Source organism: Colias croceus, chromosome 11, assembly GCF_905220415.1.
Source record: "Colias croceus chromosome 11, ilColCroc2.1".
Taxonomy (NCBI): domain Eukaryota; kingdom Metazoa; phylum Arthropoda; class Insecta; order Lepidoptera; family Pieridae; genus Colias; species Colias croceus.
The window spans coordinates 10,907,343-10,963,244 of record NC_059547.1 but is presented as its reverse complement, the minus strand read 5'-3'; the positions used below and the strand labels follow the sequence as shown (position 1 = coordinate 10,963,244).

Sequence of the window (55,902 nt, the reverse complement as noted above, 5' to 3'; positions counted from 1 at the left end):
ACGTAGATTAATTATATTTTAACGTCTCTATCCACAATTTCACAATAATTTGTCTATACGTTTCTGTAAAACTTCCAAACTGCTTCACTGATTTTGACGAGACGTTTACCGGCTGATTTAATACAGCTTGATCTACGTGTAACCCGGCAAAAAGCCTCATTCAAACCGGACGAATTTGCGAGTGTTGTACACAATTAATTGCAAGTGTACATACTGTGTAACAAAGAGTATGCACAATCGCTCCTGCAATATGTAGGTACAGATTAAAAATCCTCGCAGAATTCCTATCGATCCCACCCATGGAAATATGTATACTTCGATCCCACCCCAGACGGCAGACAATCAGGCTTTGGCTCCGATCCAAAACCCAGCCTCAATGAATGCGTTTCAGCCCACAGACTATAGAGGCGGCTTTAAAATATATTTTATCTGTAATAAAGGCGAATTATTTTCTGCGCAACGGAAATTGAATGAAATTTTGAAAGTTGAATATATGAACTTTCAATTTGCGACTCAAGCTAATTTCTGCATCTTGTGGCTTTTAATGTTATTTTATTTTTAATACTTTATCTTAGGTTTATTTGGCAGTATGGATAAAAGTCATTTAAGTAGGTACTTACAGTCTACTTATATTATTTTTGTAACATGGTAAGTATGTAAATTTTATTATTTACCTACTATAACATTCTTAATCTACAATTTAATACCTAGGTAATTGTAATATAAACACAATTAAGTTTCTTATCAATTCTGAATGAATAGGTACTAGGTAGGTACACTATATATAATAATAATATCAATAATTATCTTCATATTAGGTACCTAGGTAGGTACATTAATAACAATTATTTATACCTACCCAATAATATTAAAAATTAAAAGTATGTTTAGCATCTTGTAGCCGTACAATCAGTTCAAATGTGAAATTTTAATTCATAACTTAATTATGTTCCTAAAGCTAGGTATCGAAAAACACCTAGTTACCTAAATACCTAGTAGGTAATAAACAAGCGGTCAGTTTTGTAAAATAATAAAAGATCCCATATCGCCTTAGCATATCGCATTTACAATGCAATGTTATGAACTCCTCTCTAAGTGTAATGACCTCAAGTAACCGTTAATAACTTAATTAACGAGCCATGAATAACATTTTTCACATAAATCACGTAAATGTAAAAATGAATGAAGATGTTCCCTTCTACTTTCACGGGCAAAATGTCGGAAATTTCGCGTCACGGTGTCATTTCATTGGTAAGTTTAAAATTGGATCGCGCTCCGATTGGCCGAAATCTCAACGGGTCAAACGTTGCTATGTTCAGTCGAGTCATCTCGGTGCACAGCCCTCGCCATGTTCAATTCAGTCAGTCCGCCGCGAGCTGTTGTGGGGGTACGTTGTTGCTCAGAACGCATTTGCGCAACGCCCGTTTTATTTAAATAGAACTGTAACAAATTTTATGAACAATACATCTATACATCTAATAATTTTAACATAAACTGTGTAATAAATATACGTTAGTGTAAGACTTATTTTAATAGAAGTGAAGTGTTATTTCGCGATCGACGCGATCATTTCTTTGGTGAAGTCGCTGAAGTGTAAAGAGGTAAGTTTTTATGAATTTTAGCGAGAATGCGTGGTTACAGGGAGCCCGTGCCGGGTGGATGGCCGGCGAGACAGTCGGTAGTGCTCCGCGAAGGGGAGTCGGAATCGATTGTCGGCGCTCGTGCCTACATACCTATAGCGGCTACACCCTCGCTCTCCTACCCGTCTATTTCTAAAGGGGACATCAATTAGTCAGATAATCACGTATATTTTATTTGTTTAAAATATGATAATGATTTGTGATGTAAGAACACGTAGAAGAGTGTGTAGGGTACAGTCGTGAAGACACGTTCTATTACTAGACACGTACGGATTTGCATTCCTGTCGTGATGCACTTAGTGTGGGTGAATGTACCCACAATGTTTCAAGGACATGCTAAATGCACTATAGAATAACCTTAATTTTTTACTTTTCTTATAAGATTTCTTTCAGATTCTTAGGACTCCATTTGCATATTTTAGGTAGATTGTAAAAGTATAACGGCTATAAACCCACTTTAGATGTATTTTCTCATTATTACTTTATAAAGAACAATGGAGGTACATTATAAAAACATTTGTACCAACATTTTATTTCATTAAAATACCTAGGTAGGTACCTACTATAGATTTTATACGAAAAAGTATTTGTTCAAATGAAAATAAAATACAAAATTGCACTGAATTAGGTAGGTAGGTCTAGTTACCTGCTTCGAAATTCAAATTCAGCTTTTGAAAATAATAAAGATGAATTTCCTAAATTTGTATAGGTACCTAGGTATTAGGTACAAGCCTAGCAACCTTTTTTTATAAAATTTTTAATAAGTAACTACCTAGGTATATTAATTTATAAATTATTATAGTCGAGCACTCTAATTTTAAATACCTACCTATCTAATGTTACCTAGGTAGGTATTTGAAGTTAATAGGTATACTTTACGGATAACTGCTATTACTAAAAAATACATAGGGTAATTGCGCCAGTTCGCGTCCACTTAGTGCAGTTGGAAAGTTTGAAGGAGAAAATAAAAATGTTCCAGTACAAATTTCAACGCAAAATTTATGTAACGTGTTCATTACATAGTCTATTTTAAGATTTACTTTCAATTGTGTTGAAAAAATCATGTGGTTTTTATTTATCTAGACAAATAGCAGAATTAGGCGTTTTACCCAGTTCGCGTCCAAAAATTCCAGTTTGCGTCCACCCGTGGACCAGTTCGCGACCACCAGTTTAGAAAAGGAATTAAGAGTGTATTGGGTGATATTTTATTAGATAAATGCAAATAAAAATGAGATTTTAATAAATTATTTATTTGCGAATATAGTTATTTAATAAAAACTGGCCAAATGCGAGTGGAACTCGTACACCGAGGGTTCCGTATTAACAGGTTTTTTTTTTTCATATGTTTTAACTGTAAATGATTCTTTTTTCAATGTTTCCCTTATTTGTGCTATAAGAAGTTGCTTGTATCGAACTTCAAGTGTCTGTGTTCACGTAAAGTACCCTGTAGGTTTTGATTCCCTTGCGAATGTCGAAATTTGCGAAAATTTGCAGCATAAACGGCTGTATCTTTTGATTGCTTTGGCTTATAAGTTGGATTTTTTGACTGCTTCAAGGGACCGTAGACTTGAGTACTCAATATAAATTTCAGCTTTATACCTCCACGCGTTACTGAGAAAAAGGGTCTTGACAGAAAGACAGACCGGCAGACGGACATACATATACGGACGGATATCAAAGTGATCCTACAAGGATTTTTCTTTGAGGTTCGGAACTAAAATCAACATAATTATTAATATAATTCACTGTAAGGAAACTGGAAAAACTTTTTTATATTTATCTTCTCATCATTAATAGAACTAAAAAAAAATAACAAAAAACAAAGACTCTCATTCTCAAAGATACTAGTCTCATTCTTAGAATACCCATTTTAAAATGAAAAAATAGTTATAGTAGTAATAATTTTAATGAAAATTCAAATTATCAACATGTACTCTTCATCAAAAATTTACTATCTATTTTTAATTACATATTTTAACAAACAATTCATTGCTACGTAATGAAAAACAATGTGGACGCAATATGTTCTATTGTTATGCCCTATAGGTCTAGTTTGCGCCCACCGTGGACGCAAAATGGAAGTTGTACAAATTCGGTGTAGTAATTCGCGTCCACCTTATTTTAGCTATTAATTGTAAAATAAATAAGCTGATTTATAATCCATACTATTCCATGTTTTGTTAGCAAAGTAAAGAAACAGTTACATATTCAAAAATTCACATTTAACAATAAGATACTTACCGTCAAACGCGACGCTGCGCACTATTTTTCCCGCGCGTTTTAGCTCTCTCGTTTTATAGCCAAAATTAAATATTTTTTTTAAATAGGATAGGCGGTGCACAGGCATATTTTGAATATGTGTGCATATCTCTTATACATTGAGGTATTATCGGTAATTTTTCTTATTACAATTTTACTTAAAGTATACTTATTTTCGTGAATTTTCTAAAAGATATCCGCAAAATGGACGCGAATAGGCACATGGACGCGAACAGGCACAATGACCCTAATTTTGTTCACGCTTCCACGCCGTATAATTTACATTTAATTAAATTTTACATTTTTGTAAGCTAGGTAGGTAGGTAGGTATTCAGCTGACAGCTACAAAATAGAATTTATTCAAAAATACCTAAATACTTTTCCATTTATCTTAACTCGAGGATCTCTTATCTCTGTTTTGAATAGCGCATAAAATAACCCGCCTACCGTCCACAATGGTTAATTATTGTACTTTAAAATGAGCGGGTAATTTCCCGGGCATTTGTGTCCGGAAAACCGGATAATCCGATGCAAGGAACGACGTCATTTTGCTAATGCACTGTGGCTACATTCAGCCTGCTCGGATATTGCTTATTGTTATTAACTGTATCTCTTTTGAGATTGTTTTGTGGATACAATATGCCTTACTCGGCTATATTATAGATTTGAAAGGAATTTATTAATTTTAATGAAACCAGTCCATCTGATTGAAAATATCAATTAGATGTGTTCAGCAGATATGCGTGTTCTTTGACATGTTTTTTTTTTTTCTAATCAGACCACAAAAATGCTATCAAAATAAGTTTAAAGTCAACATCGCACTATGTCGATTTTTTAATGACCAGCAAATAAATACAGCAGAGGTGGGAGGCAATGAACCTTTTAACTATTATTCTCATAAATGTTCGCTTTTCGTGGAAAAGCAATTTTCTTCACTTTTTTAGGTTGAAGATGATATTTCATCTCACGGATCTGAAATAAGGAAGTAAGTGTCTAATAACCGTGAAGCAAGTAATGGCTTATGGCTCATAACATCTAATGATGTCCGTAACATCTTAACGGTTTAGCGATCTGCTTAACTGTTCTCTAATTGATGTTCAAATATATTTATGACAGCTCAAAATAGTGTGATTTATTTGGTATATTTACTTTAAACGGATTAAAATGATTTATTTGACTTACGTATCCACCAGAGGGAGCGTGGTAGGTAAGTGGTAACGCACAGAATGAATAAATCGCGTTTGAAATTTGGTAAATTTTATTTGTAAACAATATTTGTGGAAACACACACGACATACAATAAATTATATAGGCTAAGTGAGGGGCGAAACTTTTATCTTGTATAAAATTGTAATAGAGGTTACACATAGCTGTAGTTGTAAGCTGTTCTCTCAAAATTCATAACAGTATGTTCAAGCACGACCATCTGGTTCATCAAATTAAAATGAATAAGAGAATTATAGTTTATACACAACGATTAATTGGAAATATCTTAACGAGAAGATGCGGCAAGAAAGTGGATAATTGCTCCACAATTAATTATGAATAAAATTAAAATTGAAGCATTTGAAACTGTAAATATGTAAATATATGATACAAATTAAAGTGAAAGCTCGATAATTCATAGCTCACTTGACGCGCAACGGTTTTGAATACATTTTATATTGAGATTATAATATGATATTGTAGTGAAAGGCACACAAAATAACTGACTAATTGCGCGCTTGATATCGGCTAATTAAAATAATTACTCGTCGCATGACATCGGCATTTAGCATTTTTGTTACCGCACAGCATAATGTTTGTTTTTGCACTTATAGTGTTATGCTCGACGCATTACAGAATGCAGAGGGAACTGATTTCCAGTTAATTAAGGGTTGAAATTTTACTAAAAATAGACTAAAAGTTTGAACATTTTCTGTTTTTTTTTTATTAATGAAACATTGTTATTAAATCTTATTGGTGAAGCTCATTATGGGAAAGCTTTTATGGAAAATTGCGAGTTAAGATGGCTTCCTGTAACTACCATCTCAGTTCAACCATAGATATACACACCTACTCTAACGCGACGTTCAACTACAAGGGTACAATCGGATACAATATAAACATGAGACAAAACAAAAAACAGCCAAAACGGAGATTAACGAGATGAAGTTATCACCAAATGTCGAGATCCGAAAGCTCTCGAAGTTAATATGCGTATCGATAGTGTTGATAACTTATCAGATGGCACATTCGGCTAATTGCCGTGATACGCGCTTATCAAATGGAATCGAATGGATTGTGTGTGAATGTATGGTTTGGTTGGTGGTAAAAGATTTTATGAATAGAGAAATAGTTTTATCAAACAACGTGACAGCTATTCAACATAATTAAATGTCACTTTTGTTTTTACTTTAGTCGATAAAAAGCTATTTGTGTTTTGTTTTGATTGATTGAATTTTTTAAGTTAGAAAATCACATGCATATTATTAACAGACTTCAAAAAAAAAAAGGAGGAGGTTATCAATTTAATTTATTAGTCGAATGACTGTGAAGTCAAAATCTTTTAAAAAGAAATATGTACTTTAAATAAATAAATAGAATTTTTCTTTAGCGTAAACCATTACTACATTGCTTCTCAAAAGTTGTCAAGTCAGCATATGAAAGTGTATAGAAATTTAGAAAGTGGCTATTGATATGTGATAGTGATATATAAGCAATGATTTGTCAAAAATTGCTGAATAGCAGCAACATGATTTGAAATTCATATTTTTGTTTCGTGGAGAACGAAGTTTTTGAAGCATTTTAACTATGTTTGAACAAAAATTATTAATGAGAAATAAATTTATTCCAAAAAACAAGTATATTTTGTGTCACGTTATTCTTTTGATAGGGTCACGACTCAGGTGAAACAGACAAAAAACAAACAAGACTGTTTGATTAAAATGCGAAACGATTGTTTGATTTCACTTGGTCGTGATTTGTGATCTTATTTTTTTCGCGATAAATTATGTTTACTACTATGTTTTAGAAGTCCTTTGCGTATTCTTTACACACTTACCTTACAATAACACGATATTGTTTTGTATTGAAACTTTCAGTTGTAGTGTTTCCTTAGAATCGATAACGGAAGCGATTGCCACGCCACTATCTCAAGTAGAACACAATCGTTCGGTAGCTACAGAAGTTCAACAAAGAAAATGCTTTTAGGTCTAGGACATACTTGACGGTATCAAAGACGTAAGAAAGCGAACTTTGAGAATCTCAGAATGAAATGGAAATATGACCATTTGTGATGCTAATGGTATTTCAAATTGTGAAGGATGAATATTTTTTTAATGTGGGCTTCGAACCGATACCCTGATTGAACTGTTTAGAAGAATTTATAAAGTAGTTACTAATATGATTATTAAATTTTTCTTTAGTTTTTAGTAAGTAGGTAATTAAATAAAAATAAAAAAAAGTTATAATAGTTTTTTTTTTATCGTAGATTGTTAACTTTGTCTTTCGAGCAGTAATTAATTTATGAGCGTAAGCTTGTGTCCTAGGTTCGATCCCAGGTAAAATAACAATATTGAAAATACCTAAGTAACACAATTCGAGTCTAATCAACAGCAACCCTCTTTAACAAAACGACCCTTCAAGGGTTGCGACCCCATGTTGAGAATCGATTGGAGGGTGCTACAAATAGCAAAACCAAACGTATGTAAAACGTAAATACAATAGCAACTAATTCACAATGACATTGAAAATGTTGCAGGTGAATAATATTGTAACTTTGTTGTTGACACAGGTGTATGGTGTTCAGACGTGACGTCATTTATTTTGACTGAAAAAATCTTACTTCGAGACACTAACGACCGGTTTCAAGTATTTGATGAAGAACGTCTCAAACCATACATATACCTATATTTATATGTGACATAAGCTTTCTCAAAATTTAATTAAATCAATTCTCAATTCAGAAATCGGCTATAAGTGATTAAAATTTATTATTTTGCTTATAACTTCTAAGTTCTACTACCTATAGTCGAGCCAATTTAATAGGCAACATTTGACGTCTATCAATTTTATCTTCGAAGAGAGGTAACCTGCTTAAAAACATCGATTAAAGTGAATTAATCGATACGGATTTGAAACATTTGTCAATCGAATTTATTAATTTATGATGATTTTTATTCACAAGTAATCAATGCATTCGATTCTAGATGTCAGATTTCGATTTTTAGAGTAACGTCTCTGCTATTTAAAAAGAAAAAAGGTATATTGACACAAAATTGTAGCGACGTCAGTTCTTCAATTCAGAAATTGTTTATTATGTTTAGTATGGTTTGTCAGTAGGATGAAATCTTAAAATTACTTGTATCGGTCATTATTATTATAAATATGTAATCATAATTGAAAAAAGTTAAGCAAATGTACAGTTCTAACAAAACGAAATATCATGTTATTCTATGTCGTCGTTACTAGGTTACGTTGTTGAATTTTGTTGAACTGTCAAATGTTGCCTATTAAAATGGCTCTACTATAGTGCCTAGGTACTCGATTTATGATGTTTAAATTTTTATTACAAATTATTTTTATTAAAAGTGCTGAGTGGCAACCCTTATGCTGTTGCCAAAACAAGAGTAGCTGAAGTAGCTCTTGATATATATCTGCAAGTGAAAGTGCCCTTAAAAGACATACGTGGAACAGACTATGTAGTACATAGTCTGTTCCGTCTGTGCTTTGAGGACACATATTTTTAAATAATTGTTGGGGTGCAAGTAAAATTAATTTAATATTACAATCAAATGCTAATATACAGGGTGTCCCAAAAAGTAGTGATGAACGGAAGCTGGGAGGTAGAGGACCTAGAGGGCTATCCGAATCACCCCCATGTATGTTATGCGATTTTCATATTTTCGGAGTTATGACGTTTTTTTCAATTTTTCGCCTATCGCCGAGTACGATGATATTTTCACTCATGGTGACGTCAATTATTGCGCTAGATGCCTGATTTTTTTTGTGTGCTAAGCTTAGAGGTAGGCCAATTCAGTATGGTAACATTTACTATCGTTAGATCTTCGAATGGAGTAAAAAAAAGAATTAAATGCCAAGAAAGGTAAAATTATCCAGTATGTCTACAACTTCAAGGGCCCATAAAAAAATAAAATCACATAAAAAAAGTTTTCCATTTGGCTTTTAAAAACTTGCTCTATCTATCAGGTAGCTTCCCTAAAAATTTCATTTTATTATTCAGAAGGCTTCAATCGAAAAATTGAAATCTAAGTGTGGTAAGTGCAAAAATTTTTTTAACGTGATGATCATTAAAACCAATAAATAGGTGTCTAATTACCAGAAATTTTTAAAATAACCCCGCTGTTGCCCAATGTAAGTGCGACATCACCATAAAAAGTTGTCTTTTAAATGTTTGAATGCCCTTTTATCATTTTTAATGGTTTCTTCTGCTATTATGAATTTCCGGGTTATTTCGTCCAAATTGTGGCATTCTCTCAAGTAGCCGAGGTCTTCTTAGTATCACCATTGAAACAAATCAATGGGGTTTAGGTCGAGGGACCGTGGAGGCCATGCTTTAAGGCAGGCGTCACCGGCGCATGCGCAGGCTGCAACGACCAATCCATCTTTCAGGGTATCTTTGCCCTTTAACCTGGCCTCCACGGTCCCCGGACATAAACCCTATTGATTTTTTCCGTGGGGATACTACAAAGACGAGAGACTGCCACAATTTGGACGAAATAACCCGGAAATTCATTGTAGCAAAAGAAACCATAAAAAATGATAAAAGGCATTCAGAAATTTAAAAGACAACTTTTTACGGTGATGTCGCGCTTGCATTGAGCAACAGGGGGGTCATTTTAAAAATTTCTGGTAATTTAACACCTTGTTATTGGTTTAATTTGTTTTTATTATTCATCATGTTAATTCAATTTTTGCACTTACCACATTTAGATTTCAATTTTTCGATTGAAGCTTTCTGAATAATAAAATGAAATTTTCAGGGTAGCTACCTGATAGATAGAGCAAGTTTTTAAAAGTTTTCAAAACGGAAAACTTTTTTTATGTGATTTTATTTATTTACGGGCCCTTGAAGTTGTGAACATACTGGATAATTTTATCTTTCTTGGCATTTAATTCTTTTTTTTATTCCATTCAAACATCTAACGATAGTAAATGTTACCATACTGAATTGGCCTATCTTTCAGCTTAGCAAACAATAAAAAATCAAGCATTTAGCGCAATAATTGACGTCACCATAAGTGAAAATATCATCGTACTCGGCGATAGGTGAAAAATTGAAAAAAAACGTCATAACTCCGAAAATACGAAAAATCGCATAACATACATGGGGGTGATTCGGATAGCCCTCTAGGTCCTTAACCTCCCAGCTTCCGTTCATCACTACTTTTTGGGACATCCTGTATAATATTAATAGATATTATGTAGTTCTTGTCTTTCGCCCATTATTTATTCTGCAATACCAAAATAGTATAACAGTAAATAAAGTAATGTACCACATGCAGTTTTGTCGCAATCCGGATATATTAATTAAATAATGCCTCCTAGTTCCGATGTAATTATACCTAATTTAGAAACAATATAGCTTTATCAAGGCACGATGGATCTTGAGAACATAAAAGGACGTTTGGAGTAAGCGCGGCAATGTCAACCCAAATACAGATTAAATATGTAAATGGCGTAGTGCTACAGATTATAAATAGTAGCATATAGTAGTTCCCGCGCCAAATATAGACTTATTTACGACCTTTTGAAATTCCCTTATTTACTGATGAATCATCTGTTTACAATGATCGATATGGTGCTGTTACGGGAGGTGAAATAAACCTCTTTTTAAAAAAAGATTTTATTATTAAAACTTAGTTTAAACACAATAATTGCTTTTAGAGAAATTAATACACAGACTTATATAGATTCGCCGGCAACCGTACTCTTAGGATGTTGGAAGTAGACTGAGGTGGAATGGAATGGATAAGCGACGCGTAGGGATCATGGCGGAAAAGGAATGTGCTGACGGGATAGTTAGAGGGATGGCTGTATGCATTAATGCATACAGTCTTGGGATGTAACACCTCCCGGGGGTAGTCCAAACTACGGGGTTAAGCTACGTAGTTTGGATTTGGAGCGGAGCTAAAGGAAAGATATGAAATTAATAATTAATTCTGGTGCTAGGTCCGGATTTAGATAAAGGGGTTGAACTCTCTAATGAAACGGATTTTCTCGGAGGGGTGTCTTGGATATTTGGTGTTGGAATATTTTCAGGTTCGGGCGGTTTGTGAAGGAGACGAGGACAGTTACCGGTTTTGAAGTATAAAGCTAATTTATAAAATAGAAATACAATTATTATACTTATTACTAGAACTAAAATTATAGAATAATGGGTCTCATATTTAATTATTTGATGTTGGTTAATGATTTCGTCTATGTCGTCCGAAATTGTTTCAAATTTACGTTTTGATTTTACTGTGAAGATGTCCAAATTTATATCCTTTAAGTGCATAGGAGGCTCATTATTCCTTTCCGTTTTAAATTTACTTATATTATTACAGCATGAGTCATTAATTATATTGAAGTCGGAATTAGCAAACGTTACATTTAAAAACATGTCTTTGAACTTAGGTATAAGCCGAATATTTTTATTATGGGCTACACAGTCATTTGGGATATTCAGGATACCCGTTCCTGAAATGGTTATTATTACATTATTTCTATTGCGGCACTCTACAAACAATTTATCTTTTGGGGATTGCACGTAAATCCAGTTATAATTAGAAATAGGTTCCCAAATTGTTATATTTCCGAATATAAAATCTGTGTGACACTGGACTGGTAGGGCGCTTACAACATTTGTTAATAGTTCACTTTCACACCGAGGATTTGAAGTTGCTGAGTATACATTCGTGACGTCACATATGAGCTCATTTGGGTTTATAACAGTACAATATTTGATAGAATCTAATGTACAGTATAATGAATTGTCAGTGGTTATTGCGATGTACTTAATATTAGGAATTACATAACTAAAAGAATTCGGTTTATCTCCATTATGCGGAGTAGGTAAGGCTAAACAGTGGAATAATCTATAATCTTGTATGGCGACTAACGGAATTCGTAATACAAAAATGATCTTATTGTTAGAACTATAGCAAATGACTTTAGAGATGTTTAATAACAAGTGTATATTATTTAATTCTATGCTTAAAGGTAACTTACGATCTACGGGTATGTGTCTATAGTTATCGACAAGCTCTTGGTACAGTTGCGTGGGAGTTAATATAGCCGGGTGTAAAATGTTTTGTGTACTGAATAGAATAGCATTTGTTATATCTTCTAATCGGAATGATATCGTCAGCATTGCTGCTTCGAGACGAGCCAATATGTTATCAATTTTTGATTTAATATTTAAGTTAATTGAGAGATTTGAGAAATTTTGAAATTGAGAAGAGAGTTTGTCGATAGCTTCCGCGAGACTGGCCTCATTACTTTTTATATCGTATAATGTTGAATTAAATTTAGAAAAGGTCGAAGATGTAATTAAAATATTTTCTTTAAGTAATGAGCTCAGTTTTTTCTCGTTATTCTGTACAGCTTGTATGGCGTTATCATATTTTAATGCATCATTTTCGTCTAAAGTGCCAAATATTGTTTTGGAGAGTGTGCCAATACCAGCAAACCAAGCCCCTCGTTTGAACTTATTGCTGATCAAATGAGAAAAAGAAGAATACTCTGATACTATGTCATTATATCGGGTTTTGAGAGGTTCTAGTATGTAACTACATTCGGTGTTATTAGGATAATGAGCCTGGATCTTGTAACATATGAAACGTAGTGTGCTTAAAAATGAGTTAATATTTTCTATATGCGGATTTATATAAGATATATCTAAAGGGGTTACTACATCTAAATAGCCTACGTTAATATTTAATTTCCCAATCGGGTCAAAATAGAGTCCTGCGCTACGGGTGATTGGATGAACAAATTCTTGTTGATACCGATCTGGAGTTGAACTGTAAGTAATAAGATGGAAGGTAAGTACGACTAACTAAAGGTAAGTACTATATAAGTATTATATTACTAAGATAATAAGAAAACTTAACTAAGGTAAGTTATTGAATTTTATTTATAACTACACTTATTTCTAACACTAATCATTATTTTCCTTTACAGGTTTACGTCAACATCGGCAGGCTTCACTTCGTCAAAATGGTGGGTAACGTGACGCCGGTTGATTAATAGCGTGAGAGTGCTATTTCCATTTACACGGATTATTTTGTATGGGCCCTTCCACACTGGAGAAAGGGCTTTCCTGGATCTTAAGTGATTTTTAAGATATACATAGTTCCCACTTTTATAGTTAGCCGACCGAGTGCGAGTATCGTAATAGACTTTAGATTGTTGTTTTGATTTCCTAATTAAGCCTAATGCTTTATCTCGAGAATGTTTAAGGCGACTTTGTAGCATACGCACATATTCTGGATAGGTAGCTCCTGAAACTTCTTCATAAATAGAACTAGGGATCACAGGCTTATGTCCGAACATTAACTCGTATGGAGTATAATTAGTTGTTGAATGTACGGACGTGTTGTAAGTAAGCATTGCGGTATATACATATCTAGGCCAATTAGATTGTTCAGGGTCAACAAAAGATCGTAAATATTCCTTGAGAGTGGAGTGGCTTCGCTCCAGAGCACCTTGTGTTTGCGGATGATATGGTGAGGACCATAGGTTTTTAATTTTTAAGAACTTACAAGTTTCCTTGAATAATTCTGAGGTGAAATTTGTTCCTTGATCGGTTAGAATTGTTTTAGGTATACCAAATATGGAAATATAATGAAGTAAGCACTCGCTGGTTTCTTCAGCCGTGGTACTACGTATAGGATATGCTGATGAGAATTTAGTGAGGTCATCTTGGATAGTAAGGATATATTTGAGCTTCGCCGGTCCTGATTCAGGCAAAGGTCCGACGATATCTAACGAAATTCTTTGACATGGTTCCGTCGAAGTACTAGTAATTTGCATTGGAGCACGATTTATCTGTCTTAAGGCTTTATTTATCTGACATTGTGGACATTTCTTAACATAGGATTCGATATCACTACGCATGTTCTTCCAAAAGAACATTTCTTGGATACGTTTTAACATTCTAGTGATACCGAGGTGTCCCGCGATTGGGATGTTATGATTTTCTGAGCATCTGAAGGAGACATAAGAATTTGATGGAAACCAGAGCACAAATCAAGGGTAGAAAAATATTTACTTTTACCTAATTGATCAAGAATTTCATTGATTTGTGGGATTGGATAAGTTTCACCGATTGTTATATCGTTTAGCTTTCGATAATCAATTACAACTCTCCATTGTGGCTGACCTTGAGAATTTGCCTTTTTAGGCACCACCCATATGGGTGAACTCCATGGAGAACAAGACGGTTCAATAATATTTTGAGTTAACATTTTCTGTATTTGCGTTTCTACTTCCTTTTTATGACACTCAGGAAAACGATACGATTTAGTATGAATTGGAACGTCAGTACTAGTTTGAATCTTATGTTCTATAGCTGTAGTATTAGTTAGCTTATCATCTGGAAGATGGAAAATATCTGCATACTGAGAACAAAGTTCTGTGAGAGAATTATATTCTTCGTCATTTAAATGATCTAATTTCAAGGATTTAATTATTTCCGGAATTCGTTTAGATACATTATGATAGTTATTATTTATCTGAAATGCAGTTAGATTTAAAGGAGCTATATCGAGATTTAAATTAGACTTCAACGTTATAGGAGATTCTGAAATGTTAGCAACCGTCAGGTTAACGCGATTATTTTCTTTAACTTTGACTATACAATTGGAAATTAGTAGATTTTCAGAAAGGTGCTGGTCTACAATCACACCTTCATTAAGATTGGCATTGCGGACTGAACATTCTATCACGGTTTCGGTCCGAGCAGGAATAATAAAATAAGGATCAACAAAATGCAATTTGATGTCTAAATTACCTATTCTTAAGGTGTCATGAATATAGTCAATTTTACAGCCAAAAGCTGTTAAGAAATCTGTACCTATTATTCCGTCATACGGTAGATTTATTTGCTTTATAACATGGAATTTAAATTTTGCAGATTTGTTATGAGCTAGTTTAAGACCGAGTAAGAAGTGACCTTCCGTCAACGTTGGTTCATCGCCAGGGTCAATGCCCTTGAGTTTAATCGGTTCCTTAGTTAAATTAGGATATTTAGTAATACTAGACTGCTTGATAAGACAGATAGCGGAACCGGAATCTACTAATAAGGACAATGGAATATCGGAAACTGGAGACTCTAATAAAACATGCGGTAATAACCTTTTGGATGTATCTAAATTGATTTCATAAACTTCGCGATCGACACCTTTGGTTACTATAGGTGTCGATAACGTTGGGACTTGTGGATTTAGGAGTTGAGATTGGTTATTCTTCCGGTTAACCTTGGAATTTGAAAGGTGGCTTGTCAACCCTGATGTAGTAAGGTCGTCGGTTTGGGGCTGGCTACCCTGTTGATTGACCTTGGATTTCGAAGGATTGGCTGTCAAGCCGGATTTGATAAGGCCGTCAGTTTGGGGCTGGTTACCCTGTTGCATGACCTTGGATTTCGAAGGGTTGGCTGTCAAGCCGAATTTGATAAGGCCGTCAGTTTGGGGCTGGTTACCCTGTTGCATGACCTTGGATTTCGAAGGGTTGGCTGTCAAGCCGAATTTGATAAGGCCGTCAGTTTGGGGCTGGTTACCCTGTCGCATGACCTTGGATTTTGAAATAGGATTTGTGTCGACTTTGGATACTTGTCTCGTGCGACACTGAGGCGAGACCCTTATTCGTTTAAAGGATCTGGTGATGAGTCATCATAACCATTGGATGCGTCAATTTCGTCCTGGCCTACAGGATCGGATTGTGCTACATAAGTTACTCTGGGTGAAGGTTGGTGCTGTGCTCTGAATCGATTATTATTGAATTCGCGTCTTTTGCATTGCGAGATATCATGACCAGGGATTTTACAATAACGACATAATATAGGATGAGAATTCTGTGGCGGACCGTTAAATCTAGTTCCGCGGAATGGATTAGGAGGAGGACCATTTTGAGGTCTGACCGACCTTGACTTATTGTCGTTATTATAATTATTAGGTTTTTGATCACCTTGAGGGCGTTTATAAAGCGTCTGCTGAATACGTTCTTCCGAGATTGCGAGGTTCACTGCCTCGTTAAGATTTTTGGGTGATCTACATCTAACGATGTTGGAAATTCTGGGGTGTAACCCCATTAAGAAGTGATGGAGGGCTAAATCCTCCATCGCTGCTGTTCGACCCGGAAGTTCTTTAGCCTTCGTAGTGGATAATGATATTTCGGTAAGGAGTTGAGAAAGATTAGTCTCGACCCGCAATGCATACTGACTAACGGTTTCCTGTGAACCCTGCCTGCTTTCTTGCAGTTCAGTTAAAAGATGAGAATAATGTTTACGTTGACTGAACTGCGTTTTTAAGAATTCTTTTAATTGTTCCCATGTCCCGAATTCTTTAATGGAACAAGCTACTTCCGCTCTACCGCTTAGTTGACTTAAAATATATTTGAATAAAATAGGTTTCTGCTTATCAGATGCATATTCGTATGCGTTATTGCAGTTCACGATAAATGAATTTAAAGTTTCCCTATTCCCATCATAGGGCTTAATGAATTTAAAAAGAATATTAATATCTAGTTCAGCCATAGCTAATGCGGCTGCGGCTTGTCTGGTAATTCGTGGTGAGCCCACGGGAGACTTTACAGATTCACTATCGCTAGGAATTTCTTCCGGAACGGGAATGAACAATTTACTATCGTCAGCGCGCGATTTTGACATAATATTTTAAGTTTAATATTTTATATTTAAAAAAATGAGGGGAAACAATTTTAATTTAAATAAAACTGTACAAAATAACGGCATATAGAACAATCATAAATTATACACGGGCTCTTAAGCTATGTTGATAATACAGACAATGATAACGACTTACAATGTTGCATGCACGGTGACGATGAGCAATGCGACGATAAACATCCGGTACATTGTCTACGTTTGTCTTGTGTTTTGACTTCGTATTTCGGGACGCTCTCAGGGCGCGACGCTGCTCCACGGACAGGAACGGGCAGGAACGGGCAGGTGTCCAATTTCAGGACACGCGCAGGTATACTGAGTGCCTGTAGCACTCCGACGCAGGGAGAAAATCACGTCGATGGTTATTTAATATATCACTTTACGCACTTGAAACCTTCCGGTTTAGCACTTATGCACCTTGGATTTTCACACTTTATTCACCCTTTACACTTAATAGTTTCCGGACTGAACAAAACGCGGAATACGGAATGAGCCTAAAGGTTGCCTGGCACTGGAATTTCCGTATCCCACCGCTGCCACCAAAATGTTACGGGAGGTGAAATAAACCTCTTTTTAAAAAAAGATTTTATTATTAAAACTTAGTTTAAACACAATAATTGCTTTTAGAGAAATTAATACACAGACTTATATAGATTCGCCGGCAACCGTACTCTTAGGATGTTGGAAGTAGACTGAGGTGGAATGGAATGGATAAGCGACGCGTAGGGATCATGGCGGAAAAGGAATGTGCTGACGGGATAGTTAGAGGGATGGCTGTATGCATTAATGCATACAGTCTTGGGATGTAACAGTGCGATCACAGGGTGCGATACTCGATAGGAATACAAAGTTAATTGAAAAAGAATTTTCAATAGTGGCTACATAGTTGTAGTTTTCTTTGATTTTATTTGCGTGTTTGAAGATGCTTTCAAAAGTAATTATCCTTGAATGTCCATAATAGATTATTAAAATAATATTACAAATCATTCAACAATATAAAGCAAACTAATGTGAAATAAACTTTGTATAGGTATGCAACAGTGGCGCCATTTGGTTTAACAAAGATTTAAAATTAGAACGCGTGTTGCGGTTTTCCTTTTTGCCCGCAAATTCCGTCTGCCTGGGCAGGAAACCATCCATACTTTTGTGCATATTTATCAATTTTATGTTGAATATTAAACGTTTTAAGCGAAATTACTAGAAACACACAAACTAAATAATAAAGTTCAAGATAACTGGTTTTTTTGTGAGTAATTTTTAATCTATTTAATGAATTAGAATTTGATTTTACAGTAATTATTTTTGATGAATTTTGAATAAGGATAATATTATCATGTATTATATGGGAATAACTTTGTTTCTTGTGTGTTTACTTTTACTTGTATTATCAATTAAAGAATGAATAGATTACTATCTGTATATACAGCATAATATAAAAGTAATAATCGTTCCCTACACGCTTATGGGCCTGTGTCCGCGCCATGTTTCAATGCACTTCATTTACGATGCGGCGAACGTTTACTGCCTCTTGACTGGATGTTATAGGGCTGACACACGCATATTATTAAATCAATTATTTGAAGAATAACCTATTAAGTAATAACATGATAATTTAATGCACTTTTATTTTACAAAATAGGAGTACGAAAGTCGCTTATTAAAGTTTTGGGCGTTGTTAACGGCACACTGCAAAACACGGACAGACCAGAAATGGTTCTCATAGTAATTTAAAATAATGTGCATTAAATTAAAAGCTTTTGATAAAATAAACGTGCGTGTTTTTTAATAAAGAAGGAAAAGGATAAAATTGATTCAATCGAGATTTGAGTTTTTATTTCGGCTATATTTATGACTCAAACATACTTACTCAATTTAAAAATGTAACAGCTTATTTAGAAATAATAAGCACATGACATATTTAAAAGGAAAAACATTAGGCGGAATCTGCATTCATAAATAATTTTATGGCGCCTTTGCCATTTCGTAGTTTAATAGTACAATACGTAGTAATAAGTCCATTCACTGTATTCCCCTTGGGAAAGTTAATATATTTTAGTAGCGGAGTTAATATTTATAGCAGAGCGTGTCGCTTTTACTGTAATAATATTCTCTCGTGACCTTAAAATAGGTTTATTTCTTTTACATTTGGATTTTCATTTCACCACTTACATATTGCAACAGAATACATACTGTCTAACATTACCTAAGCCACTGTGTTTTGCCGTGGAAACATTGTGTTTCCGTATGTATTCCAAATGTATATTAGTAACTTTTCAGTTTGTAATGTAACTGGATTTATTAAAAAAATAATTCACCAGCACAAAGCTATATATTTATTGTCTCACACGGGCTATATTTTATTTCGTTTTATCCCGAGTCAGTTCGGCTGAAATTGTATATTTTCTATGTTTTCTGTTGTAGCAGCCCTAGAGGCAGTCGTAATGTCGTTTAAATGCGGCGCTGCGCACAGACTGTCACTTGATATGATTTACTTGTAAACAATGGCTCGTTCAATATACTATGTTGTATATCTCGAAGCTGTAATAGAGTTTAATAAAACATTATGGTGTATTGGGATTATATTGTTTTCTTTCACTGTGTTTTTTTGGCCATAATTATGTTACAATAATAGTAGTATAAGTATTGGAACAGATTAGATATCTACATACAGATATTTCGTTACAAAGCTCGGGCCGTATTCTATAGAACAACTTTACTCCTCTTGTTAAAATCGGATATTTCAACAAAGCACCGTTTTTAAAAATGATAATAGCTGAACAATAGTGCAATAGCTTCCGTAAAATTTATAATTTACAAAAAGCTTTAGCCTGTCCAATAAAAGAAGACTCATCTAGACTAGAGTGAGCAGACTAGACTCTAGTAAGGCAATAAAATGAAATGAAACAAAAACCTTCTCAGTAGGACATAATACATACCTATTTATATAGTCTAGCAATTATCTCACTGCAATCCTAAAGACAGAACAACAAAACAATCTCAATAAGAAATACGAATGATACAGGCTACAGCCTTGTCCTAAGGCCCATAATAACATCTGTAAGCATTGAGATAATATTAATATGGAGACGATACCGCCTACATCACTTATGTTCCACTCAACATACGTCATGTGGCGTAACTGCACTCAGTCGCTTGGTCGCTCATTGGCGCGAACGTCACGCTCATTTTTTATTTGTTTTAAAGTGAAACGCATCAAATATGCCTACGTGTGTGTTACGATATTGCACAAATAATACAAAGAATACGGAAAAGTGCAAAGAAATAACTTTTCATCAGTAAGTAACTAGATAATAATTTTTAAAACTTAGTTAGAGAAAAATTTTTGGCGGGCGACATTTTGTCATAGATTAAAAATTTAAGATATGACATTGGGCATGAAATAAGTGTTGTTAGTAATATTTGTTATATTACTATTGTATATAATAGTTAAAATAATAATTTTACATAATTATTTAGAAAAGCATAGACTGGTTGTTAATTGAAAAAAGGTGAAATCATGAAATATGAAAATCAATTACTCAATCACCAATTTTTTTTTGTTAATTGATTTTAATCAAGTTTTTAATTGATATTGTATATAAGCTACTGACTTGAACGTATAATTGAATTATTATTTATTTATCTGCACTAATATTATAAAGAGGAAAACTTTGTTTGTTTGTTTGATTGTAATTAATAGGCTCATAAACTACTGGACCGATTTTGATGAAAGGAGAATGCCCATTTTTGGTACTGGTTTTTCTCATGCATCAAGACAACAATACTATTAAAAAAAATCTCGGCAATTTAGAGGCCTTCTTACCATCGGAAAATATATTTTGAACAGGGAATGTTTTGTAAAATCTAATAAGACATGTAATTGTTTAGATTAACAAAGATAGTGAAGAAAAATAATATAAATATGTATATATAAAAAAAAACATTATTATGACATAGCTTGGTAGGTAACCAGTTATTTCTTATTTGTTTCTTTCTTCGAATATGTAGTGAAAAAATGATTCAAACAACAACAACAACAACAACATGTAAACCGAATAAAAACTCAATTTTCATTTTTTAAGTATATATTTAGGTTTTCTTGAAATCCGTCCCGGAAGATTTCTGGTGCCTACCTACACTAGCCGATGAACAGATAGACTTTGTCTGAAAGCATAATCTCTACGCATAGATAAAATATGTTAATCGAAAAATAACCTTTGGACGATAAAATGTTACCTAAATCACACATAAACCTAACTAAATCGGGGTTATTTAAGTTTTGAGGTTATTTCACATTTTTCTCAATATCTTGAAAACCCCTGTTTTTATCACAAAAAAATCAATTGGTAAAAATCTTTTGAATATCGAAGAACCCTCCAAAACCACTCTGGCATTGACGCAACACTGTACTGTGGTCCATACTTTCATGGGCATTCTCCTTTGGCACAGACAATCTTAAGACCCTGAGAAAGAACATAGGCTACTTTTTATTGCGAAATATGTGCCACGGGCGAAGCCGGGGCGGACTGCTAGTTCAGAGATAAGTAATTAATATTTTTTCTATTCAAGGTTTCCATGTCTGGGCCGTGAAGAAAGGGAAAAATTATTTTTTTTCTAAAAAAGGCTCAATTTGTAAGGAATAAAACTTCCCATAGCCCTGACTGAACCTAAAACACGAAAAAAATTAAATTATTCCATATGACGTCACTATCATCCTATATTATATGCCAGATATTGTTAGCCCCGCGTAGTAAAGTCAGTTTATACCTAAAATAAATATTAAGTAAGTACAAAGAAAATTTCAAGTCAACATGTAAGGAGTGGCACCCAATAAAATAGACAGAATGAAACAAAGTGTCGCCTCTATAGCGGTGAGTCAGTGACATCGCATAATCTATGACTGTCTAGCCGTCATTCGCGCGCCCCGCGCCGCCGCGCTTGGCGCACAGATTTTGTTCGTGGTGTCTGCTCCATATTAATATTATCTCAATGTCTGTAAGTGCAAAACTTGACATCACCATGTAGTGTGTGGCATTAACATTACCCCCCGCTGATTCCATCTTGTTATATACCTCGATATAACTCCCGATCAATCTAGGTTAACTTACACGTAAATAAATTTTATGTGTTCATATAATATGTCCAATTAATTTTATAGCTAAAACATTTCATATTTAGCAATTAATTTGGTAAGCGCCGTTTTCGAATCCATTTTATCCATTTACGGTAGAACTATTCGAATCTCAACTAAAATGGTAGCGCGCAGGCGTCAGTGTCAAGGTCACGATGCGCGCCGAGTGCGTTGACTTTTATTTTTATTTTACCCAATCGCGTGCAGCTGCACGATCAGCCAGTATGACTCATTGATTTATTTTTATTCCTTTCTGAATATTTTGTATCTGTCGGTCCCATGAATTAATTACGTGACGACAAATTCTAAATTTGATTTGGGAATCTATTCTGTTTCTAAACTGGCAATTCTTTTTCTTTTTTTTTTACGGAACCATTTTAAAAAACGAAGCTTGTGAATGGGCTGGTGATAATAGGTACCTAATAAAAAATAGTATATCAAAGCAACGGCATGGAGGTTTTTTATACGTTTTTGGCTCTATAACGAGACAATGGCAGTTCTATATTTACTCGGCCTATCCCAACAAATGGCAGTGCAGCAAACAAGGAATCTGGACGAAGGCAAAACAAAATGGAGAACGTTTTAAATAACGCACAAGGACAAATGCGCTTTTAAATATTTTATACACAAAGCTTGTGGTTGCATTGTTTCAGTTCAGAACGCGAGTGTATATTTATGAATGCGAAACTTTAAATACAGATGATATTACATTTAATTTAAAAGTTGTTTTTCCGTGCCATAGTGTTCGTTATCCGGTGAAATGTTGAAGAATAATATGTGAAAAATAAGACAAGTTAATTAAATTTCGGAATAATTAAGCGATAATTGTCTGGATCCGCTATAATTAGCGCCTTTTCTGCGTGGCGGTGGTGTGCATCGAGCCAGCGCATCACGGCCCGGTGCCCCCGGTTTTGGTGCTTTTTGCTAAATTAAGGCCTTATTTAAATAAATTATATGTTGGTGAGAGTTTAGAAAGCGCGATGAGGAATTTAAGACGATTATGTTAATGTTTTTAGGTGAACTTTAAAGATACGGTGTATGTTACACTGTTTAATTAATAGCTAATAGGTGAGTGTGAGTATATACTTAATGAATTGTTTTAAGTGGTTTCAAATACATATCCATAAATTTTAATGGGACCATATTTATTAAAAGCTTTTTATAGTTTGCGTTAAAATCTTATCAGAAACACTTAAAAACGTGAGAAATTCGTACTCTTGTATGTATTCTCATTTATTATGATGATATGAGAATTTTTAAAGTTATTGGTTATTACTTAGTTCTTAATTTCTAAGATCAATAAATTATTGAACGAAATATCGTCATATTCAATACAAAGTCTTAAAACATCTAGTATTGAACAAAGTCTAGCCCTTGGTATTGATAAGGTATCGAGAGGCTGGGTCGTTGAACCAGCATAACGGCACCGCTTGCGTGAGCCGTAGCACGCGAAATGCTATCCCGATCGTGATGGTTTAGAATTTAGATAGATGGAGGTTAGTTTAGATTTGATTTAGAAATCATTTTTAATTTAGTTGAAATTTTTTATATTTAGTTTGTTGTAAGTATAATCTAATTGGTTTTTGTGAGGTTACAATGTCATATATTTAATTGTGTGTAAGGAGCTAATAATTAAATTATTTGTTAGAATAATACTTACAAATAAGGAAAACTGTTTATTATACAAGCTAAGTGTCCACGGCTTTATCTCACGCGCTATATTATAAGCGTGCGACAAGTGATTTGGGTTAGTAATAAACAGTTACCTTTGAATTTCATCTGTATCTTTGTCCGCTTGTTATATCAATTTGTTAATAAACAGTTACATATACCCCAAATACACCAAACACCTTACAATCCATCCAAAATGTTTTACGTAACATATTCATTATTCACCATAAAAACAGCATCATCAGAAATGATTGACAATGTAACAATTAACAATGGTCTCGTGCCAAACTCGTTGCTATCTTGGTAGTACCGAACCCACATTTTGGTTACCGTTAAATACCGGTTTGGTTATGGATTATCTGCTCCCTGAGTTATCATGGATTGGAAGCTTGTGACGGTAATTCTTACACTTAATGTTGTTAAAGATGGGTGGTAAATTTGTAGGATTATCGCTTTAGATTGGTGATTTATAGGAAAGTATAAAATATAAATATCAGGAATAAGAGTCAGCAATAAGCATGTTCGATATAGCATTTGTACATGTTCATAAATTGGTCGTGTGTCTATAGATGATAATAATATGCACATATGGAGTGTCTCTTTAAACCTTAGATCATCTTTAAACGCATTCCTCGTACTATAGAAGACAAAGTGTATTGTCTTTATGTGAATTTGGCAGTAGATAGTTTGCCAAGGTGTCTTTGGTAACTGTATATATAGCAAAATACGCCTCTTGATATCTTTATGACTTTACTGGTCTTAAACCGTTCATTCCATTATGTATTTCTTGTATGTGACTACATATTTGATTCCAATCTTCTCAATTCAATTAATTTGTTAAACATATTAATAGTCGAATATAAACAAGATTTATCTAGAAATAACTCGTAAAATTGTAAACGCTCCCGACAAGATGCAACGCTCGGACAAGGCGATAAAAGCCTATTTATATACCGCATCCATTCACCCGAGCTTTTCTGATGTTATCTTTTAATTAATTGTGGTACAACATGCTTTGTTATTTAAAATGAACATGGTTATACATTGATTCATTGCTTTCCTTAATATGTCGCGTCTTGTGGGTTTTAATTGATAGTAACATACGATACAAGAATCGAAAACCATAGATAGATAATTATAGAATTCTTCAGATTTCAAATTAATTGATTACATAAAGTTTTTGACTAGGATTTTAAAACAGGATTAAGTAGAGTCATCTAAACTAACATGGGTTTCATTGATGGCATGCTGTGTGTTATGGATGTGATATCCAACTCAAAGCTATTGTGTGGCTATTGACAGTGGGATAACAATTGATAGAGATTACTTTGATTAGCAAAGCACAAATCAAACTTGTAATTGACGTAATAACATTTATTATAGCAAGTCTCCAAAATATGCCTCATAATATGTTGTCTCGTACTATTCTAGTTTATAGGCTATCCGCTATAGCAAATAGCGACTTGTTATGAAATTCATTCGTAATCGTGACTGCGCAAAGTATATTGTTAATGTAAAAACATGTTTAAGCTTTCATGTACCTACTTTTATATTTGACCGACCGGTTGGCTTGGTTGGTAGTGGCCCTGCCTTCCAAGCCAGAGGTCTTGGGTTCGATTCCCACCCGGGGCAAATATTTGTGTTTGCTCTGTGTCTGGGTGTTAATTATCTATATAAGTATTTATTTATATGTATCTCCTTTTTATAAAGACGTAAATTGTATGTAGGCGTTTGGCTTAACAGTTCTTGTAAACAAAAGAAGTTATTGCCTTCCACATTTTTTTAAGTACACAATAATTCATCAATCTAAACATTGTTTTTTTTTTATAAATTTGGCAACGATGCAAAACCCTGTGTGGTAGGGCAATGCCCACCTCGTTAATGTTTAACTTTAAACATCTGGCCTGCACTTAGCAGCCATGTGTTTTGTGTTCATTGCTTTTTATTAAAAGTATATCTTCGTGGTATATTAAGAATGTGTTCGATAGATCGTAATGCCACTAATACTATTAGGAGACACGGTTTTGTCGTTAAATATGAATTATGGAGTGTTTAAATATGGACTTGTTATCCTAATTTATTATAGTGTTAGTGTGAAAGTTTATTGTTTGGACACGTGTGATGTTAATAGATATTAAACTGTAAAATGAAAAAAACTTTCATATTATAATATTATAGTAATGATGCAGAAAAAACGAGATATTGTATTGAATAAAAAAACTCAACGAGCACATGTTTTAAGTATTCATGTAATTGCAATTAGTGCTGTTTCCACTAGATAATTTTAATTTTTAATTAAAAAATATGAAATTAAAATAATTTATGAACTAAATTAATTAGCTACTTCTGCTTTTTACTACATTTAGCAAGTCCGTCATATACCTAATTTGAAAGATTTGCAGTCGTAAAATGTAAATATGTACATATTTATATATTTTATAACTTTACAATTTTATGTATTTTTCACCGTGTTTTCGAATACCAGCGTCATAACTTTTAACTTGATTTCTAAGCTTCGCATAGCTCACTAGATTTTTCATTTAATTACATATTTTATGAACATCATTATATTTAACTGCACTATCCAAACGATTAAACTTTCAAGCCATTCAGGTAACCTAGAAAGTAAAGATGTCTGAAACGATTGGTCATCCCAGTAACGGATCGACCTTACTGTACTTTCAAATTATTACGATCTAAGAAACTACGCTGCTTGAAATCTATATAAAGTAGGAACCTATCAATAAATACAGTACCTAGCTATAACCCGCGACTTTGTCTGCAATCAAGTCTGAAAAAAAAACCCTACTCAAGGTTGTGTGGTTGTATGTTTTCACAAATATGTATGTACCTATTTAGGTCCGCAATATCTAATCTATATCTTTGACAAATTCGTCCAAGAGAAGTCAACGTCCATTAAGTTTACCCTAACTTTCTCATCGCCCCAATTAATTTTCATAAAGCTGTACTGTGTGTTTACTTATGATTTTAAAACAAAGCAGGGGCTCGAAGCTAGTATGTATCGTATATCACTCTCAGTGTCAAACTGCAATCTCGTCTACAATTAATGGCTTGCATATTAATAGTATAAATACTAACATCCGTCGATATGTCCGTTCGCGGTATCAACTATCAACTCCAACGGTCATTGCAATTTATTACACGATATCTATTCTGTCATATACACTTGTTAATTAAAAGAAAGGTGAAATGTGAATTATTATGTGTTCGATTTTACGCGAGCTTTGATGATATTAACTGTTAAAAGTATTTTAATTAATGTTAGCTTTTCACTCTCTTTTATTATGAGTTGAGAACCTTATGCTCTATGTTCTTCTCAAATCTTGACTAACGCCACTGTGAAATTAGTGGAAACCAGTTCAGGTCTTCGTGAATATGATAGGTACCTACGTATCTGTAGAAAGATTTTCGCATTTATATTATACACATAGGCTGTCTTTGATATCTTTGAGTACGGAGCATTTTCAAAAAGATCGCATATGCACATTGAGATAATAATACTACGTATGGAGGAGACACCACGAACAAAATCCGTGCGCCATTTTTTTGCACTAAGTTTTAAAAATTATTATCTAGTTAGGTACTTACCGATGAAAGTTATTCCTTTGCACTTTTCCGTATTATTTGTATTATTTGTGCAATATCGTAACACACACGAAGGCTTATTTGATGCGTTTCACTTTAAAACAAATAAAAAATGAGCGTGCAGTTACGCCATATGGCGTATGTTGAGCGGAACATAAGTGATGTAGGCGGTGTCGTCTCCATATTATGTATATCTCAATGCATATGAAGTACTTCTCTCTACGTACCTTATATCTTAATATATCAGAATTGTTTGCAATACAGCTACAATACTATACCTCTCGTCAGCATAACGGAAACTAGACAAAGACGCGAGTAGGAATAGTCTCGGCTGATTGAACCCAGGTGCGCCTTTGTCTGATGAAGGTCGAAACCCTTGGTAGACACGCCTAGACCCTACCTAGAATGAAGTAACGTATTTTTAGAATAGTACTAATGCTGAATAGGGAATAAATTATATTGGTGATCGGTGATTTTCAAATTTGTTACTTTTTTTTTTAATAAATAAATCATTTATTTCAATTAAAACATTTTACAAATTAGAGCGACCCAGGCTCCTAAGATAGTAAGAACTGTTTTTCAGGAGCCTGTGTCTTCCATTTACAGTTACACGACACGAAAAAAATCAGAGACAAATTAAATAAAATCAAAAATAAATTAAAAATTTACATGCAATTAAAACTATAAAAATCAATAACAAATAAGTACAAACAGCAAAACAAAAAACAAAATGTGTCTAGGTAACTCATTACAAATAAAGCACGTCCAAAACAAAATTCGAAATTATTTCAGCACATAAATAAATTCATCAAAAATTCATCATCATCATCATCATCATCAGCCCATATACGTTCCCACTGCTGGGACACGGGCCTCCTATGAGGGTACAGGCCATAATCCACCACGCTGGCCAAGTGCGGGTTGGCGGATGACACATGTCGTCGAACTTTTTAATTCTTCGACATGTCGGTTTCCTCACGATGTTTTCCTTCACCGTTCGAGCAGTGGTGATGTTACAACATGCGCAGATAAATTGAAAAATCAATTTATTTCCTGCGCGCTCGCCTGGTCTCGAACCACGGACATATCGATTCGAAGTCCGAGGTCTCACCACTGAGCCACCACTGCTCTGCACTGCATCAAAAATTATTTTTTTTTATTTGATTAGAATAATTAGATCATTGTAAACATTACCCTCCTTCTTTGGCAGTCGGGTAAAAAAAACTTTAAACGGACAGATTTAATTCATATTTGTACACTTATCGAGGTTGGATAGGTGACATTACAATATTAATTCATGGGTTTAAGTGTATTTTTTAGTTTTAAAAAAATGTTTTCGTTATAACTTGTTCCATTTATCAATAAAAAATGTCCTATCGAGGCAAATTACATTGAGAAAGAACTGGTGATTAACTTATGCTACCAGACTTAAGTACCGCATTATACTAAGGTCCTCGACCAAATGTTATATTTTTTCATATTTAGGCCTTATACATAATATTTTTTGTTACATAATATAATTAACAAAATGTTTCTTATAAATATTACGTAACACATTACATGAATGACAAAATTCAGCAATTTTCGGAGTATAATGCTGCATCCAGCTCTGCGTGACGGTCGCATTGTTATGCAAATCTGTTAATCCGATAGCATCACATTCAAATGCTGAATAGTTATTCATTAGTTAATTATTAGGTTCTGGTTTTAATTATGGGAACTATATTTTAGACCTATATCTGTTAATAATGTGAATCAAATTGAATATTTCAAAAAATGTGAATCAAAGTGAAGATTACAATCCGTGGGCTTGCTCGCAACTTTACCTTATTTTCTATGTAGCTTCAATCTTCATGCAATGGCTTTGCTCGCGTATATCGCGCGATTTATAAAAATAATATTGTATCCTAAACGAAACTCGATCTTATTTCTTAATTTTATACAAGTCCATTTAACCTTTTTAAAGTTACAATAATATTAATTTTATTAAATACTAGCTTTCCGCCTGCGGCTTCGCCCGCGTTTTCAAAGAAAAACCCGCATAGTTCCCGTTCCCGTGGGATAAAACCTAGCCTATATTACTCGTGGATAATGTAGCTTTCGAATGGTGAAAGAATTTTTAAAATCGGTCCAGTAGTTTATGAGCCTATTCATTACAATCAAACAAACAAACAAAGTTTTCCTCTTTATAATATTAGTGTAGATTTGTAAACAAAGAGCAAAATACGCTACATTCCTAGGTACTAATTCTCTGTCATATTGAAATCATAACATTTGAAAGCGCGAATGATCCGTGCCTAGTCGGAAGATGCTGCCGGTCCATTGTCTCGCATAACGGCTAACGGTCGTATATATCTGGGGCAGATATCGGCAGAAATACTGTTAAACACTGCTACAGGTACACGCTGAGCAATGACTGAGAGAGTGACGTCATTGGTCTGTGTAGTGGTAATCTTTGATTGTAGCGATTATTCTAACTGAGTATAAAAAATGGATTATATGGACATATCACATAATTAATGTGAAGATTTCGGTACATAATTTATTCTAGGACTGAACATTTGTATAGAAGTATTTGTTGTTATTATCAGAAATTTTAGTGATGATAACTGTGAACAATTTCTTGGATTTATACTATAATAATAAGTAGGTAGGTACATAAACTGAAATCTGAATATGCTTTTTGTGAGTGCGTGTAAAGCTTTTTTGTACGAGTTTTAAATCAAATATTAGCCTAAGTAACATGCATCTAAACGCTTAATACATCTTCAGAACCGATTTAAGATCAAGCTTTTATGCTAAATTTTATTATAAATTTCAATTTATCATTCCACTATGGGAACGGAAACCAAAGATTGACATCATTAAGATTGTACTGTGAATTATGAATACTTTAAACTAAATTTGTTGGTCATACTTAATTTGCAATTTCTACCTTTTATAATAAACATAATTTTTTATCGCATGCCATTTATTTTATGACGCATAAAAGCACTTTTGGAAAAAAAACTTTTAGATAAATATGCAATTAAAATAGATTTATACAATTTTCGTTTTAAAAAGTTGTAAATTTGTAAAACTATGTCAGATCTCTGTTACTTTATTTTTAATTAACGAAAAATCGGAGTCAAGCACCCTTGCTTGAATAAAAACTGAATTATGAAAATAAACTAAACGTAATCGTATTTTTGTTGAACAAATTTCACTATGGAAAACCAGTTGCCACATTGAGGACAAGAATAAAGTATCTAAATAAATGAGAAAACATACTGTTTGTATAATGCATACTAATTTATTATTAGCTACTCCAACCTAGAAACTAGTGCCTAGACAAAAGCAGTGGCATATACATAACTATTGTACTTCATTTGCTTTTGTGCCCAGTAACAAAACCTGGGATTTGTTAGGGATATACTTTTCTAGGCCATAAAGACTAATTTTCAATATTGCTATCACTTAAGTTGGCATTAAGTACAAATAAACCGCTACAACATATATTACTATATTTGTCTTTATTTTACTATGTACTAAACTGTTATTTATAATTCAGTAAGCATTTCTGTTTGTCGGTTCGTTCTTACGCAAGAAATGCTAAACGAATCGTACGAATTCTTGTTATTATTTTAATAGTTTGTTGAATTTATCCATTAGGTCGTATAGTTCTGACTTCTGAGTCCCGAGATAATAGGCTTATTGTTAAATAAGAAAATGCGTGTGTGCCGAGCACACGTGTCAGAAGTGAAACTTCTTTGGCAAGATTCAAAGATATCAAAATTCGCAAATGATAGAAAAATCGCTTTGAAATTTTACTCCCAATACGCTGAAGAAGTTTCACTTCAATAATAGGTATTTGTTATCTGTTATATTATGTAGATACAGGGTACCTATTGTTTTGATAACATGTTTTGTATGCAGTATGTATTTCTTCTAAAAGCCGCTATTATAGGCAATCAAACCTATTAAAGAAATTACCTAATTTCAACATCCTCTTCCAGTAACCATGAACGGTCTGAACGGTCACGCCAACGGCGAGGTGAACGGCGCCGGGGACATCATCACGCAGAACCAGCAGCGCGGCTGGTGGACAATCGGGCTGATCAACTCGCGGTACCGGTACCTCACCGCGGAGACCTTCGGCTTCAAGATCAATGCGAATGGAACTAGCTTGAAGAAGAAGCAGATCTGGACTTTGGAACCAGCCACTGGGAATGCTAATGATAGTGAGTATTTTTGGATGTTTCTAGGTCTAAATTGTAAGGGAAGTAAGCTATTTTTTTTGTGTAAAGAAGACGATATGTATATACATATATTACGTAATTTTTGTTTTTGTTATAAACATATTTGAAAACTAAGATAAGGGAAGATGTGTGATTATATGATATCTATTTATAGCAATGGAGATGATTTAAAAAAATAGCTTTCTTTTTCCATAAAAGCAGTTTGAAAAACGCGGCCACTCGATGCTCCCATAATTTTATCTAAAACACATCATAAGTCTTAGATAGTTGAACTAATGGGTTCGATAGGTATAAAAAAATAAAAAAATCCAAGAAAGCTAAGCTTAATAATATTACCCATCTATAGGCAGTCCAGATCATAGGTTGCTTAAACCTGCAGTTAACGGACAACAATCTAAGCATTGGAATTCGTAATTTATTGCACATTTAAAACCAAGGGCTTTATCGGAAACATAACATGTTAATTAAAATTTTAAAGGGTGATATATATCAGACAAAATTCCTGCCAAATTAACATTATGTATGTGCACTAATTGAGGCAAAAACAAGCCCTTTATTGGATCGTAATTGGATTCCGCGTGTAGGCTGTAGACTGGACAATTAAAATTCTGCTGTGCATCAGATAATTGGCTACAAAATGCTTTAAAAACGTTTATAGTACGTGAAAGTGTTTTGTGTGATTTATAGACTTATATTTTTAAGTACTTATAATATGGTTTAGTGTTGAAAATGTTTGAGCATGTGTGATGAGATTATATTTCTTTTAATTTAAGTAAGAAAGGAATATTATGATTGCATCTTACTAATATACTTACTGATATAATATTATAAATGCGAAAGTTTGTGAGGATGTGTGTGTGTGTGTGTGTTTGTTACTCTTTCACGCAAATACTACTGAACCAATTACAATGAAATTTAGCACATATATAGAGGGTAACTTGGATTAACACATAGGATAGGTTTTATCCCGGAAATCCCACGGGAACGGGAACTATGCGGGTTTTTCTTTGTAATCGTGGGCGAAGCCGTGGGCGGAAAGCTAGTTTTTAATAATACAATTTAATACATGTTTGATTTATTAGTCTACATCCTTTAAAGGGCACTTTGTTGACTTTGGTGAAACAAGTTTTACTTTAGCACCAACATAAAGATTCAAATTATGTTGCATCAATTATTTTCTCAAAACACGAACGTAAACACGTACTTTAATTGAAAACGTAAACAAAAAAGCAGGTCCTCAATTACTGCATACGCAAATCACAAAATTCAAAAGCGTTACTATAGATATACTGAACATATAGAGCGGGAGGGTCGCACCCCACGGCCAAGGTCTGGATCGATACCCGCCCGGGCGCTCCGCTCGCCCCCGGGTATCCAGGGGCTTCATACACAGGTTGTAGGAAGGAAATTTGAGTTTTGGTTGTTTGGTTATTGCTAATGTGTTTATGTAAGTGCTAGGTATTTTACACTTTGTGTTTCATGTTAATTGTAAATTGGTTCTCGATAATAGTATTTTTTTTATTAAAAAATGATTATTAACAGATAAGGACATGCAAGGCAGCTTATCTTTCAACCTTAAATCTTTCAATTAAGTAATTGTCCTTACAAATTCAATACTGCTAGCAAAACTATATCTTATAGTTTTCATACTTTAGTTTGTTTATACCAATCTTGTACGCACATTTGAATGCCATAAGCAACAAACTTATGTGTGACAAATAACAATTATAGGTAAATGGAAAAGCGAGATTCCCACGCGAAAGTAATGTTGGTAATGTTCAGTTCACAATGGTGGGAAACGAACATATTTGCGTACAATCGCACAGCTTACAATGTCTTGATATTTTCACTGACGCCTATATGTAGAGTTATGAAAATATAAGCTTGTATGTTGTTTGAGGTGGTATTTTGTAAGGGAATAGAGAAAAATTAATATAGTATCATATATACTTGAAGCTTAGTCCGCCATTTTGTCAGATTTTTCTTTGTAAACACACTGTCTATGCATGTGTTCCAAAGATCGTAGTTAATTTGCATAAATAGTGTAATAGATGTAGGATACCAAGAATAAGGAACTAATTACACTAAAAGATTAAATTAACCTGAATTCGCCGCATACTCATAGATCTCCTGGTAGTCCTGGTTACCTTATTCTTACAAATATTTACGAACATACCAAATAAATAATAACTCTTCCCCAGGTATGATCTACCTCCGCTCCCACCTGGACAAATACCTGGCCGTGGATTCATTCGGAAACGTGACCTGCGAGTCGGAGGAGAAGGAGGCTGGCAGCAAGTTCCAGATCAGGTGAATATTAGTATAATTATCCAAGTGGCCATAGTTTTTATCGTAGTTAGTATTCTATTTTTGTAAAAATACCGTTTGCTAATTTTATTATCACTAGGAAAGCGCACACAATTTACAGCGAAATGTACATCTCATAAAAGTAGCTCTTACATTAATTTATGATATTCGCAGTATTCGATGCTAAATTAAAATTTTAAAACAAACGCACATCACAAATGATACCATATAAAAATAACCAAGGATTTACGAGTCATAAGAAAGTGCTTTCCTAAAATATCAATGACAGAATTAAGCAAATGAATGTAAAAAGTGTCGCCAAAATATACTCGACGCGAATAAATCGTCAGAGCCAGGATGCAGGGAATAAATCTCAGACATTGGAAGAATACTAATGGATGACGCACTTGTTTTAAGGATTTCGCTTTGATGCTATAATTAAAAATATGTTTTTCTTTTAAACAATCAATGTAGGGAGGGTGAGGTTGAAGTTTGCATGTTTTTCTGACCTGAGGTATCTATTAAATTTGTATGACATGTTGAGTTTAATTACTATATAGGGATCCAACTTATTTTCTGCAGCTGCTGACGATACGGCTTGACAAAGGAGATAAAAATCGTATATCTAAACAAATACTGATTATAAAATTAAACTGCGATGTTATACACTTAAAAAGGTTGCTTAAAAATGAAAGATTATCTTTAAAGGTCGCAATCGTTTTCTTAATATAAAGGCTTTTCTGAATAACAAGACAGTGCAAGCAAATTAACATTTCAAAATTTATACATTTATCTTTTGCAGTGTGTTTATTATTCGATAAGGCAATAAATCATCTCAATTCTCAATACAATTAATTTCGAAATAAACAATGTTTACAAACACACCACGCAACGTTGATACAACAATCGCGAACAATACAAGACAATTCGATTGTCCTCAAGTACACGGGAACAAACATACAAACATAAACACTGCTTACTTATCGACCCGTTTGACGTACTTCCGCTGAGTCACTTGAGTGACTTGAGTCAGGTGTTCCCGAAATTGTTAAATAAATACTTTGTATTGTCTTCTTAAGTGTACCTTCTTACATCTTGCCTACTTATAAGTAATTTACTACTTACTTATAAGTAATTTAAATCTATATAAAGCTCAAGAGTTTGTTTGTTTGTTTGAACGCGCTAATCTCGGGAACAACTGGTCCGATTTGAAAAATTCTTTCGGTGTTAGATAGCCCATTTATCGAGGAAGGTTATAGGCTATATATCATCACAATACGACCAACAGGGGTGGAGCCACGGAGGTGAAACCGCGCGGAGCAGCTAGTATACTTATATATAATTTAATGTGTATCAGAATTCATGAGATATTAAAGGTTTCAACGGTGTAGTATAAAAATACGACAATAATGTTCTGAAAATGTTGCTAATTGATATGACTTATTATCAACTACGTACATTGTGTTGCACTGCATCAAGAAACATTCCATTTGTATATTAGAAGACAAGTCTAACACAAATTATAGATGCAAAGAAACACAAGTCCTTTTGAAAACAGGTCAACGATCTAAATATAATGCAAATGACAAGGGTCGGACAGAATTTGAATGTGCGTGGCGAAGGGATGCCCTTATGTGTTGATTAGGAATGCTCACAATAAGGGGTTGTTTTGTGCGTTTGGTATTTACATGTACATGTGTTTTGAGCACAGAATTTTGATATCAAAAAGATGTAGCTTATTTACGATAGAAAAAATAAAACAGTGTTTATGTTTATAGTTTTTCGAACCGGTGGTAAATGGTAAAACTACGTTATGAACCTCAAAACAGGCAATTCAAAAAGTATATAATTTTATATTTCGCAAAGTTCATGATATTTTTATTATCGCATGTAATGACAACCAGTACATAAGTTAACTTCGCAGTCAAGATCATTTCCAATATCAAATAGAATTCTGACCACGATGTCTTTGCCTGGTCTCCATAGAGATAATTCATGTGCGAAACAAAAAATTTATACTCTACGTTTATAAGCGTGCGTACTCTCTATTCTATCACTGTTATAGTAATCATAAGAGTATGCAGTAATCAGTAGTTATAATCCGATGGGACGCAAGACCGGCGAGAGACAGGTTTTCTTGCTCTCTGGGGGTGTTCATACCGCCTACTTCCTGACTATAAGTGAAGACAGGAATATACTAGAAATTAAGGCGTCAGTATCGAGGTTTTTATCTTCTAGTGTTATTTTGAATCAGTGGTAGTTTTAAATGTTTAAAAATACGGAATAAGGAACCAGTTTATGTGAATATAAAGCCCTGAGTTTGATTACAACTAGAGGCATTTTGTGTATTTTTTGGTAAATATTATTTTAGCAATCTCTAAAAGCTTTGACTCTATAATGTAATTAAATTGAAATCCGGAGACGATCACTACCGGTTCAGTGCCCCGCGGATGAGACGGTGCCGATCGATTCTTCGGTTCGTTAAGCGTATAGTCTTTGCTCTGGCGCTAACTCAACTTTACAGGCTATAATAATACTATTTACTTGTTTTTTTTTTCACTATTTAGATTTTCAAAATTGGATCAATAATTTATTTGTAATAGATGTAGTATACCGGGATTACAAAAATCAGAATAAAGATGACATTGGCAGAGTTACTTTTCCTTTGCCATCGTTATATATGGATTTTAAAATTCCCCGCCATTATTCACACACCTATTTCCAGAGACTCCATTTATCATTTTCCACATTTCTTTTTGCTTGCCATCTCTCATTTAGCCCTTTTCCATACCATTTATGAATCCGGCTTCACTTTTGCCGTCTGTAGGATTATAAAGCTAAAGTACTGTTGACGTTTAAGCAGACGCCACAAAGTGTAATGAGCAAAAGGAAAGGAAACAACCCCTTTCAGAGAGCAGCTCTGACGAGTGTGAGGTGTAATTAATCACTTTGAAGCTAGATAGCTTTCTGATGATAATGGTACATATGCAAAGGTATAAGATGTTCGCTAAAGTGACATTTCCAGTTAATAAGAATTAGGTCACGTTTCCAGGGAATGCAGTTTAATGTAGTGCTTAGTGCTCGGTCTAGATTCAGAGACAGTTTTGTAAGTCGTAACTCGTAATTAGTTTTTATGCGCTTGATGTGAGCTTCCAGCTGCGGTCTGTAATGGGGCTATTATATTTAAACTAACATGTTTAAAGAAGTTTTCATTTCGTGGTATTTATATTTTGGCGACACAGCATATTCATATCTGTTGAAATTAATGCATAACGAACTCTAGTGCCGCGCTTTGAACATTTTAAAATTTGTTATTACCACATACCGGACCACTTTAAATCTCTCTCTCCAATACATTTTTGGTACAGCGCAATAAACTTTGTGCGCTGTACTTTAAATGTTACTTGAATTTGTTTGTTTATTTCTGAATTACAATATTCTCACTTTTATAAACGTTTGCGTTCTAAAGCTTCCTTCGTCCACAGCGTATCGGACGATAGCTCCGGGCGCTGGGCGCTCCGCAACGTGGAGCGGGGCTACTTCCTCGGCTCCAGCCAGGACAAGCTCACCTGCACCGCCAAGGTGCCGGGCGACGCGGAGCTCTGGCACGTGCACTTGGCTGCCAGGCCACAGGTCAGTATCGGTTAGAGGGGTGAGGTTGCAGAAATACGTTAAGTTGGCCACTCCTGCATCTACGGTCGGTTAGAGTTCCATAACAGCAGTAGTTGCAGGCATTGTTTTACTAGAATCCTAAGAGCAGTTTTTGATTTGAAAGTTTATATTACGGGGATGCAAGAACAAGAAAATTATTTGTCAGTCAGTGCCACTTTTATGGCGAAATTCTCACAATGCACGATGCAATGCAGTATGCACTATTGTATGAATTAAAGCATTGTTTAAGAAATCATGTCGTTGACCTGTACCACATAAAACCTTCGGAAATATGTTGATATTTGCATAAGATATAATGATGACGATCGTTGAACTTGTTGGTATGATGATACGTTATCGTCGTCTCGATAGATTTGTGAATATATCTCTCTGCTGATATTTTATCTCGATTGTACTATCGAGCCATGAGGGAAATCCTATCACGAAAAGAAATGTAAATAAATATTTCAAAAATACCATCTTTGTTCATTGTGATTTACAGGCAAGGCATATAAATGTTGGGGAACATGATTCATGCTTTTTAATATCTTGTAAAGATTTTTATGTCTGCGTTTTTACGAAATGGCCTTTTATAAAGTAATAACATCATAATATTATGTCAGCTGTTTATATTTATATCACCAGATATCGCATTCGCCAATGTACCAATTTCAATTTTAGTTTTTATGGAGCTAAAGCATGTTTATATTTTATTCAATTCAATTGTAGGGAAAAGGTAACTTTCAGAGCTTAGTCCATAATTCGATACATTTCCTACTTTATTAAATTGTATTAAAGTACAAGAAATAACTAGAATTACAAACTCGCTCAAATATATCCGAAACAAAACTCTGCCTTCGCGTACGTATTGAGCAGTTTTCGTATAATCGGTACAATTGACTTTGAACATTACTGCCTTGATTTGAAAATGAAAATGAAAATGAAAAATTTCTTTATTAATTACAAGAAATGTTACATAATATAGTTACATGTGCTGCATTGAACCCCACACTAGGATCCCCTGTGTTGTGTTGTTGTGTTGTGTGTGTTGTGGATTTAAAGTGCTTATTTCAATGAAAGCTTAAAACGAACGAGGCGAACTGACGAACTTCCAATAAACGATTGTGATTCTAGTTGTTTATAAGTATCTTCATCAATAGCCTGGTCCCCACAGAACGAGCAGCAGTGGTCAATGTGGGCCTAGCTAATGAATATTCTATTTTTTTTTATCGTTGATAAATACATGTGTATCCAGGTGAACCTCCGTTCCATCGGGCGCAAGCGTTTCGCGCACCTGTCGGAGAGTTTGGACGAGATCCACGTGGACGCAAACGTGCCGTGGGGCGAGGACACGCTGTTCACGCTCGAGTTCCGCGCGGACGAGGGTGGCAAGTACGCGCTGCACACTTGCAACAATAAGTACTTGAGCGCTGCTGGCAAGGTGAGTGGGGGGATATAGTACTGTAAGTTAGGTAGTGGTAGGAATTAGGATAAATAAATGGGGGGGGTAAATTGTGCTTAAATAGAATTGATCTGATTTTTATTTAAAGTTGAGAGAAAAAAATGATTTCTTCCGTTTAGTTTCAAATGCTAAAAATTGCTGTCATAATTTTTACTCTGTGTAGTGTGTATTACTGGTACTAATAGTACTGAAAGCACTTTTAGTGGATAATGTGTCGACTGCCAGTACTTATAATGTTGATACTGACATTAAGAAAACTGTCTATACTATTGGCATTGTAAACCTAGCAAGGTTTGTGTGCAAGTGCATATAAATTTTATATTTACATTGTCGGTACTGACACGAGTAGGTAATGTCAGTAATGTGCACTCAATCCGTGCTGACAGTACAATGGATACACGCACGACTCGTACCACCAGTACTGCCAGTAGTGTCGGTCCAGCAGTACTGTCGGTACAGCAGTACTGTCGGTACATTAGTACTGTCGGTACAGCAGTACTGTCGGTAAAACAGTCCATCCCCGCAGCTGCTGGACACGTGCACCGCGGAGTGCCTGTTCAGCGCGGAGTACCACGCGGGAGCCCTAGCGCTGCGCGACGCGGCCGGCGCCTACCTCGCGCCCATCGGCTCCAAGGCGGTGCTCAAGACGCGCTCCACAGCCGTCACCAGGGATGAGCTGTTCTCGCTGGAGGATAGTCTGCCGCAAGCCGCGTTCGTGGCCGCGTTGAATGATAAATACGTGTCGGTTAAGCAGGGTGAGTTGACACATATTATACACATGATGACATGCTCACACGCAAATATATAAACACGCAGACCCGCACATAAACACATGTATAAACATATAGAGACATGATAAACATAGAGTACGAACACAGCCTCAAACGGACAAATGTTAATCACACATACACACACACATACATTAAAACTATCGGCAATAACACACACTCGCATATAAAGATTAAAAAAAATAACTTTCACACAAAAAACAATTCCCATAAAACAAAAATTGCAAAATAATCGTGCACACTCTAAGTGTACACTAGATCGTTATTTAATTGTACATTTTAAATCCAAGCTTTAATTTTTCCGATACTAAATAACACATTCTTTAAAAGACTATTACACACAAACAAACAAATACGACAAATTGCTGTTATTCCAAACTACAATTACTCCGAGCACGTTCAGGTAATTGCATTGTGATGGCTGCGCGGGCGCATAATCATTGGGTGCATTTCCTCCCTCGTACCGAGCGCAAGAGATGCGTGTGAATGCATCTATTTCATTTGTTTTATAAAGACTAGAGAATTCGCATAAATGTAGGTGTAACGTTGTTTAAAAGGTCCGAGTAAAATATGAGTTTTTAAAAATTTCTAGGCATTAGAAAGATGTAAAAGAAATATTATTAAATAGCTGATACCGCCGGTGAAAATGATGTTAAAATTGGTTCAGCTGTATAATGACTCAGACAGGGTAAACAGACAAATAAACAAAATATTTCTAAAAAGCTTACTTTATCGTATCGGCGAATAAAGTCTCGAAGTCTTGGATCACCTTTTAAAAGATAATCATGTCTACTCAACTTTAAAATGGTATCAATAACGATTTAACAGTACCATAACTACAACTACATCGGAAATGACTCAGCCGTTATGAGATGCAGCGCCACGTACACATCTTCCGCTCGACCATTGTCTAGTTATACTGACTCGACATATTCTTATTGTGTTTAAACGAATTAATAGCTTTTTGCCGTGAGAAATGTATGGAAGAATAAATTAGGTATTCAAAGCAGTACTTTGTGATATGAGTAAAGATAAATTATACAATTGATTGAGTTTTTCGATTATAAATTTGCAGCAGTAGATAATATCTCTGCTTATACATTTTTTCTTCTTAATATATCGAATGAGGTATTTTATGTGTCGTTTTTTTAACCGACTTCAAAAAAAGGAGGAGGTTATCAATTCGGCCGGTATGTTTTTTTTTAATGTATGTACACCGATTACTAATGCGGGATGGTGTCGAATTGGTCCCATAAAAATTTTATTCGGATAGGCCCAGTAGTTTTTATTTTATGAGCATTTTTGTCTGTATTTGTAAATGTTGCAAGTGCAAGTTTGAAGTTGGTTGTTTTTAAATCTATTAATTTATCTTGTCTATCAAATAATAATTCCTAGTTATATTTCGTTATAAATAGTAGCATTTACTTCAAAGATATACAAATTACAAAAATATATTACAGTCCTTAATAAAATTGGTGCCCTAATGTTAGCCAAGTAATCTAAACTTCGATTGCATTAATTTTACTTCCAATAATTACTTTACCACTAGCTGTTCCATAAATATGTAATGTGTTAAAATTTCATATTTTCCACACTGCTGCCCCCATTATATCTAATTAGCAATTACGAATTGTTAGTGAAAATACTGAGTAGTCAGTCATATGGTCTGGTGCAGGCATCCGAAGAGAGACGGGTGAAAGCGGACACAATAGAGGTGTTTTTGCGAGATGGGAACGGAATGCAACATTGTGATGTGTCTACATACATGTGCCGATATTTAAACATATAATAGGCTTGTAAGGTTAAGTAGACCTAAAACCAAAAGCCTGATCAGTTAGATGGACTAGAATTGAAAGGTACTTACTGTAGGTCAATAAGTAAAGGAGCTAATATTGACGATAGGTTCAACAAATTGACTGAAAGAAGTCTTTAGATATAGATTTGCAAGAATTGGATAGGTTAGAAAGATTGGCTCAAACTGTGGATCTGTTAGACTGAAATTTAAAGAGACCTAAATTAGGTGGGCTGAAATGGTTTTGATTATTGATAGAGGTTTAAAATTGAAATAACATAGAAAGTAGAGTTTTAGTTAATTAATATATTCTAAGCTGCTAGCTTGTTCAGAGACAATTATAATAGGAAGGTGAATCTTAATAAAATAGAAAAGGAAGGCAAAGAATAAGATTGAAATAACCGAAATCTTACGGTTGCATTTTGTAGTAACAAAGAATTAAAAACAAGAAACTTCCAATAAAAATTAAAAGAAATGAAGTATTATCATGCAAAGTCAATTGTTTTTGTCTCTACTTCCAATAATTACAACCCCATGTATATCGTATTCCTAAGTTTAATCCTATTTTAATTCACGTCTTCAATGTATCAATAGATAAAAACCTTGCACACATTTCTCATGTGAACGTCAAGTAGACGGCATAATTGGTAGCGATGCCGCTCCAGTGATCGTCTAACAGGCACCATTATCGAGTCTCACAGCCGCTGAGCGTAACTGTGTCTCGGTTTACGCACTAACTATAAGTAGATAAACTTTATAAGATTATTTTTTTGTCAATTATTTCTCTTAGGTAGTTTTGTGAACGTACTTATACGTACGTAGTTATTTTTAGGTTATAAATGTATAAAGTACGTCGAAATATTTACTTACTACATAATTGCTTTTCAAAGTAAGCTATCAATAAGTAAATGTTTTTATTATCTATATATCTCGTACTCATAAATACAACTGTTTAATTATATTTGTTTTACTGTTAAAAACAACTGCGTCCTATAAGGACACACTTTAGGTTCATCACTATATCCAATCTACTCTACACTAGCACATTTAAAAAAAATCTCTATTCAGTGATAAAATCTAAAACAAAAACAATTAAATATACACATAGGGGTGCTACAAGGACACACTCTAGGTCCACCACTATACCTAACCTACACAAATGACACCACTAACACTAGCACATTTTAAAATAAGTTTGGAAAATCCAAAAGTGCACGCCTCATAATCTCATCCTTTACAATAAAATTGATTATTTATAAAGGTGTATATAATATAAGTATGTAGATACACTTGTTCTCATGTGCCAATGCTCTTGTACTGTCTCAAAACCGTTGGAAAAGTAAAGAAAGCGGTACCGTAATAATTGAGCTATTTTTCTTGTGGCCCCACCTAGATGTGAAACTGCGCAGGTTTAAGGGACTGACTACCAACTTATTTTTTTAAACCTTGGCTTATAGTATAAAGAATCGAGTTTATAATGGTGAATTTTGAGTACACTATAAATATAAAAAAAAAGTCGATATTTTTTTTTGTTTATTTAATAACAATTAAACCACATCGAATCAGACCCTGAAAAATGAAAGGGTTCTATTCCTGAGCATACTCAAGCGTAAGAGAAAAAAAAAGACTCGATTAGTAAAGTATTTCGGTCGCTATCGTGTTAACAAGAAAATCCTCCGCACATACAGACACACGGACGTCCAAGACAGAACTTTTTTAAACTGTTTTTTAACTAGTTTCAATAACAAAAATGACATCAAAAATATCATGAACGTTAAAAATAGTGTTTTTTCTTAATATGTGTGTGTATGTATTATCTTACAAGTGCAATGTATGATACATAAAGACATTTTAAGTTTGAAAAATCAGATGTTTTGCGCGAAGTGACAGTAGTACCCACCTCAACGCTTCGCTTATGAGGCGTGCAAAATTCAGTCATAAACAAAAACAACTATCTACTCTTCCAGGTGTAGACGTGACAGCGAACCAGGACGAGATATCATCTCACGAGACGTTCCAGCTGGAGTTCGACTGGGCCACGCGGCGTTGGTACATTCGTACTATGCAGGACAGATACTGGACCCTGGAGACAGGTGGTGGGATACAGGCGTCCGGGGATAATAAGTTAGTGATTTTGTTATGTTAATTGTGGTTCCAGAATTGTGAACTTGATTGTGGTTATTAGTGAAATAAATTGTAGATCAGAAGATATAGTTACGCAAAGTGTACTTAGTTTTGATATGAAGAAGAGAAAGTAATCAGAAGACTTTGAATAGTGTAGTGGAACAATCAGAGATATTGTTATTACAAATATCCGTGTATATAACAGTAACTTAACATTTAAAGAAGATATTTTTTGCAGTAGTAATGATAATCAAGTTAACAAATATATCCGTTGTGCTTAAACAATAACTTGACAATCAAGTTAACGATGACATTAGTTCTAGTGATAATAACCATGTTAAGGATAATCCTAGTGAATATAATATTAAAAACGAGGTGTTAAAAGCTAATAATAATATTTTTATCATTTAGATCCTCGAACGCGCTCTTTGAGCTAGAATGGCAAGGCGGTGGATCGGTATCGTTCCGCGCGAACAACGGCAAGTACGTGCTGACCAAGCGCTCGGGGCATCTGTACGCGAGCGCTGATACACCGGACGATAACTGCAAATATTACTTCTATCTCATTAACCGGTATGTTTTCGGTCTATTTCAAATCAAATCAAATTTGCCATTAAATATGGTTGCAATACAACAAGCAACATACATTATCATAATAACTATATCATGGACCTAATAAAAATACAGACGGAATTATACCCTAAGGCTGGTTGCAGAGCTTGACCGACCATGAGCGCGTACGTCAGTCGCGCTTGTCATATGTATGGAAATTCATAAAACCGTTCATAGCTAGACCGACCATACGCACGCGTATTGTCATGCGCATTAGTGTCATCTTCATACACATTGTTGATGCGTATCGTCAGGACCGACGGTACGCACTGACGGTCGGTCAAGCTCTGCAACCAGCCTAAACATTCAGTGAAGCCTAGTAATGGCGGCGGCACATTTGTGTGTGCCAGATTGATTGCCAGATGCAGTAAAATTACCCAATTTGATTATTAGCAGATTTTGAAATTCATATAAATTTGTAACTGAAAAAATTTCAGTCATTTTATTAACGACCATTACCATTTCTTAAAAGGATTCATTAACATTTGATTCTAATTTAAAAAAAATTGTGTGTGTATCTTATATTTCATTTATACATGACATAACTATAATATATTCGTAACCAGACCGATCCTGGTGCTGAAGTGCGAGCAAGGGTTCGTGGGGCCGAAGGGCGTGCGGCTCGAGTGCAACAAGGCGCACTACGAGACCATACAGGTGGTGCGGGGCCCACGGGGAGCTGTGTACTTTAAAGGTTTGTTACTCATCATCATCATCATCAGCCCATATACGTTCCCACTGCTGGGACACGGGCCTCCTATGAGGGTACAGGCCATAATCCACCACGCTGGCCAAGTGCGTGTTGGCGGATGACACATGTCGTCGAACTTTTTAATTCTTCGACATGTCGGTTTCCTCACGATGTTTTCCTTCACCGTTCGAGCAGTGGTGATGTTACAACATGCGCAGATAAATTGAAAAATCAATTTATTTTCCTGCGCGCTCGCCTGGTCTCGAACCACGGACTTATCGATTCGAAGTCCGAGGTCTCACCACTGAGCCACCACTGCTTTCACTTTAAAGGTTTGTTACTATCTGGGGGCACGGCAGTGCCCCCGCCAAGTCGAGCAAAAAAAAAGCGGCACGGCCGTACCATCCTTTTCTCGAAGCAATTCGGGCCTTTTTCGACCCCCTATAATTCGGTTGTGGATAAAGCAAGAAACCTGAATCTTCAGTAACTAATCCGGCATTGTATAAACACGGAATATTTAAAATTTCAGTCAATTTGAACCAGTAGTTTAAGAATGACAACTTGTTAAAGTTTCTAAATTTTGTCACTCACTGACTCACCGATCATCAAAAGTCCAAGGCACTTCTAGCAGACTTAGAAGCTTCATATTTGGAATACATATAGAGTTTAGTGTCTTAATCATGGAAAAACTTAAATATTTTGTAATTTCGGTCCAGTTTTCAAAATACACCAACTGCATCAATAACTTTGTAATCCCATAAAAATATATGGGATTACAAAGTTATTTATGCAGTTGGTGGTTGGTGGTGGTTATAAATTTAATAGGTGTAGATAGGTACCTACCATATGAGGCAAGGGAGGGGGTATAGGGTGGGTAAGGGTGTGAGACTTGTCAAAAATTGAGACATCAAAGCCTCCGAGAAAAGCCCATAGAGACAGGGAGTGGGCTTTGAGAAAAACTGTGGCTGAAGCTCAAGAAGTAGTACCGGAAAAGAAAAAGAGGAAGACTACATATAAAAATAAGAAAATATCATAAGACCGTTAACAAAATTCGTTAGAAGTAGATGGTATCAAAAAGAAAGGCTCTACAAAAAGAAGTGAGATCCCATCAAAAACATCCTGTAAAAAACCCAAGTCTCGCAGCTCAGTCTTTCTACCGTCAAAAGTTGTGAGATCCATGTAATACCAAGTCGGTTAATCTATTTAGTGTCTACTTGAAGGACCTTCTGTCTTAAGTTATTACATAAGTTATTATCATGCCAATATTAAAAATATTTAACGTTTTAAACAAATAGATCGACTTGGACATCGCTTGATTTGATTATTAGTATGTATCACACTACACAGCACGACGGGCCAGCGACCAACAGGAACGAGAGTTTCAATCGCGTGAGGCGCGAGAGACTAAAGAATCTAATATAATATTGTAATATAGGCGCCAAAATATCTCTATGACAAGCTAGCATGGATGGGAGAGGGCAGCGTTTATACTACCCGTTCCTCATTTTGCAAATTAGCTATGCCAAGGAATGTCACAGCTGCTTTCAGGGGAAGTTTTAAATACTCCGCAACTAAGTGTTGGAACAATCTTCCACCACCAATATTAAACTCCAGCTCATTGAACTCTTTCAAACAAAAATATAAAAAATATCTATTGCAGGAGTTTAATTTCCAACCTTAGTTGTGTGATGGGTTTAACTTTCATTAGGTTCCAAAATATTTTATATTGTGTAGGTATATTATCTATCTGTCTATCACTATATTATGTATTTGTTATTATGACTTAAATTTAAACATTTATCTATTTATATGTCATGTTAAATTTATCTTAACTGTGTATTTTCTCCTTTTGCCCTATTTAATTCATATTATTTTATAATATTATATTTATGAACGTACTGCCGCTCTAATCGCCAAAAGACGGGCCACTGAAAATCAGTGTTGCAACTACGTTGCAATTTATGCTGAGTGGCTACCGTTTTTGGCTCCACTTCTTATATTAGCTTCATATTGTATTTTAATTTTATGTACTGTGTTTGAATTATATTGTCATTGTACTGTATTCTAATTGTATTGTGTGTTAATTGTGTCACTTCAACTGTGTGGAGTCAAATAAATTATCTTTATCTTTTTTTATCTTTATCTTAATATTCATTTTGTTTTCATGCGATGTCCAAGTCGATCTATTTGTTTAAAACGTTAAATATTTTTAATATTGGCATGATAATAACTTATGTAATAACTTAAGACAGAAGGTCCTTCAAGTAGACACTAAATAGATTAACCGACTTGGTATTACATGGATCTCACAACTTTTGACGGTAGAAAGACTGAGCTGCGAGACTTGGGTTTTTTACAGGATGTTTTTGATGGGATCATTATCAAATTGTAACGGAATTCACAATCTTAATTTTAACAAAATTATGACGTGCCTTAGGAGAGGCCTATGTCCAACAGTGGACGGAAAAAGGCTGAGAGTTAAAAAACTGACAGTACTTTTTGTAATTTATTTGATTATACCTTAATAAAACTAGCAGTATTAGGTAAAATTATAAAAATAAACTTAGATTTTAACATTAACAATCATACAAAAACAATTATAATAAATAATAATTAGTGATGTGCCGATTATGACTTTTGCCGACTAGCCGACTAGCCGATTAGTCGGTTGTAATAATACCGACTAGTCGGCTAAGCCGATTACGGTTTCGGGGATTTCCGTAACGCTTCGTTTACGGCTGATTCGCGCACAATCGCATACACCGCCTGCGAGCGTGTCGGAACATGTTTTGTTTACTTCGCATTTTTCCTTCATTTTTGCTTGTGTAATGGTCGAGAGCGGTGTTTTAGGGTAAAAAAATATTTTCTTGCTTTAATACATATAACTGAGTTTGTTAATTTATTAAATCTACTTTTTATTTAAATAATAAGAAAAACTTATAAATGTTCATTGAAGATAAGAAGATATTATGTTGTTTTTTATGTTAATTAGGATAGGAACTAATTTTGTTCAATAAATGTCATAATTATGTTTTTTTTTACAAGCAAGTAATTTTAAAAACTGATTACCAAAGGAAAGATTGCTTTACATTTTATAATGTATAAGACTGATTATAAAATAAAAATAAAATAATATATAATTAAGGTTTTTATTTCATGTAGTTATTTTTCATTGAGAAATACATACTACGTAAAAAGCCGGATAGTCGGCGCTCTTTGCCAATTAGTCGCCGACTAATCGACGACTACAATAGTGGCCGGATAGTCGGCTTTACCGACTAGTCGCCGACTAGTCGGGACATCTCTAATAATAATAAATAAATATTATAGGACATTATTACACAAATCGACCTAGTCCCACAGTAAGCTCAATTAAGGCTTGTGTTGTGGGTACTAGGCGACGATAAATATAATATTTAATAAATACATATATAGATAATAACACCCAGACCCAAGAACAAATAATTGAGTTCATCACACAAATATTTGCCCTGACCGGGGATCGAACCCGGGACCGTCGGCTCAGTAGGCAGTTACACCACTGCGCCAACCGCGTCGTCGTTAGATACATACACGTGGTTGTGTCAAATTTAATGTAATGTCTCAACCATTAAATATTAAGAGATGAATTAAATTATAAATGTTTAAATTATAATTATTGTTGTTTACAGGTTCGAACGGCAAGTACTGGCACGCGGATAGCGAAGGCGTCACCTGCGATGCTGACAGTCCACAGGTATGTGACACTTATTTTATGCTAGAGAAACGTTGAGATATATGGTATTTTTTAATTACTAATTAATGTTTGGAAGATTTAATAGTGTATGAAGTAGATTGTAAAATTGTATTCACTTTTTTAAATAAAATATTTAAAATTGAATCTTTGAACAATTATAGATTCATAAATCATTAAATTATGTACTCTTTTCAATTTCATTAGTAAATTAATCATTCATCCAACTAGAATTCAATTATTTATGAATTAATTTCCCCATCCATACTAATATTATAAATGCGAAAGTAACTCTGTCTGTCTGTCTGTTACTCAATCACGCCTAAACTACTGAACCAATTTTCATGAATTTTTTGTATGGAGATATTTTGATACCCGAGAAAGGACATATTCGTCAAAGAAACCTAAAATAAAATAATAAAAAAAAATAATAAAAAAGAGTTTATTTCTCACATTGATTAAATTAAATAAGTACACATTTCGATTACATATAAATAAGTGTGAGACTGGTGCCTAAACTAGGTAATAAAAATTACCTGTATTTTAGGTCACCAGGCCCCCACTCCTCACTTCGTTTGATCACATTTTATTTATACTTGTTGAGAGAAAAGAAAACACTAGAAATAAGAAAAACTACAAAGAATATATAAACCACTATCATACCAAAGCTCAGTTGTAGCCACCAGTCCAGAAAGCAAGAGTTTTGTATATTTTAAAAATATATAATTATCATTGTGTTTATTTAGGCAAAATTATTTTCCCATTACACTTGCACTTAGCCCTACGACCAACGACGGGTCTTGGGATCGAATGACTGGATATATAAAGCCAGTCATTCACTAAGTACACAAACCTAGTAATATATAAATTAGTTAATTCTCCGCTGTACTTACATTCATCACCTAAAATACAAAAATCAGTATTAATTAATTCCCCTTTATATTAAATCCTACCATCAGGATACATTATATTAAATTTAAATAAATTATCAATTCCTTGAGACTGTCACCATAAATCTAAATACTTTAATTCGTATGACAAATCCTATCCAAAGGTTGCCTGGCAGAGATCGCTTATAGCGCCGCCTATTTAACATGTTATGATTTCCTTTTTTTGGTTTTTAGTTTTGTGTTTATTCTTTTTTATGTGTGTTAAACAAAGAATTTAAATAAATAAAATAAATAAAGAAAATATTTGTTCATTGGATTAATAAACGTATCTCCCCCCAGGGCTTCCACCTGGAGCTCCGCGAGCCCACCCGGCTGGCGATCCGTTCCGCAGAGGAGGGACGTTACCTCGCCGCAGCAAAGAACGGGAACTTCCGTCTCGCCGATACTGCGCTCAGCAGCGCCACGCATTGGGAGTACTAGACGTGCAGACATACAGGGAGGGAGTGTAGTGTACAGTACATACACATACTGTACACGCGGATATGTAGTGTAGTGTAATACAGTACATACACATACAGTACAGTACACACGGATATGTAGTGTAGTGTAATACAGTACATACACATACAGTACCTACACTTACAATGCAGTGTACACATATAGACTCGGTGTAGTGCAATACATACACATATGCATTGCATTACAAGATAACACACTATGGTACACTAGACATCAACAAACAACTGCGCTGCTGTACCCTACAACATTATACTGTAACACACAGCAGAGTACTAAACATCAACAATCTACATTACACTGTACACTGACTTACAATAGATTATACTACAACGTACACTATAACACGTTGCAGTGCAATGTGAAACAATAAACTCCAACACACTATAATTACAGTACATTAAAAAATACATTACACCACACAAAACATTTGAAATACTGTAATGCACTACACTGCAATGCATATATGTCATACAAAATACATTCAAGGAAATAAGACTCTACGGTACACTACACTACACTACAGTACACTACAGTACACCTATACACTGGGGATAGCGGGACGTGCGATAGGAAATAGTGAATATACGCTCGCTATGGAAATGTCGCGTAATTTACAAGCTGTAATACAATTTGTTTGTAAAGAAATTGTCAACTGAACTTGTAATAAAATTAAGTCAATACAAACACTCGATTGAAAATGTATTCATAGTTGGTAAAGTAATTTCCTCTATTTCCAGTGTAACTAACAAATTTTAAAATTATCTGTAAAACTGTACCCCTATGTTTTATAATATTCATGTAATAAATGTAACGTTACGTCGGTTACTGCCAATAATTGTAAAAACGAGAGAATGTCCTCTTGACATGTTACATATAAGACGTACTGCAAAACGAGAGGCTGGAATCAATCGCGTTGGATGTCAAACGGATCCGCAACTAACACAATACTCTTCCATAGCTATTTATAATCTAAATTATTTAATTTTATATTTAAATTAGGCGAGGAACTTAATTTTATTGTTTACGATGATTTTATCGGGCGCGCGTTGACAGATAACGCATTTCTTGCAAACGCCATTTCGCGTCTCACGACGACAAGATGGCGGCCGAACGACCCCAACGGCTGATTTTGAGAAGAATCCGCCGCCTCTGGTATCTTATAAAATAATAAAAAAACAGGAATGTCGGCAATACTTGGCGCATTGTCGTGTCACATTTCAATAAAAAAAAATGTTAACTGAACGCGCGCCGACACGCATTTAGTATGGTTAAGGTGTTTATCGCAGAGTTGCGAATGTGATCGTATGGAAATATCGCTTATAATCATAGAATATATTTATCGCTAGATCTGCCGTCACGATCGCTTACGAATTATTGTTTTATGTTCTGTGACGTGTCTTCGAATCGCTTGCATAATTTATTTTTTGTGGATTTATCGGGATCGTGTATTCGCAAGTATTTATTGGATGTCGTAGCGTCTAGTCGATGTCGGGATGTGGAGGGTCAGCGAGCTGAGGGCCGACTGAACTCGATCGCTGCACTTCACTTAAGTTACACTTAAGAGTTAAGTTCTCTTCTCAAGCAGACGCGTGTCTCGTATCGCTCTTTGCACCGCCGAGTCCGGCTCGTAACTAAGCTAGTTAAGTTAATGTAAGTAACATCGGTATAGGATTAAGCTAAGCCGCTCCCGTGTGGATGTCCATTCCAAAAATTTACATTTTTTATCGATTTTTTACGACTTTTACACGTTTTTAACTGGTGCGTGACGAGTTATTCCGTAAGTGTTTGGGAGGTTCGATTGAGTGTAATATTGCAATGTGAAATACGCTGATCCTACATTTTGAATATTTGTACGATAATGTCTTTGTAAACTATTAATGAATAAATTATAATCATATTGTACATGGTGTTTTATTTACCCACTTTCAATCCCTTAGATGTGTAATATACAAAATAATTAGATAGATAATCACATTAAAACATAACTATATATAATATTAGAAACGAGAGTATGATATATTCTTTAACACTTCTCTACACTACCATATGAAGCTAAGTTTTCTTGTCATTATACGAATATAACAACGAAAAACATTACTTTTTTTTAAAAAAGCGTGCAAAAGCCAAAAACACCTGGTAAAGTGGTGAATCGCCCGATAGCGAACGATCACCACCGCCCATGAGCTTTCACAAAAATCAAAATCAATTACTTATGCAATTTAGAAATAATTTAGGTCTTGCTGATAAATCTATTGAAACTTAATTATTATTATTAACACTATAAATATTAAAGAATTGTATTTTTTTACAAAATAAGTAAGCTCCTACTAGACCGATTTAATTTTGTGTTGCTCTATGAAAGTCATATCATTACTTTGTAACATACGTTATGCAGATATTTTATAACTAGAAAGATAGGGATCTCTAGAAATCCAGATTAAACCAAAACACGGTAAAAAAATGACTAAAATATTTTTGTACCATATGCACACAGCAGAGAGTATTTACTCATTACACATCAAAATATATTATCAATATATTAACAACATAGTCGAAATCAAAAATGTCAATATAAACAAAGGCTAGGCAAATATCAAAAATGTCCAAGGGCGTGGCTCCACGCAACGCAGCGAGCAACACGGCGAGACAGCGGAGGGGACACCGAAGAGCGACATGCTCATAAAAGAGTTGGTATTTTTTTCTAAACTGAGTTTTAAGTGACTTACGATAAACAAAAGTTATGCAGTCGGTTAGGCCTATAGGGCCTTAGGAACTATCATTGCTATTAGAAACAATATTATCTACCTACATTCGCATAGACCGTATCTGAGTAAGACGTGCAACAAATGCATATTTTCGTACAAGTAAAGAATTTTTTGCTTAATATTATGTTCCAAAAACAAATGGAAAAAAGGATGCCACTCTGGTCTCGGTATAAACCCGTAATTTCATAATGTTGCAGCACTCAAGAATAAGGATTATTATCGAGTAGCGCCTTGTGTTTTCAAGTTTATAAAAACACTAGCTTTCCACCCGCGGCTTCGCCCGCGCATTCAAAGAAAAACCCACATAGTTCCCGTTCCCGTGCGATTTCCGGGATTGCGTCATTTTCCCGGGATAAAAAGTAGCCTATGTCCTTTCTCGGGTATCAAAATATCTCCATACCAAATTTCATGAAAATTGGTTCAGTAGTTTAGGCGTGATTGAGTAACAGACAGACAGACAGACAGAGTTACTTTCGCATTTATAATATTAGTATGGATCTGCCTACTACATGTATACTCTAACTCGACATATTCTGTAATCTAAGGCGCTTTTTTTAAAACACAGATTTCGCAATTGCAACAAAAATAAAAATTTACATTTTGATATTGATAATAGGTAATTAATATTATGATCAAAGATTACGATGACCTAGAGCGGTAATTAAAATTTTATTGGGCTTGCGTATTTTAAGGCTTTATTTCACTATATAAAATATAATATGTATAATCATTTTGGTGAGGGTTTAAAAACCCTTTTTATATGGATTAATTACTGTATAAAAATTGAATGCAAGACATGTAAGCTAATGAATTGAATACATTTTTTTGTTCCTTTTTTTTCATAGTAACTGAATAACAATTTGAATTTGATATTTTTGGTTTTATGGCATTCAAATGCTTTATAAATTTATATGAATAACAATAAACAAAAAATGTTAGTATCGGATGCTGTGTTGCACCATGTTACTTTAGCAATATCAAACTTGTTGTAACGGTTAGGCAAAAAATACGCTGGTGCAACCTAAGAGCAATTAACCTAGGTTAATTGCTCTTAGGGTGCAACCAATTTCGCTGTCAGCCTGTCACTGTAAAAGTCACCGTTACAGCTATTGTTAAATTTGACATTAACTTTAACTATAAATGCAATGTTGCAACAAATCCTAAATAATATCTTATATCCCTTTCTATATTTGTAATTGAAGTGGGTCGATTTTGCAGGATGTGCTGTATTTTTGTTTTATTCTGTGTCAACAATATTGAACAATAGATAGGGAGGCGAGGTAGCTAAATGGCGTAATTAAACGGCGCCGTCGAGACTTATCAAAATCGATAGATAAAATAATTTCGAAAAGAAAAGCTTCTTAGTAAAAACCATTTTAGCGGTGGGTTTGGCGTGTACGGATTTTCAAAAATGTAAAAAAAAATAGTTACTTGGGCATTCTCGAGCGCGTCAGATATTCATACTACGTATGCCCCAAGTGCCTCTGATAACAACGGTATACTAATCTTCCGGTTTGCGTGGTGGGGCTAGGCATATAAATTCGTCAAAAATGCACAAAAAAAAAATTTACTCGAGCGCGTCAGATTTTCGGAAGGGGTGTTAAGTAGGCCCCAAGGAAGCTCCCCTTAAAAAAACTGCCGATTTCGGCGTGACGATAAGTTACGATGAATTTTTGAAAATGCAGAAAAAAAAGTCCTTTTGAAATACTCGAGCGCGTTAGATTTTCATAGGGGAGGTTTATCTCGGTCTCCTGAAAGCATATTTTCTTAATCTGACAAAAATGTTGGTGGGTTCTCTTAATCTGACCGAAAAAGGTTTGAGAGTTTCTTTTTTTTAATCATCGTTATTTCATATCAATTTTTCTTAACACCCTCAGTTTTCGAGATATACTCAAAAAACCGGGAGTTTGAGTTTTTATGATGCATCAAGTAAAAAAAAATTAAACTTTGGACAAAAATGAAAAGAGACCTTTTTTTGTAAAATAAAATTACTTTTTTTGTTTATTTAAACTTTTTTTTTTGAAAAAGTTAAGTTCGCGACTTATATGCTGCAACGCGTTTTTCGGAAGACGAAATGGCTCCTCCAGACTTCCGGTCATGCGGAAACCGGCAGATTTTGTGTTTTTAGTAAGTTTTAGATTATATTCTTCAAAATAAAAATAAAAAAAATCGCGCTCGAGAATGCCGGGTTAACGTTTTTTTTTTTACAAGTTCGCGACCCTATAACTCGGCGGCGTCAAGGACTTATGGTCAGATTAATTAAATTTAGTCTTAAAACACTAAAATCAACCCCCAATATCTTAATCTGACGCGCTCGAGTATTTCAGACTATCGATTTTTTTTTACTAATCTGATCGTCTATCCTATGCGCGCGTCACTACATATAGAGCTAAATAGTGAAAAAGTTTGTTCTATTAGGTCTAAGGTATCTCTCATATCTTAAACTGTCACGCTCGAGTATTGCAGAAAATTCCCCTATTCGCCTCCCTATCTACAAGTGTGAAATTAGTGATGAAATGAAGTAATAGTATTGATGTGAAATTAGTGTTGAAATTACGTTTTACCTAAATAATTAGATGTTGCATTTTGCTTAGTGTTTTGGTTGGTACCGTGGTCACGTTAATATAATAAGGTTAAGGATAAGGATTGAAATAAAAGTACAGTATACTGAAAAACTTATATATTTTAATTAAATAGTTACAGTTATCTTTACAGTTCTCCCTAGCTAAATGACATATTGGATTAGCATCGATGCATTTTATTGGTCAAAATTAATATATTAAAAATCATTATTTATCTACATAACTGATAAACAAAAATTAATAACCATTGAAACCGCTACTTATAAACTCATAGTAAAAGAAAAAAAAAACATATACAAACGTAGTCAACGCAAAACGGTAATAAAATATTATATTCAGCAATAAATCCATTTCGCGCCAACTTACTGTCAAATAATTAAACATGGCGACTTTCGAATTGACATAAACGTCAAATTGACACAAGCTAAAGTTCGCCGACGTACAGATGCGTGAAATAAAATACAAACGTAGGTAAATTAGCACATACGACATATAAATGGAATATTTGTTCACACACATGATGAGACTTACAATAATTTCCAAAAACATACGATC

At 34.5% G+C, this 55,902-nt stretch overlaps 1 protein-coding gene across 1 annotated transcript; it reads left to right on the top strand.

The window, feature by feature from the left end:
* Positions 1-1,350: 1,350 nt before the first annotated feature.
* LOC123695887 (protein singed) lies at positions 1,351-51,902 on the top strand. Its single transcript, XM_045641840.1, has 11 exons — positions 1,351-1,601; positions 31,189-31,413; positions 33,633-33,741; positions 37,224-37,371; positions 38,645-38,830; positions 39,378-39,606; positions 43,399-43,555; positions 43,967-44,128; positions 44,734-44,861; positions 48,530-48,594; positions 49,821-51,902. The coding sequence occupies exons 2-11, from the start codon at positions 31,194-31,196 to the stop codon at positions 49,959-49,961; spliced, it is 1,545 nt and encodes a 514-aa protein (XP_045497796.1). The 5' UTR covers positions 1,351-1,601; positions 31,189-31,193; the 3' UTR covers positions 49,962-51,902.
* Positions 51,903-55,902: the final 4,000 nt, after the last annotated feature.

What these genes read in the sequence shown, in the direction of transcription:
- LOC123695887 (XM_045641840.1), top strand. Translation starts at nt 31,194, where the DNA reads ATGAACGGTCTGAACGGTCACGCCAACGGCGAGGTGAACGGCGCCGGG. An exon ending in ACTTGGCTGCCAGGCCACAG is followed by an intron (nt 37,372 to 38,644) that starts GTCAGTATCGGT and finishes ATGTGTATCCAG; the next exon opens with GTGAACCTCCGTTCCATCGG. An exon ending in GGGAGCTGTGTACTTTAAAG is followed by an intron (nt 44,862 to 48,529) that starts GTTTGTTACTCA and finishes TGTTGTTTACAG; the next exon opens with GTTCGAACGGCAAGTACTGG.